The sequence below is a fragment of the Dendrobates tinctorius genome, unplaced genomic scaffold (genome assembly GCF_039654945.1).
Source record: "Dendrobates tinctorius isolate UK_male_01 unplaced genomic scaffold, ASM3965494v1 ptg000059l, whole genome shotgun sequence".
Lineage (NCBI taxonomy): Eukaryota > Metazoa > Chordata > Amphibia > Anura > Dendrobatidae > Dendrobates > Dendrobates tinctorius.
The window spans coordinates 26344436-26416524 of NW_027361727.1; positions in this window are offsets into that span (position 1 = coordinate 26344436).

Sequence of the window (72089 nt, forward strand, 5' to 3'; positions counted from 1 at the left end):
TACAGGGATGATACACACAGTGATGTCACAGTACAGGGATAATACACACAGTGATTTCACAGTACAGAGATAATATACACATTGATGTCACAGTACAGAGAAAAAACACACAGCGATGTCACAGTACAGGGATGATACACACAGTGATGTCACAGTACAGATATAATACACACAGTGATGTCACAGTACAGGGATAATACACACAGTGATGTCACAGAACAGGGATAATACACACAGTGATGTCACAGTACAGGGATAATGCACACAGTGATGTCACAGTACAAGGATAATACACACAGTGATATCACAGTACAGGGATTATACACACAGTGATGTCACAGTACAGGGATAATACACACAGTGATGTCACAGTACAGGGATAATACACACAGTGATGTCACAGTACAGGGATAATACACAGTGATGTCACAGTACAGGGATAATACGCACAGTGACGTCACAGTACAGAGATAATACACACAGTGATGTCACAGTACAGGGATTATACACACAGTGATGTCACAGTACAGGGATAATACACACAGTGATCTCACAGTACAGAGATAATACACACAGTGATGTCACAGTGCAGGGATAATACGCACAGTGACGTCACAGTACAGAGATAATACACACAGTGATGTCACAGTACAGGGATAATACACACAGTGACGTCACAGTACAGAGATAATACACACAGTGATGTCACAGTACAGGGATAATACACACAGTGATGTCACAGTACAGGGATAATACACAGGGATGTCACAGTACAGGGATAATACACACAGCGTAGTCACAGTACAGAGATAATACACACAGTGATGTCACAGTACAGGGATAATACACAGTGATGTCACAGTACAGGGATAATACACACAGTGATGTCACAGTACAGGGATAATACACACAGTGATGTCACAGTACAGGGATAATACACACAGTGATGTCACAGAACAGGGATAATACACACAGCTATGTCACAATACAGGGATAATACACACAGTGATGTAACAGTACAGAGATAATACACACAGTGATGTCACAGTACAGAGATAATACACGCAGTGATGTCACAGTACAGGGATAATACACAGGGTTGTCACAGTACAGGGATAATATACGCAGTGATGTCACAGTACAGGGATAATACACAGGGTTGTCACAGTACAGGGATAATACACGCAGTGATGTCACAGTACAGGGATATACACAGGGTTGTCACAGTACAGGGATAATACACGCAGTGATGTCACAGTACAGAGATAATACACACAGTGATGTCACAGTACAGAGATAATACACACAGTGATGTCACAGTACAGGGATAATACACGCAGTGATGTCACAGTACAGGGATAATACACACAGTGACATCACAGTACAGAGATAATACACACAGTGATGTCACAGTACAGGGGTAATATACACAGTGATGTCACAGTACAGGGATAATACACACAGTGATGTCACAGTACAGGGATAATACACACAGTGATGTCACAGTACAGCGATAATACACAGGGTTGTCACAGTACAGGGATAATACACGCAGTGATGTCACAGTACAGGGATATACACAGTGATGTCACAGTACAGGGATAATACACAGCATTGTCACAGTACAGAGATAATACACACAGTGATGTCACAGTACAGGGATAATACACGCAGTGATGTCACAGTACAGGGATAATACACGCAGTGATGTCACAGTACAGGGATAATACACGCAGTGATGTCACAGTACAGGGATAATACACAGGGTTGTCACAGTACAGGGATAATATACGCAGTGATGTCACAGTACAGGGATAATACACAGGGTTGTCACAGTACAGGGATAATACACGCAGTGATGTCACAGTACAGGGATATACACAGGGTTGTCACAGTACAGGGATAATACACGCAGTGATGTCACAGTACAGAGATAATACACACAGTGATGTCACAGTACAAGGATAATGCACACAGTGATATCACAGTACAGGGATTATACACACAGTGATGTCACAGTACAGGGATAATACACACAGTGATGTCACAGAACAGGGATAATACACACAGCTATGTCACAATACAGGGATAATACACACAGTGATGTAACAGTACAGAGATAATACACACAGTGATGTCACAGTACAGGGATAATACACGCAGTGATGTCACAGTATAGGGATAATACACAGGGTTGTCACAGTACAGGGATAATATACGCAGTGATGTCACAGTACAGGGATAATACACAGGGTTGTCACAGTACAGGGATAATACACGCAGTGATGTCACAGTACAGGGATATACACAGGGTTGTCACAGTAAAGGGATAATACACGCAATGATGTCACAGTACAGAGATAATACACACAGTGATGTCACAGTACAGAGATAATACACACAGTGATGTCACAGTACAGGGATAATACACGCAGTGATGTCACAGTACAGGGATAATACACGCAGTGATGTCACAGTACAGGGATAATACACACAGTGACATCACAGTACAGAGATAATACACACAGTGATGTCACAGTACAGGAGTAATATACACAGTGATGTCACAGTACAGGGATAATACACACAGTGATGTCACAGTACAGGGATAATACACAGGGTTGTCACAGTACAGGGATAATACACGCAGTGATGTCACAGTACAGGGATATACACAGTGATGTCACAGTACAGGGATAATACACACAGCGTTGTCACAGTACAGAGATAATGCACACAGTGATGTCACAGTGCAGGGGTAATATACACAGTGATGTCACAGTACAGGGATAATACACACAGTGATGTCACAGTACAGAGATAATACACACAGTGATGTCACAGTACAGGGATAATACACGCAGTGATGTCACAGTACAGGGATAATACACGCAGTGATGTCACAGTACAGGGATAGTACACAGGGTTGTCACAGTACAGGGATAATACACGCAGTGATGTCAGAGTACAGGGATAGTGCACAGGGATGTCACAGTACAGGGATAATACACTCAGTGATGTCACAGTACAGGGATAATACACAGTGATGTCACAGTACAGGGATAATACACACAGTGATATCACAGTACAGAGATAATACAGAGTGATGTCAAAGTACAGAGATAATACACACAGCAATGTCACAGTACAGGGATAATGCACACAGTGATGCCATAGTCCAGCGATCATACCCACATGGATTTCCCAATGCAGGGATAATACACAATGTGATGTCAGAGTGCAGAGAAATATTGATCATAATCTCTGGTTTTCCCCTACAGAGGCCATCTGTCTCCCTCAGACACTATAACCTGACATTTGATTTCAACCTTTGTGTCTTCTATACAAAGCTGCATCGCTGTGTACTGTGAATCTTTTGGGCTGATGAGCTGCCATCCCTGGCTAGATTGAAGACACCAGTCACCCCAGGCATTGTGCCCATTATGCTTTCTTCAGAGATCTGTGAGTTTAATGTTGATCAAACTGGAGTGTAATGGGCGACGCAGCATCTGGAGTCACACGTTATTCTCTATTTTAGATGGCTGCAGTACGGCTGTAACCTCAGAACCCTTTGAAGAAGACTCACCAACGCAGACGTTTTAGTGTGGATCTTGTCATGAAGTCATCAAACCATGAAATAAACTATTGTCACTAAGCTGAAAATAATGACTAATGATCAGGAGGACAAACCATAAAAAGTGGTCTTGGTTCCCCCGTCACCCCCAATCACTCTATGGAGACCTATGCACCTGCCTAGGATGCCCTGTAGATATTTTCAGCCATGGTCACTGCAGTAAATGCTTCTATATCTGGAATATTGTGTCCAATTTTGGGCACCACATTTTAAAAAAGACATCAACAAACTGGAGCAAGTTCAGAAAAGAGCGACCAGAATGGTGACCGGTCTGCAAACCCTGTCTTATGAGGAAAGGTTGCAGGATTTGGGAATGTTTAGTTTGCAAAAGAGAAGACTGAGAGGAGACTTAATAGCTGTCTACAAATATCTAAAGGGCTGTCACATTGTAGAAGGATCAACTTTATTCTCATTTGCACAAGGAAAGACTAGAAGCAATGGGATGAAGCTGAATGGGAGGAGACACAGATTAGATATTAGAAAAAACTTTTTGACAGTTAGAGTGATCAATGAGTGGAACAGGCTGCCACGAGAAGTGGTGAGTTCTCCTTCAATGGAAGTCTTCAAACAGAGGCTGGACAGACATCTGACTGGGATGATTTAGCGAATCCTGCTTTGAGCAGGGGGTTGGACCAGATGGCCCAGGAGGTCCCTTCCAACTCTACAATTCTATGATTCTATGATTCTATATATCACCCTTCGCGATGTAGAAAGGCGTTTACTGTACGCTATGTTGTTTGCGTACAAGAAATAATTTACCGTAAAGTGGTCGTCTCCGGACGCACGTGGATAAAAGATTGTGCATGTGAACTCACAATAAATTATGCTCACAGCCTTTGATAGAGGCTTAAAAGAGAAACCTCAGCAGAAGATAAATGCCACAGATACGGAATAAAGCTGTGCGCTCTGCAATGTGCCCTACTGGAAGTGACATCCATGCTCGGCCTCATTTTAAGAATCATGACTTTGCTGAAAACAGCAGGAAATATATGTTATGTTTCCAATACATTGTAACAAATTATATTTCCTTTGTCTTTCTTTCTCTTTTTCCTTTCTTTCTTTCTCTCTTTCTTTCTTTCTTTCTTTCTTTCTTTCTTTCTTTCTTTCTTTCTTTCTTTCTTTCCTTTTCGTTCTTTCTTTCCTTCTTTCTCTTTTTCCTTTCTTTCTCTTTTTCCTTCTCTCTTTCTGAAATCATGGAATCATATCGATGCAAACCAAATGAATGTTGAATTTTATGAAATTTGCAGGTTCGGGTAAATTTCAACAGTTTGCAAATCAATTGCAAAAAATCTGTTTCACTAGTCAAATTGTACATGATACACCAATATAGCGCCCTATTGTAGGTGCTGACCTTTTGGACGTGTACTTAGCTAGCATTTATCTATTTCATCATTTTTGGGAAGGAGGTTGATTTTTTTTTCTGTGCACAGTCTCTTTTTGCACAGCTATTTTACTAGTCCAATTTGATAACGGTACATGCTGCACCTATACTGCAGTCTGCTGCCATATTTTACTCTCTGTACATCTACCTATGTACCTTGTATTTCTTGTTATATCCTTTTTGGCAGGGGTTGAATAACTGGGGTTAAAAATATTGCCAAAAGTTAATTATAGTGCTTGTCAAAATGTAAGGCAAAAGAAGAAGCAGTAATGGCTGTTGATGGAGTAGTGTAAAATAGAAAAAAAAACCATATCATGGCTAAGAATCTTTGGTATCTCCAAAGCAGATGTATTACAAAACGCAGGCCACAGTTGGCCTCCTTTGCATACAGTAAGTGTATTGGTAAGGAGGAAGGGAAGGGCGTTATGGAATATATGGTACATCACTCTTCTCAGTCACAACAGGGCAATGTTACCTCTGACAGTGACACCATCAGTTTGAGTCAGTTTTCTGCACAGAATGGTCTGTCTGATCACAAACAACTACAAGGGATAATTTTTAGACTTTTTTTCATTTTGTTTTTAAATATGATAAGTCCGTCAGGGATCTGTTATTAAAAAGGCAGTTGGTTCCTTTAAAGTTATCATCCTTTTCTATGGTGATCTCGTTGGTCATTACTAGAGTTGAGCGAAACAGGTCGCCAGATTCATAAGTCGCCGACTTATGGCAAAGTCGGGTTTCGCCGACCGAAACCCGACCACAGCGTGAAGTCGGCCATGCGTTCGGCAAAACGAGCGCCAAAGTTGGATATCCCAGAATGCTTGCACGTGACTTTTTTCAGCCACTGAGCAAGGACATACACTGTGGGCAACGAGATGACATGTGCAGCGTCCGGGGAGAGATAGAGATTTTGCGCACTTTAAAAAAGCGGTCTTGCATGTAGGTGTGTTTACTGTCCTCCACTCCCTGCCGACTTTGCTTCCCCATTGACTTGCATTGGATTTTGTGTTTCAGTCGGACCTTTGACTTTTTCCGATAGTTGGCCCATTTCGTTCGACTCGACTTTTGAGAAAGTCGGGTTTCATGAAACCCGACTCGACCCTTAAAAAAAGGCAAAGTCGCTCATCTCTAGTCAATACTAAAGTGCTGTTTGTCTTAAAGTATTGAAAGTGGCTGTGTACAGTCCTAGGAGACCTCACGGCATGCACTTAGAGTACTTTCAAATCATGACAAATTTATTGGCCGTAAATCAGATTTCTTGGAAAAAGTCATCAAAAGATATAATCGTCTTTAGAAAATCCATTTAATGTCATGATATAAGCATCCACTAAATGTTAAAATTTGGACCGCCCGATACAAATACTTGGAGAGCACATCTTGTATGATATTGATCATTCACATTACAGGCAAATTTATATATTAGTGAGCTCCCCCTTGTGGTGACTGGAGACAAAAAAATCTTAATAAACTCTAAGGGGATTTGGAGCTCTGTAGCAGAAAATAAAGCAGCATTAACTCTTACAAGTATGGAATAATATGATCAATATGCTGGAACTTTAAGGTTGTTTAGTTAGAGTTACCCTTTAAGTCATCTGCACTTTGCATGTTCGGTATGGGCTCTCTGGCTAACCACCCAAACCTTCCAGTACGTAGTGAATGAATCTGATTATGATGTTAGCCTGGCGTGAACTTGTATTGTCTCGCACAGTTCATATACAGGAAGCAGCCATGGCGCTCCTGATTCTGATAGACACCAGCTGGGATAAGGATGAGGAAATTCACTCTTGGCTTTTGCATAGCCAGGGACATCCTGTTGGGGTGGAAATCTGTAAACTGATGTGAAATTAGAAGTAATTAGCTCCATCGTTTTGGCGACCCTATGAAATTTATTAAACCTGCAGAGCAGATGCTGGCTGATCGGATGGAACATTTCGCTAATTTAGACTCATCGGAAGTACCCGTTATAAACACGCCGTTGTCTCATGGAGGGAGGATGTTCGTCAGATTGCTCAGACAGCAGATAATCATACACTAGGAACTGATTGACATGCTCTGGCCACACAGTCAAGTGACGAGACGCCACATCCCTGGTTTAGAGACAAGCGGTCATTTTTGCACATTTATGAGTTTAATTTAACTTTTTATAACTATTGGAAGAAATTCCCAGTAAATAGTGTCAGGCTAGACTGCAGCTCCTGCTGACAACTTTATGCATTTGATTGCTCCAGTCCTGCCCCAGGTTCAGGAATGGAGTCAGTAACTGTTAGGTCTGGGCTAATGCTCCACTATGTGTTAAAGAAATCAGTGCTGGAGGATAAAATCAGATCTGGATCTCTACTTAAAGAAAGACGGTCGTATCCCCAAAATGATTATTATCCTGTAGATACAGTTGTGCTCAAAAGTTTACGTACCCCTGAAGAATTTTTGCTTTCTTGGCCTTTTTTCTGAAAATATGAATGATAACACCAAAACTTTTTCTCCACTCATAGTTAGTGGTTGAGTGAAGCCATTTATTGTCAAACTACTGTGTTTTCTCTTTTTAAATCATAATGACAACCCAAAACATCCAAATAACCCTGATCAAAAGTTCACCTACCCTGGTTATTTTGGCCTGATAACATGCACAGTTGACACAAGTGGGTTTGAATGGCTACTAAAGGTAACATCCTCACCTGTGACCTGTTTGCTTGTAATCAGTGTGTGGGCATAAAAGCTGAGTGAGTTTCTGGGATCCAGACAGACTCTTGCATCTTTCATCCAGCCTCTGACATTTCTGGATTGTGAGTCATGGGGAAAGCAAAAGAATTGTCAATGGACCTATGGGAAAAGGTAGTTGAACTGTATAAAACAGGAAAGGAATACAAAAAGATACCCAAGGAATTGATAATGCCAGTCAGCAGCGTTCAAACTGTGATTTACAAATGGAAAATTAGTGGCTCTGTAAAAACAAAACCACGGTCAGGTAGACCAACGAAAATGTCATACACAACTGCCAGCAAAATTGTTCAGGATGCAAAGAAAAGCCCACAAATAACATCAGCTGAAAATACTGGACTCTCTGAAAAATAGCGGTGTGGCTGTTTCAAGATGCACAATAAGGAGGCACTTGAAGAAAAATGGGCTGCATGGTCGAGTCACCAGAAGAAAGCCATTAAAATGCAAATGCCACAAAGTATCTTGCCTACAATACACAAAACAGCACAGAGACATGCCTAAAAACTTCTGGAGCAAGGTAATTTGGAGTGATGACACCAAAATTGAACTTTTTGTCAACAACCATAAACATTACATTTGAAGAGAGGTCAACAAGGCCTATGGTGAAAGGAACACCATTCCTACTGTAAAGCACGGAGGAGGATCACTGATGTTTTGGAGATGTGCGAGTTACAAAGGCACAGGAAACTTGGTCAAATTTGAAGGAAAGATGAATGCAGCACGTTATCAGCAAATACTAGAGGCAAATTTGCAATCATCAGCCCAGAAGCTGTGCATGGGACGTACTAGGACGTTTCAACATGATAAAGATCCACAACACAAGGCCAAGTCAACCTGTCAGTAGCTACAGCAGAACAAAGTGAAGGTTCTGGAGTGACCATCTCAGTCTCCTGACTTCAATATCATTGAGCCACTCTGGGGAGATCTCAAGCACACAGTTCATGCTAGACAGCCCAGGAATTTACAGGAACTGGAGGCTTTTTGCCAAGAAGAGTGGGCAGCTTTACCATCTGAGAACATAAAGAACCTCTTCCACAACTACCACAAAAGACTTCAAGCTGCCATTGATGTTAGAGGGGGCAATATGCAGTATTAAGAAATGGGGTATGTAAACTTTTGATCAGAGTCATTTGAATGTTTCGGGTTGTCATTATGATTTAAAAGGAGAAAACATATTAGTCTGACAATAAATGGTTTCACTAAACCACTAACCATGAGTGGAGAAAAAGGTTTGGTGTTTTCATTCATATTCTCTGAAAAAAGGCCAAGAAAGCAAAAATTCTGCCGGGGTATGTAAACTTTTGAGCACAACTGTATATAGATCTAATCTGCATGTTAATATTGTGCCAATGTTGACCAAACACCTTTCTGAAAGTGCGGCTATTGGGAGAAATGAACTTTATTGCTGCCGACTTTCAGTCGTAGAGGCTACCGTCATCGCTGACAACACCACACGCTATTCTGTAAGCACGAGCTGGCACTTTGATTGACAGCTTGTTTGTGCAGATCAAGGTGTCAAAGAGTTGTCGTGTTCCTACCGCTGCTGCTCAATGTTTGTTCATAGGTGACAGTAGCCGCTCCCTGCAGCAGGAGGAATAAAGTTAATTTTCTAACACTTTCGGTGCAGTGGTTAGACCACTATTACCCATCACCAGATTAACTCCATATCTGCTCGCTAATAGCATGCGAGAATATGGCAGGTGGCCTTTAATGGAGAATAATCCGGTGATGCCTAGCCTTGTTATTGGTTTGCACACATTTCTCTGCCACTGTCTCTTTTGCTTGCTCCTGATCCTGACCTGCCTTCCCATTTGGAGCATTTTCTAGGTATCTGTAGTCCGACTCCTAATTCTGACCCTGCCTTGAATGACTATGTTTATGACTCTCCTCCCATTTATCCTGCTGGCTCCATATTAGCTTACGCTCCACAGCAGAGCGTCCCAATACCATCCAGCATTAGAACATTGTGCACACCACTGGGCCAAGACCAGCAGCGCTCAAAGCTAAGTAGGAGCCAAGTGGGTCAGTATAATAGTGCCCCCACCAGTCACTGCTGACCGGCTTGACTTCAGGTTCATTTCACTCAAGGACGGGCAGTTCAACAGTCGTAAACCAATTTGGAAGTGTTGTGTCCTCCACTTTGACCAAAGGAGTAGCCACTCCTGACACTTGCACCTTTGCCGAATGATATAGATTTCCTTGAACTTTTGTCTCTAAGAAAAGGCTAGACAGTTGTCAATTTATTCATACTGAGGAACGACACACTGCAGCTATAGAAGAATTGATGCGCCATAATTCATTCTTCATGGAAAATTCAAGCATATACTAGCGACCAATTGAGTTGACATTGGATCTTATAAAAATTTGATTTCTCCAAAATTCTAATTTTTCACCATTTGCTTCAGGGTCACCATCTTGATTAATTGTGGCAAACAAAATGTTAAAATTTCTCACCTCATTGCTTACCGGTGCCACTCCTGGAGCCCAACATCTAGTGCTTCACACCTCCTATCTCGCCTTCACTTGGTTTTGGGCTTCTAGCGCTGTCCACACTTGAGGCTTAGACAGCCCCTCCGGTGATGCACATCGTAATGTCATGCTTTTGTGACATCTAAGGTTTACTTGCCACCACAAGCTCAGGACCAAGTGAAAGGTGCTGCTAATGGAATTGTCCACTACTAGGACAACCCTATCTTAAATTAAATGTTCGACCTCTTTAAAATAATAAAGCCTATACTCACCTCAGGGGCGGACACTGACAGCTTGGGGCCCCAGTGCAAGAAATGTGTCTGGGCCCCACTCCTTTTATGGCATCAAAGCTACATGTGAATATATATATATATATTATATAGCCACACACATACATGTATATATATTACATAATCTCCTTTATTATGTACATTGCTGTCCCTTGCACAGTGCCCTCTCTAGTTATGTACAGTACTGTCACTTACATATTGGATTATATATAGAGCCCTGTTTTTTATTACATACCGTCCTGTCTTGTTAGCTATATAATGCAATGATGGCTGATGGAGCATGGGAAAGCTTCATTTCTAATGGAGGAGCTGATGGGCTGGTAGTTTGGTCACCGGCTCCTCGATCAGCAGTCATTTTATATCTAAAAACAGAGGCGACTATGTAATAAAAGAGGGCACTGTGAATAACAAAATTAACTAGATGGGCATTTCCTGAAGGAAATACATGGTGCTTGAACGGCGCTGCCAGCATTACAGCAGTGTATCAGGTGTTGACTGTAAGAAAGTAAAGTTAGAATATGAATGTTGTGTATAGCCATTTTGGCACATTCGGCACCTCAATAGCCACTTTGGCAACTTGGTAGCCACTTTGGCTGCTTTGTAGCCACTTTGGCACATTCGGCACCTTGGTAGCCACTTTGGCCACTTGGTAGCCACTTTGGCACATTCAGCACCTCTGTAGCCACTTTGGCCACTTGGTAGCCACTTTGGCACATTCGGCACCTCAGTAGTCACTTTGGCCACTTGGTAGCCACTTTGGCACATTTGGCACCTCGGTAGCCACTTTGGCCACTTGGTAGCCACTTTGGCACATTCGGCACCTTGGTAGCCACTTTGGCCACTTGGTAGCCACTTTGGCACATTCAGCCCCTCAGTAGCCACTTTGACCACTTGGTAGCTAGTTTGGCACATTCGGCATCTCAGTAGCCACTTTGGCCACTTGGTAGCCACTTTGGCACATTCGGCACCTCGGTAGCCACTTTGGCCACTTGGTAGCCACTTTCGCACATTTGGCACCTGGGTAGCCACTTTGGCCAGTTGGTAACCACTTTGGCACATTCAGCACCTCGGTAGCCACTTTGGCCACTTGGTAGCCACTTTGGCACATTCGGCACCTCTGTAGCCACTTTGGCACATTCGGCCCCTCGGTAGCCACTTTGGCCACTTGGTAGCTCCTTTGGCACATTTGGCACCTCAGTAGCCACTTTGGCCACTTGGTAGCCACTTTGGCACATTCGGCACCTCGGTAGACACTTTGGCCACTTGGTAGCCACTTTAGCAATGTTGACACATGCTGCCACTTTGCCTCGGGGGCCACTTTGGTGCTCCGAGCCCCTCAGGGGCCACTTTGGCACACTGGGCTTCTAAAGCCACTTTGGCGTCCGACTGCAGTGATGGCGAACCTTGGCACTCCAGCTGTTGGAGAACTACAACTCCCAGCATGCCTCAACTGCTGCCTCAACTGCTGCAGGTTGCAAGGGCATGCTTGGAGTTGTAGTTTCACAACAGCTGGAGTGCCAAGGTTAACCATCACTGGGTGGGGCTTTTCAGAGGCAATTGGTGCGCTGCGCCTTTTAGACCTTGAATCAGCGATCTGTCAGCTTCTATTAGCTAATACGGGTCATGTGTGGAAGCTGCATTTGCATAGCTGCCATCTTTGTAAGGTCACTGCACCTGTGCTGTGGCTTCAATCCATGTCAGTTGGGGGTCATGGAAAGGTCGCCATTAATTCCTATGGGAAAATTTTTGCTTAAAATGCGATTTTTTTAAAAAACTACAAATCAGATCGACTCCAAAAATACATAGCACACCTGTCCCCACTGAGGGCTTAGAAACGCTGCAGAAAACATGGAGAAGAAGAAGTAGAAGAATAAACTAGATGTGTATTTCCTGAAGGAAGTACAGACAGTGCTTTGAAATGGTGCCCGGGCTGCCCCTTTAAGAGAGACTTGCCTGCTGCCCCTGCAAGACTTTAAACTCAGGATCCGTTTTAACTGTGTGTGCCTCTCAGGGGTCACTTTAGCCTGTGGGGCCCCCCTGGGTCTGATTTGGTGGGTGAGGCCCCTCAGGATCCGATTCGGCGGCCTGGGCTCCTCAGGGCTTGAATTGGTGAGCGGGGCCCCTCAGGGTCCGATTTAGTGGGCGGGACCCCTCGGAGTCTGATTTTTGTGGGTGTGGCTCCTCAGGGTCCGATTTTGTGGGTGGGGCCCCTCAGGGTCCAATTTTGTGGCCGGGGCCCCTCAGGGTCTGATTTTGTGGTTGGGGCCCCTCAGGGTCCGATTTTGTGGTTGGGGCCCCTCAGGGTCCGATTTTGTGGCCGGGGCCCCTTGGTCCGATTTTGTGGGTGGGGCCCCTTAGGGTCTGATTTTGTGGGTGGAGCCCCTCTGGGTCCAATTTGGTGGGCGGGGCCACTCTGGGTCCGATTTGGTGGGCGGGGCCACTCTGGGTCCGATTTGGTTGGTGGGGCCCCTCAGGGTCCGATTATGTGGGTGTGGTCCCTCAGGGTCTAATTTTGTGGGTGGGGCCCCTCAGGGTCCGATTTTGTGGTTGGGGCCCCTTAGGGTCCGATTTGGTGGGCGGGGTCCCTCAGGGTTCGATTTGGTGGGCGGGGCCACTGTGCATCTGATTTAGTGGGCGGGGCTTCTCAAGGTCCAATTTGGTGGCTGGGCGCCTCAGGGTCCGATTTGGTGGGCGGGGCCCCTCATGGTCTGATTTGGTGGGTGGGGCCCCAGGGTCTGATTTGGTGGGCGGGGCCCCTCAGGGTCCGATTTGGTGGGCAGGGCCGCTCTGGGTCCGATTTGGTGGACGGGGCCCCTCAGGGTCTGATTTGGTGGGTGGGCCCCAGGGTCTGATTTGGTGAGCGGGGCCACTCTGGGTCCGATTTGGTGAGCGAGGCCACTCTGGGTCCGATTTGGAGGTCAGGGTGGCTCAGCCTCCGATTCGTAGGCCAGGGTCAATCAGCCTCTGATTTGGAGGCCGGGGTGGCTCAGCCTCCGATTTGGAGCCTGGGGTCACTCAGCTTTCGATTTGTCATGCCGGCCCTTTAAGACTCATTTTGGTGCACCGGCCCTTTAAGAATCACTTAGGCCCGTCGGCCGCTTAAGAGCTAGTTTGGCTCACTGGGCTTCTAAATCCACTTTGGCGCACATTCTCTCTCAGGGGCATGCTTCATGTGATGAAGCTAGATTTGCATTTGTGCTGTGGGTTTCGCTTTAAGAGCTGATATTATCTGCCAGAAACTCTGTCCTGGAGAGGTAATGTATAGTTCGTAGGCGTTTGCATAGTAACTGGGTGTGCCTGCGCATATCAATGAGCTTAACTGCCATTTCAATCGCCTCAGGGCATGTTTTGTCCCCATTGAAAAGCATTGAGACAATGCATTCCAATGACAGCAAAAAAAAATTTCTAATGCAAATTGCGCAAAAACTACAAATCCTATCGACACAAAAAATACTTAGCACACCACTCATGGATGCTGGCTTCAAAACGACACCTCAACGGAGTCTGTGCGTGTAGCGGTTAATTGCGAAAATCAACTGAATAATAATAAGAACTAGATGTGTATTTCATGAAGGAAGTACAGATAGTGCTTTGAAATGGAGCCCGGGCTGCCCCTTTAAGAGAGACTTGCCTGCTGCCCCTGCAAGACTTTCAACTCAGGATCCGTTTTAACTGTGGGTGCCTCTCAGGGGCCACTTTGGCCTTTGGGGCCCCTCAGGGTACGATTTGGTGAGTGGGGCCCCTCAGGGTCCAATTTGGTGGGCGGGGCCCCTCAGGGTCTGATTTGGTGAGCGCGGCCCCTCAGAGTTCGATTTGGTGGGCGGGGCCCCTCAGGGTCTGATTTGGTGAGCGCGGCCCCTCAGAGTTCAATTTGGTGAGCGGGGCCCCTCAGGGTCCGATTTGGTGAGCGGGGCCTCTCAGGGTCCGATTTGGTGGGCGGGGCCCCTCAGGGTCCGATTTTGTGGTTGGGGCCCCTCAGGGTCTGATTTTGTGGGTGGGGACCCTCAGGGTCCGATTTTGTGTCCGGGCCCCTCAGGGTCCGATTTTGTGGTTGGGGCCCCTCAGAATCTGATTTGGTGGGCGGGGCCCCTCAGGGTCCAATTTGGTGAGTGGGGCCCCTCAGAGTTCGATTTTGTGAGCAGGGCCCCTCAGGGTCCGATTTGGTGAGCGGGGCCCCTCAGGGTCCGATTTGGTGGGCAGGGCCCCTCAGGGTCCGATTTGGTGGGTGGGGCCCCTCAGGATCCAATTCGGTGGCCTGGACTCCTCGGGGCTTGAATTGGTGGACGGGATCCCTCAGGGTCCGATTTTGTGGCCGGAGCCCCTCAGGGTCTTATTTTTTGGGCGAGGCCCCTCAGGGTCCGATTTGGTGAGTGGGGCCCCTCAGGTTCCGATTTGGTGGGCAGGGCCCCTCAGGGTCCGATTTGGTGAGTGGGGCCCCTCAGGGTCCGATTTGGTGAGTGGGGCCCCTCAGGGTCCGATTTGGTGAGTGGGGCCCCTCAGGGTCCGATTTGGTGGGCGGGGCCCCTCAGGGTCCGATTTGATGGGCGGGGCCCCTCAGGGTCTGATTCGGTGGGCGGGGCTCCTCAGGGTCCGATTTGGTGGCGGGGCCCCTCAGTGTCCGATTTTGTGGCCGGGGCTCCTCAGGGTCTGATTTTGTGGCCGGGGCCCCTTAGGGTCTGATTTTGTGGGCGCAGCCCCTCTGGGTCCAATTTGGTGGGCGGGGCCACTCTGGGTCCGATTTGGTGGACGGGGCCACTCTGAGTGCAATTTGGAGGCCAGGGTGGCTCAGCCTCCTTTTTGTAGGCCAGGGTCGATCAGCCTCCGATTTGGAGCGTGGGGTCACTCAACTTTTGATTTGGCGCGCAGGCCCTTTAAGACTCAGTTTGGTGCGCCTGCCCTTTAAGAATCACTTAGGCGCGTCGGCCCTTTAAGAGCTAGTTTGGCTCACTGGGCTTCTAAATCCACTTTGGCGCACATTCTCTCTCAGGGGCATGCGTCATGTGATGAAGCTAGATTTGCATTTGTGCTGTGGGTTTCGCTTTAAGAGCTGATATTATGTGCCAGACACTGTGTCCTGGGGGCGTCATGTTTTACCTTCCCATTGAAAAGCATTGGAGACAGTGCATTCCAATGACGGGAAAAAAAATTTCAAACGCAAATATTGCGCAAAAACTACAGATCCGATTGACACGAAAAATACTTAGCACACCTCTCGTGGATGCTGGCTTCGAAACGACACCTCAACGGAGTCTGTGCGTGTAGCGGTTCGGGCCGCATTAATTGCGGAAATCAACTGAATAATAATAAGAAGAAAAAGAATAAGTTAGCAGCGTTCGGATTACAATATAGTGCATTTTTCAAAGCACTATAAATATAAGAAATCGGATTACAATATGTTGCTTGAACATAGAGGTTCAAGCACCATAATAAGAATACACTATGTAAGAGACAGCACTATACATAACAGCAGAGGAAGCTATATAATAAGGGACGGCACCATATATAACTAGAGAGGATGGTACGTAATAAGGGACAGTATTATACATTATAAAAGAGGAAACTATGTAGCTAAGGATGGTGTTATACAGAATTAGTGAGTACACTATATACTAAGGGACTGTGTTAGACATAATGAGCAATAATAATGTCTTCCTCCACTTCCCCCTGTTCCTAAGGCCATTATAAGTCCCCCTTCCTGCCATCCCAATCACCCACACCCCTCATTGTCCTCCACCCTCCCCTAGCATCCCATTATTGTCCTCTCCCCCACCCCATCATTGCCCTCTTTACCACCTCCATCATTTTCTTCTCCCCCACCACTATCTTTGCTTTCTCCCCCACCACTCCCATCATTGCCCATTCCAACACCTCCATCATTTCCTCCTCCTCCACCACCCCCATTATTGCCCTTTCCACCACCACCATCATTGCATTTTCCCCCACCACCCCATCATCATTTCTTTTTCCCCCACCACCCCATCATTGCCCTCTCCATCACTCCCATCATTGCCTTCTCCCCATTACCCCCATCATTGCCTTCTCCATCACCCCATCACTGCCTTCTCCCCATCACTCCTATCATGGCCTTCTCCCCATCATGGCCTTCTTTCTCTATCACCCCATCATGGCCTTCTTTCCCCATCACCCCATCATGGCCTTCTTTCCCCATCACCCACTAGGCCTTCTCCCATCACCCCCCTAGGCCTTCTCCAATCACCCCATCATGGTATTCTCTCCCCATCACCCCCAACATGGCCTTGTCTCCCCATCACCCCCATCATGGCTTTCTCTCTCCCCATCACGGCCATCTCCCCATGCCTCCATCATTTCATTGCCTTCTCCTCCAGGGCCAGGCTCCACCTACACACACACAGACATACACACATACATATATACACACACACAACCATACACACAGCACACACAGCAGCACCTCTCACCTGTCCGCAGCATCGCCCACGCTTCCTCGCTCTGGCACAGCAGCGGCCGCTGAATGATGATGTCATTCAGCGGCGCTCCTCTCTGTGTCAGAGACAGGAAGTGCGGACGGCGGGCAGGAAGCAGGATGGATCCTTGCAGCTCTGCTCCTGCTATTTTCTCTTGCAGGCAGCGGAGCTACTTGGATCGCTCCCTGCCCACCGCATATGAGGGCAATCTGGCCAGGGGCCCCGAAGCCTCAGGCCCAGAGAAACCGGCCAGATTGCCCTCATCATTAGCCACCCTGCAGGGCCCCCTGAAGGCTCTGGGCCCCGATGCAGTCGCACCGGTTGAACTGGCGGTATGTCCGCCCATGACTCACCTTCCATGACGACTCCGTTCCAGCGGTGATGGCACTCGCGGTCCCGAGTTTGTTGAAGTAGTGGTTGTCCTGGTAGTGGACAACCCCTTTAAGAAGTGAAAGGAGGCATGGAGCACTGGATGGTGAGTTGCAGAGGCTGAGAAAGCAAAGGGGAGGGAAGTATTTTTTTTTCTTATCCTGATATTTTTTATGCTTTCAGTCTGCTAACTTTTTGGAAACGTGAGAGGGAATCATGTCTCAACGCTGCCATCAAATTCATAATAATTTATCCCCCCCAAAAAAATGCTGTGCATTTCCACAGAACTGTACACCGTTGCCTGTAGGATGATATATTTCGCCTGTAATGACGCGCCTATCAGCGGAAATGTACAGTATGATGTGGATGAGTATTACTGCAATATTCTGTATGTACTGCAGACATTTTCAGTTTCGTATGTGCAGCATTACTCAGCCGGGCTGTATATTAACAGATCAATATTTACGGATGAGTTAAAAACAAATACAGTCTGTTACTATGTATCAGCAAAAAATGAAATATTCCTCCGCAATTTTTTTTTTTTTGCAAGTGATCGTTTTGTATGATTAGGACTCCCTGCGGCTGCCGGTTCTGCTCAGATTTACATCTCTCCGCTCTCTAAATCAGGACTTCCCAGCTGAGTGTAAATTAGCTGTGCAGTAAGAGCGACACACCGGCAAATGTGTCACGCACTCTCCAATTGCTGAAGATAACTAAACACTACGGCCGGCATCTATCGATGTCGTTTTTTTTAGTTCAATGGCACAAAAATTATCTTAAATTATCGCTTGAACCAAAATAACGCAAAATGTAATGACAAGTGACGCAGAATGTTGAAGCAGGGTATTAGGTACATTTTAAGACACATTTGTTAAGTTGGAAGACAAAAAATGACACATTTATGGGTGCTGATTATTGATGAGCGAGCGTGCTTGGATAATGTGTTATCTGAGCATGCTCGGGTGTTATCCGAGTATCATGGGCGTGCTGAGATAATATATTTGAGTCCCTTCGGCTGCATGTTTTCTAGCAATAGACAGTCGCTACACATGTGGGACTTGCCAAACAAACAGGCAATATGTGTTGCGGCCGCAGGAACTCAAATATATTATCCGAGCATGGGCAAGATACTCGGATAACACCCGAACGTGCTCGGATAACACTTATCCGAGCAGGTGCGCTCATCATTAGCGCTGATGGTCCTTGTCATGGGGTCCTTCTTCGGTATCACACAATCAACAGAACGAGGGAAGTGTGAACAATCCCAAGACCTTTATTATAGGCAAAATTAGAAGGTCCATAAGCAAACCACCACACAGAGGATACAATAGTCCAGAACACGAATGAAGTTCAGTAACAGGATAAATTGTCCAGGGAGATGAGAGTCCAATAATCCAGCAGCCAGAGGATATAAAGTCGATATGCTTCCCTTTCTTTCTGATGTGCTGTGTGATGAGATGAGATGTGGTCTCTCCATCTCAGGGTCTTTTATACCCCAGAAAGGTAAGCTATTTCTAGAATTACCCAGTGTCCTTAGCACACCCTCACATTCTGTTCCCTCTTTAGAAATCAACAAACTAGTTTCATAATACAATGCACAATTAGCATATCAGTACACATCAAAAGACAAAGATAAACACACACTGTGTACTGTCAGACAGTAAGTGAGCTAATTCAATTAGCCTTTTGGAAGGTAATTGAGACTCCAGACAATATGGGGAATACACTAAATGATACAAGGCAACAATAAAACATTATGAAAATCAGTGAAATAGAAATATACACAAATGATATCCATATAGCATATCACACCATCACAGTCCTGTTCTAATAGGACATCATTGCCCACCTAGTGAGGTCGATTTGCGAAGATGCAGGTCCAAAAGAAAAGTTTGGACTGGAACAGTTGATGCAGCTTGATAAACCAGACAGCAAGTTGGGCGAGAGAGTTGGATATTTTGAACGGCACAAGAAATAAAGTGGAACAGTGAAGCTGGACATGCAGTTAGGTGCCTTGATACAGATCAGATGAGTGTGCAGCCTGGCACCTTGGAACAACAGACCCAGGTGTGCAAACAAGCACCTAGAAAGAATAGAGTGCCTACAGCACCTTAGCAAGGCAAATCCAAAGATGCAAACAGGCACCTAGATACAGCAGAGATAAGTGTGCACGCAGTGCTTTGAAAGAGCAGAGTCGAGTATACAGACAGGTACCTTAATGCAGCAGAGAACACTATATGAACTGGCAGATAATGAGTTAGACTGGAGGTAGAGTGTAGCAGTGCCCAGTCATAGCAGAGCTGAGCTTGCAGTTATATTGTCACAGCATAGGCCTACTATCTGAGAACCCGATGGTGGATAGTTGCGGAGTTGCCCTTAAAATGATTAGGAGAGTCACATCTACAGTATATAAGACCAGGGTCGGTCTGGCCTGGCAGGGTAGCGGGGCAATGCCCGGTGACCCGAGGCACATGAGAGTGAAGAAAGATGCAGAGACCGGCACTACAGCCTGGAAAGGTCAGCAACAATAAGAGAGGAAAGCTATTGTTATGCCTATTCAGCTGCAAGTAAAATAGATACATTCTACTGATTTATGCAGACCAATGTGTGTGTCTCTATGGCAACAGACTACAAACAAAGCCTGTGTAGTCTGATCCTGCAGTGATACATTACTTCACATTCCAATAGCTTTATCATTGCCTGAGCAGGACCGGGAGGAAGATCTTGGGCATTAGCGATAGTCGGCACTTGTCATGGCTCCGAAAGTTCTGTTAGAGCTTATCGTGTAGGAAAAGTATGGAAATAATATTCATGTAATCGTGCATGAAGTAGTCTTGCATGAGATTCTCACTGTGCTCCAAGAACGGGCAGATGTCCCATATTATTAGCTTGCATTTAACCTTGCCCATTCATTGGCTAAATGAAGCCAAGCGGTGGACATTATATACCCTGTTTAGACTGATCGACCGTCCTTCTATGCACACAAAACAATCGGTAATACAATCATTCTGTGCGCATAGACTGACATTACTCTCGACAGCACATCCTGTTTAAATGGTGCAATGTGTTGTCTAGAATGATAATTTTTAAGCAGGCTTAAAAATTATCTCACTCTACAAACATTTTTCGTCAGGTGATCGGCGTCTTGATTAGACAGGCTGATAATCAGAAAACTAGCCTTTTTAGGAATGCCTGATCCCGATTATCTGTCTGTGTAAATACAATCGTAGTCAAAGACATTCATACCATGGATTAAGCTGATATGGCGCCATTGGAGAGTCATCGATGATCCACCAGAGGAACAGAACTAAAAAAAAAAGAATTGGTGAAGAATTGGTCCAAGGACCATGGTAAGGGTTTGGCATGAAGATAAATAAAAGAACCTACAGTTTAATGGGACCTCCAATGTGCTTAAAGGGGTTGTCTAGAAATAAAAAAAAAATATATCCTTTCTAAAATCAGCACTATACCATCACTCCTGTCCATGGATTAAGTCCGGTCACACAGTTCAGCTCCATGGAAGTGAATTGGGCTAAGCGGAAATTCCACATACAACCTACGGATGGGTGGGTGACTGATTTTGGAACAAGGAGTATGCATGTTTTGTTTGTTTGTTTTTTTTATTTTTAGATCATGGACAACCCTTTTAACTATTGCTTGGGTTCCATAGCTAATAAATTCCTGAACATCTGACCATATCACAAGCCTCCTCCAGCTATGATGCATCATTTATAGCATCAGTCTCCTCGCATAGGGCAGAGGTGCAGCACATTTGGGTCCCCTTGTTTTCCTGGGTCAAGGTTTGATCTAACCCCGTCTACCTCTTCCAGTAATTTACAGCCTTCTTGGGTGTCCTGAGCTCCGTACAATGGTCAATGTTAGCTTCCGTCGCCCAGTCATGCTGTATATTGCGATTTCTTCCGGTGATATAGTGTTTCGCTTTCCTTACACTCATAATTTGATGATCATCAGTATAAATAGTGACATTTGGCAGCCATGCATAGTTTAATTAACAGAACGGAATGCGGTCCCCTGCGAAACATCAATAGGAAGTGTATGTGAGCGAAGAAAGAAAGTGTCCACATCTCATAAATATTGCAAGTTCTAAACCCCCCAAGTAAATATTGATGATATATTGATATTTTCAAGATCCCTATATAAATTAATGAGGCCGTGTCATGGGTTCCCTGAAGGGACCAAGGTGATTTGTGAGTCTACAGCTTCCTCAATCTGCTATCTTCCCCAGGCTGTACATTATCACGAATAACAAATGGCATCTATATACCGCTCTCATTAACATGCATTAGGCACATGAAGAAAACAATACTTCTGACTAACGGATTGTGCTTTATTAGGATCCATACAATGAAATCTTTACAAGGTGGTTTTATCCTAATGAAGGAGGTGATCATTTCCATAGTCAAGCCAGCGATGGTTCACATTGAATCTCGGATAGGTGATGATGATGGAGGATGGAGAATGTTTTCATGGCGACAATATCTGGTGCCTAAATCAACCATGGGCCATAGAGTATAAATATCTGTGCACTGCATCAATATACATTCAGATTCTTTATAACTCATAGCCGCCAACATTTTATTGTGAAATTGTAGGAAAATGGTTATAATTAGTAAAACTGATCAAGTAAAAATGTACTTGGGCTGACATTTCTTTGAACCTGAGCCCCCAAACGCAAATTCCAAAATGATCAAGAAACTACAGGTCCTTTATTCAACTACTGCTGTAAGATACTAGAATGAAGCAGAAGCTGCTAAAAGTACGCCCACTTTTCTGACATCACTTCCTGCTCTGCAGCTATTGGCTAAACCTACACCATAAAGCCGTCTTTTTTAGTTGCATGCACTGACATTCTTTATTTAGGGACTTACGGTATAACAAGGTCAGCAGGAGGTGTGGACCCATTAGGTCACTGACAGATCTGGCTTCAGCTAAACCAGAGAGTAGAATCTAAGGCAGTGATTGCAAACCTATGGCACGCGTGCCAGAGAGGGCATGCAGAGCCCTCTTAGCTGGCATGCGGTCTCGCCTCACTGTTCTAGAGCTGCAGCTTCCTGCCTCACACATTGAGTGGCGTGGCCGCGGAGCTGAATGATGATGTCATCCAGTCGCGCTGCTCAATGTATGAAAGGAAGGAAGCTGCCAGCGTGCGGAGATGTGAGTGTGGCCTCTGTGGTGTGTGTGGTGTGGTGTGTGTGTGTGTGTTGTGTGTGTGTGGTGTGGTGTGTGTGTGTGGTGTGTGGGTTTGTGGTGTGTGTGGTGTGTGACAGGGCAACGATGGTGGTGAGGGAGAGGGCCAATTATGGGAGTGATGGGGAGAGGGCAATGATGGGAGTGATGGGGAGAGGGCAACGATGGTGGTGGGGGAGAGGGCAAATGATGGCAGTGATGGGGAGAGGGCAATGATGGGGTGATGGGGAGAGGGCAATGATGGAGGTGGGGGAGAGGCCAATGATGGGGTGATGGGGAGGAGGAAATGATGGAGGTGGTGGAATGGGCAATTTCTACATGAAGGGGATCATGATGGGGCATATTACTACAAGAAGAGGATCATGATGGGGCATATTTCTACATGAAGGGGATCAGGATAGGGCATTTGACACGTGTTGGCACTTCGTCATAAATAATTGGGTTTTAGGTTGCAGTTTGGGCACTCGGTCTCAGAAAGGTTCGCCATCACTGATCTAAGGTATAATTTAATCTTTACTAAATAAATGTGCAGGCCCTGGACCAGAGGCCAAGTCAAAATTCTGCGGGGACTGGACGGGAGCCCTGTAAACCACTCCCAACCTTCCAACAACCGCAGCTTCTCTTAATTATTTTGATGCCATGGTTGCTTCTTGCTGCACTGATGACGTCATAAGAGATAAGCTAATGGAACCAGGGATGCCGGTAAGTAGGGAGAGGTTCTCAGGGCTCTCATCTAGTGGCCATGGAAAAAAGTTCCCCCCCCCAAAATAAGCTGATCATTACTTCTCCTCCCCGTGAAACCCCTTAGAATAGCTATAATGTATCTTAAATATGCATTCCTCATGGGCGACCCTCATCTATCAGCTCCTCGATGGGGTATTTGAAGATTTTAGAGGTTGACCATAAAACTACTGTAGGTTTCAATTTTTGATAGTTTTAGTTTAGTCCCAAGCAGAGGTTTATCATCAGGGCAAGCTAAAGGCAGGGGCTACACACCATCTTTGGCCGTGACACAGGTCGTATGGCCGAAGATCGTTGTATGCCGCTGCTACTTTGTAGCCCAATGAAAGCAAATTGGATCACATCGCAACCTGCAAGGAACCGTGACAAGCAATTTTCAAAAAATCCAAATAGTTCTGGCTCTTTGTGACTTACTAGCCACAGCCTATGTACTACTCACACCAAGGTTCTGGTACCTGAATGGGGCACATAGGAAGCAACCAGCTTTTTATATGACCCATGGTGGATGGCGCCACTGGTACAGATATGCATAAGAACCCAGGAGATATCATTTTACTCCATTGTTCTGAATATTTAATTGCTTTCGACACCACATATCCACTGTATTTATGTTGTGGATATTTATGCACTTGTCATTTATCTTTTTAATGGCTCTGGATTCCCATTTGGCATTACGAGGCAATTAGCTGTCCCTAATGGGCTCTGTTCACACATCATGGTTATCCCTTGGCATTTTACAACCACAGACAGATGTTATACGCTATCACGTCCCATCATACACCGCAGCTTTAGGTGATGTCTTTCATAGGACATATGGCTTCTTTATAGGCTGCAGAGTACCCAATCCTTGGCACACGTGAGACATATAAAAAAAGTGGCAATTAAAATCAGTTATTAGATGCAACACTTTAGTTTTCCATTATTAGACAAAAGCAAATCAAATTCATTCTAATCAATTTCATATTCATTTTTTGGGGGGGAAACTCACAGAACCCAGAGATTTTGCATAGTTTGCAGTTTGTTTTGCAAAAATCGATAAAATTATGTCTTGTAGGAATCACATCACATGGAATAACACAACCAAACAGAAGGAGCTATCATAGCCAGTATAAAAACAGAGGCAGGAAATGCAGCGGCTTTGGGGGTTGAATCTGGAAAGTGAGAGAATGTAAAAGCTCAAAAATGATCCATAGAGATACGGAGAGGAAGCCAAAAAGACAATGAAAAACTATACTTATAGTGTGTAACAGCACAGTAGTGTGTGCAAAAGAGAATAACATAGATTTAACCCCGTAAGGAGAGAGATATGAGAATCACTGTGTCTATGAGGCAGGTTCAGAGAGGAACACATAGCTGGCAGCGCCTGCTTTCTCAATCGGTATGGTTAGTTCTGCTGCTGCAATTCAATCTCATCTCACTTTCTTTTTGTTTCTGCATTTATGCAGAAGCAAGCTACCAATATTGCTGAATGCAAAAATATATGACATTATTAAGGCTGTGCTTGTGTTAAAAAGCTTGAGCGGAGTTGGATACAGTCCTAGGAGACCTCAGAGTGTTCCACACGGTCTTTCAGGGTAATTGGAGGCTTTGGAGAACTTGCAAGTTGCAGCAAATGAATTAAGATCTTGTTCACACTTCCATGATTTTGCTCCAATGCAAAAAGCAATATGTGTGGCATCAGTGGTTTGAATCAGATTTCTATCAGTGTCACTTTTTACCTTCAGTTTTTCTCGCATGTAAAAAAAAAAAAAAAATGATGGAAATTCCACAAACTTCTGCTTATAAAACAGACTGCGGAAAACAGACGGCACCAAGATGGCACACAGTCGCTGTCCGATTTTCTCATGGTCCCATGAGCTTGGCCCGTGACTCGGATCTAAGTCAGACGTCTCTGTATTTTTATGCATGAAGAGACCAGTTTGGTCCATGAAAAACACAGATAGAACTCGTACGCTCAAAACTGATGTGTGAATGAGCCCTATCTGACAATCAAATTTCCTGACCCATATTCATCAAATTTGGCTAATTTGAACTTCAGAAGATTCTTTTCTTTGTAAGGAATGCGATTGTAGCAAATACTCAGCTCTGAGAATTATTGGGTCAGTAAGCGCAAGTTTTCAGCTTCTGAATACAAAGAAGGATCCTGTTCTCTAAAACAGCAAGCAGGAGCCTTTAAAAATTAAATAAATAAAAAAGGGGGTGAAAAATGGAAATAAAAATGGAAAAAAAGATAAATTGGACAGATAGGAACGGTATTATTGGACCCCGAACATAGAGAGAATATTTGTAAACAAACACAAAGTATACAATCTGCCCCCCAAAAACAATTTTTTTGACATTTTGATACTTTGTTACAATGTATCTCTCTGTCTCTCCCTTTTTTTTCCAGACTCGTGTTACGTTAAATTTCAGGCACTAGATGCTAAAGCTGATCCGTCAAAAAACGGATCCGGTGGCATCCATTTGTGCCAAAACGGAAACGGATCCGTTTTTTCACACTCTGGTGGATTTGGACTGACGTCAAAAAATGGAAATGTGAAACAGGCCTTAGACATGATATGGGATTATAGAATCTTAAGCGGAAAGCTTGCAATCAACGACAGCAAGAAAATGTGTAGAACTTAAACGCAAATGTTCATTATAATATGAGTTTGCGTAAAAGTCAATTATACTGAGGTTGAAAATGCAAATGATCCTCCAAACAATCCACTGTGATCTAAATCCACCAGGTGCACGCATTTGTTTCCTGTTCTGCTGCCTTGCTTCAATGTATCAGTCCAGGTAAAATGTATCACTTGGAACTGTAAACAGTCCACATTGTCGCACAGTGTGAGAGGTTATAGATCTGTATAGGTTGTTTCCATTCCCTGACAGTAAGGCCTCTTTCACACATTCGTAGTCGGCGGTCAGCTGAAATCCGCTAAAGGGGGAAAAAACTGATCCGTCGCCGTTCAGCGAAGATCGGATGACAGCGGACTACGGATTGGTGGAAGGAGGAAAGCGCCGTGAATTAAAGTGATCACGGTCCTTTTAAAGTATCGCCGCGATATCGCAGGATTGCAAGAGTACCTCCATGAACGAGTGCGGGCCTCGATCGCCGCGGGCATCTTTGAGATCGGGCAATCTCACGGTGACTGGTGGTGAGGAGAGATCGGGTAATGTTGCGGTGACTGGAGGTGAGGAGAGATCGGGCAATCTCGCGGTGACTGGCGGCGAGGAGAGATCGGGTAATGTCGCGGTGACTGGCGGGGAGGAGAGATCGGGTAATGTCGCGGTGACTGGTGGCGAGGAGAGATCAGGTAATGTCGCGGTGACTGGCGGCGAGGAGAGATCGGGTAATGTTGTGGTGACTGGCGGCGAGGAGAGATCAGGCAATCTCGCGGTGACTGGCGGCGAGGAGAGATCGGGCAATCTCGCGGTGACTGGCGGCGAGGAGAGATCGGGTAATGTCGCGGTGACTGGCGGCGAGGAGAGATCGGGCAATCTCGCGGTGACTGGCGGCGAGGAGAGATCGGGCAATCTCGCTGTGACTGGCGGCGAGTAAAGATCGGGCAATCTCGCGGTGACTGGCGGCAAGGAGAGATCGGGCAATGTCACGGTGACTGGTGGCGAGGAGAGATCGGGTAATGTCGCGGTGACTGGCGGCGAGGAAAGATCGGGTAATGTCGCGGAGACTGGCGGCGAGGAGAGATCGGGCAATCTCGCGGTGACTGGCGGTGAGGAGAGATCGGGCAATCTCACGGTGACTGGCGGCGAGGAGAGATCGGGCAATCACGCGGTGACTGGAGGTGAGATCGGGCAACGCTGCGGTGACTGGAGGCAGATCGGGCAATCAGGTGGTGAGGAGAGAGAAGAGATGGAGAGATGAATTCTCCAGCGGCCAGATTGGATTTAGGGTTAAATATGTAGCAAGAGGCAAAAATGCGGATTCGGCTCCCAAAAAAACGTTGCATTGTCCGTCCGGTGATGTCAGCGGACGCCAAAATTTTGGCGGATCCGCAGAAATACAGATGCAACGGACGACCGTCAGTCAAAATCCGCCGCTAATGCAAGTCAATGGGGGAAAAAAACGGATCCGCCAAGAAAAATGGCGGATCCGTTTTTTTTGCAAAACGGCGGATTTTGACTGATGGTGACAAACGGATGTGTGAAACTGGCCTAAGAAAACACGACACCATACAGTCAAAAGTTGCGGAACTTTTCCAAGTGCAAAAGTGAAAATATCAGCAATTTCCAAAACATTAAAAGAAATGAGTGATTTACCGTTGTCAACAAATGCAGACGTTCATCTCAGACACGGCCGTCCGCTCAATTCGGCGCTCCTGCTCCCGTATTGTATATTATGTTGCTCATAACTGACTTAGCTATGGAAACATGCGACCGCCTGGAGTTTTCAATGTGACGCCAACCACTGAGAAGGATGTTTTTTTTCTCCTCTAACTATGATGAGCAATTTGGAAATAAGTCGGTCTCAGTATGACACAATCACAGCCGCCATTGTACGGTAATGGCCCCCTCGCGTGAAGCCATTGGCCCTCGGATTCATGAAAATAGACTGGACCAGGGATATTTTGTCCTGAAATCCGGAATCTCTTTTTTCTTTTGGAATGGAACGGTCTGAATGGAGTTATTACTTGGGGTGAAGCGCCTGGCGGAGTGATGTACTCAGCTGGAAAGCCCCCCCCCCCGCAGAGCACGTCTCCAGCAGAGACATCGGGGACGCGGTCTGTCTCGGTCTGGATGACCTCTCACGGAGTGTGGATGAGCGCTTATAATAGCATCTCCTGTGTGAGCTCGTTCACTCCATAGGCACAAACCCTCACCCCCCCCAAAAAAAAAACAAAATCACTTCTTTTACCTGCCATCAAAGTTTTCCATCTCTTCTGCTTTTTATTCCCCTGATTGGATTGAGGACCCCTTTTCATAGGCATCGAGATCTCTGCTAAACAAACTTTGAACTCCATGTGCACGGTCGCACTTTATTCGAGTCGTTGGATATTCAGATATCTACCCACTTTTGGAAATATCTGAGGATGCAATAACTGATCTACCTGCAGCCACAAATTTGTCTAAGGTGTACCTGTCATATCTGGCGACTTTTCATAAGTAGTTCTGTGTGTACAAGAGAAATAACACGGTTTCTGCCCATTTTACAACTTTTATCCGGCATTTTTCACTAGTTTCCACCTCTGCAGGATTTATATCTAATTTTCAGTTGTCTCTGTGCTTGTGGGTGGAAATCAGCTGCTATGCTGTTTCCCATACACAGCACTCACAGACATGAGGGATTCCTGCTCCTCTATCTCTATATACAGTGGGGAAAATAAGTGTCAGGAACCCCGCACTGCACTTGCTCACTGAGCCAGTGCGTGTGTCCTGAGTACAAACACAGTGCTCAAAGATACCTGTGGAGCAGGGCAGCAGCGGTGACGATGCGAGCTTCAGAGTATCAGGACCTGATGCACGTGACTGCTAGGGGCGTGGCCTAAGCTCCACAGAGCTAGGAGCTGCAGAGAAACTCCCAGAAAGGTAACTACTGAACAATGTTACCAAGGGGCATAGACAGAGACAGAAACCAGATGAAGCCAGGGTCAAAGCACAAGATAGCAATACAGTACAAAGGGTTAGACAGAATGGATAGTCGGGACGTAGCAAAAGATCAGAAAACCAGAATGGGCAATAGACGGTACAATAGGGACAAACTGTAATGGAGTAACGATAGCCAAGCCAGGAGGTCAGAACCAGAGAAGACAATAATACCAAAGCGGGAGACAGAGAACTGAGTGAGGAGACTGACCGGGTCATACACGGGAAGCAAACAAGCAATGCAATATACAGGCACACCAGGGGTCAGACACACCAGAACAGTATAGCTGACAGAGAACCCTGGTAAAGAGTGAGTATAAATACCCCTCCCAGATCCAGAAAGAGGCCACGAACACTTAACCCTGGGGGTGCAGGGCAAGAACCCTGTTCAAACCATGACAGCACCCCCCCCTTAACGGGGGCCACTGGACCCCCAGGCTTGTCTGGGTATCTGGCGTGGAAAGCCCGCACCAGACGATCGGCATGCACCGAACTGGCCGGAACCCATGACCGATCCTCCAGAGAGAACCCCTTCCAGTGTATGAGACACAGGAGTCTCCGGGGCACCCACCGGGAGTCAACAATGCGCCCTACTTCATACTCCAGCTGCCCCTCTACCAGCACTGGCAGAGGATTTGATGAGGGATCCTCTCTCACTGTCCCCACAGGCTTTAACAGGGACCTGTGGAAGACATTAGAAATTTTAAAGGAGGTGGGCAGCTGCAGTCGGTAGGCTACTGGGTTAACAACTGCCACAACTTTGTATGGGCCAATAAACTTGGGGCCCAGCTTTGTAGATGGTATCTTAAGCTTGATATTGCGGGTGGATAGCCACACCTTCTCCCCTACTGCAAATGCTGGACCTGGCCCCCTCCTCCTGTCAGAAAACCGCTTATAGTTTTCCTGGGCCTTGGAAATATTCCTCTGAACCTCTCTCCAAAGAATTCTAAGACGTTGTGTCGCACCCTCAGCTCCAGGACAACCTGAATCCATGCGGGAAAACTCTCCAAAATGTGGGTTAGACCCATAGTTGATCTGAAAGGGAGACTTCACAGTAGATTGACTCACATGACCATTGAATGCAAACTCTGCCATGGGCAATATCTCACACCAGTCCTCCTGCCTGGAAGAGGCCAAGCATCTCAGAATCTGCTCCAACGATTGGTTCGTGCGCTCCGTCTGTCCATTAGACTCTGGGTGGTAGGCAGAGGAGAAGGACAACAAAATCCCCAGCTTTTTGCAAAAAGCCCTCCAGAACCTGGCTACAAACTGTACCCCTCTGTCTGACACCACATTCATAGGCACTCCATGCAACCGAATTATATGCTGCATAAATAAGCGGGCCAGGGTTTCAGCAGATGGTAACGTGAGGAGTGGTACAAAGTGGGCTTGTTTTGAAAACCTATCCACCACCACCCATATCACCAGTTGCCCCTGGAAGGAGGAAGATTTGTGATAAAATCCATGGACAAATGTGTCCATGGTCTATCCGGAATTGGCAAAGGCACCAACTTCCCGGCCGGCCGGACCTGAGAACTTTTAGAATGAGCGCACACCCCACATGCAGTCACAAACTTTTTAATATCTGTTACCATAGAGGGCCACCAGAAACCCCTCGCAATTGCCCCCCAGGTAGCTGCAATCCCAGGGTGAGCACTCATCACCATATCCTCTACCAGACGCACTCTATCAGACTCATTATAAATGTGCCCCAGAGCCTCAAAGAACAAATTCACAGACATACGTTCAGGAGCAGAGGAAGAGAGAGAGAAAGCCCATGCCTGTGGAGCACCCCCGAAGTAGGGAAATGATGACCCCCCACCCTCTGGAACTCATCCCCGGAGGAGCGGGGCCTCAGAGAAAAAAAAAGCTTGCATCCTTCTCTGAACGACCTGAACTCCCTTTCATCCCCTGAGAAAAGGTCTGGCAATTTGACCGGAGATTCGGGGGATGCCAATAACATGTCTCTATCCCCAGCACTAGGAGCCCCTGCAGCGACAGCCCCCTGCACAGTATCCACCAACTGTTGCTGGGTCTGGGCCATCGTGCGCTGTTCCACATTAAGTTTGTGGAACATTTAGGTCAGGTGCTTGACCTGATCAGCCAAAGCTTGTATGGGATCCATGAGGATAACACACTTTTTTTTTTTTTTCCTTCAGAGGAAAAAAAAAACTGAAATGGTCAGCTATAATGTCAGGAACCCCGCACTGCACTTGCTCACTGAGCCAGTGCGTGTGTCCTGAGTACAAAAACAGTGCTCAAAGATACCTGTGGAGCAGGGCAGCAGCGGTGACGATGCATGCTCCAGGACCTGAAGCACATGACTGCTGGGGGCATGGCCTAAGCTCCACAGAGCTAGGAGCTGCAGGGAAACTCCTAGAAAGGTAACTACGGGACAATGTTACCAAGGGGCATAGACAGAGACAGAAACCAGATGAAGCCGGGGTCAAAGCACAAGATAGCAATACAGTACCAAAGGGTTAGACAGAACGGATAGTTAGGACGTAGCAATAGATCAGAAAACCAGAACGGGCAATAGACGGTACAATAGGGACAAACTGTAACGGAGTAACAATAGCCAAGCCAGGAGGTCAGAACCAGAGAAGGCAATAGTACCAAAAAGAGAGACGGAGTACAGAGTGAGGGAACAGACCGGGTCATACACGGGAAGCAAACAAGCAATGCAGAATACACGCACACCAGGGGTCAGACACACCAGAACAACAGTATAGCTGACAGAGAACCCTGGTAAAGAGTGAGTATAAATACCCCTCCCAGATCCAGAAAGAGGCCACGAACACTTAACCCTGTGAGTGCAGGGCAAGAACCCTGTTCAAACCATGACAATAAGTTTGTGATACACGGCCGATTTTGCAAGTTTTTCCATCTACATAGAATGGAGAGGTCTGTAGTTTTTATCATAGGTACACTTCACCTGTGAGAGACAGAATCTAAAAATAAAACCAGAAAATCACATTGTAGGATTTTTAAATAATTAAATTGCATTTTATTGCATATAATAAGAATTTGATCACTGACCAACCAGCAAGAATTCTGGCTCTCAAAGACCTGTTAGTTATCTGTAAAAAGCTTCCTACTCTGCACTCATTACTTGCACCTGTGTGACCGCTTTACCTGTATAAAAGACACCTGTCCACACACTCAACCAATCACACTCAAACCCTTCCACCATGGCCAAGACCAAACAGCTGGCTAAAGACACCAGGGCAAAATTGTAGGCCTGCACAAGGCTGGGATGGGCTACAGGACAATACGCAAGCAGTTTGATGAGAAGGCAATAACTGTTGGCACAATTATTAGAAAATGGAAGAAACACAAGATGACCGTCAATCTCCCTTGGTCTGAGGTTCCATGTAAGATCTCATCTCATGGGGTAAGGATGATTCTGAGAAAGGTCAGGAATAAGCCCAGAACTACATGGGAGGACCTGGTCGATGACGTGAAGAGAGTTGAGACCACAGTTTCAAATATTACCATCAGTAGCACACTAAGTAGTCATGGTTTAAAATTCTGCAGGGCACGCAAGGTCCTCTTGCTCACACCAGCACATGTCCAGACCCATTTGAAATTCAACAATGACTATACTGATGATCCAGAGGAGGCATGGGAGAAGGTCATGTGGCCAGATGAGATCAAAATATAAATTTTTGGTATCAACTCCACTCACCGTGTTTGGAGGAAGAGGAAGGATGAGTACAACCCCAAGGCAACCATCCCAACTGTGAAGCATGGTGGAGGAAACATCACACTTTGGAGTGCTTTTCTGCAAATGGGACAGGACGGCACCATATTGAAGGGAGGATGGATGAGGTCATGTATCACAAGATTTTGGCCAATAACCTCCTTCTCTCAGTAAGAGCATTGAAGATGCACCATGGCTGGGTCTTCCAGCATCAAAATGACCCGAAACACACAGCCAGGGCAACTAAGGAGTGGCTTTGTAAGAAGCATTTCAAGGCCCTGGAGTGGCCTAGCCAGTCTCCAAACATGAACGCCATAGAAAATCTTTGGAGGAAGATGAAACTCAATGTTGCCCAGTGACAGCCCCAAAACCTGAAACATATGGAGAAGATCTGTATGGAGGAGGGGGCCAAAATCCCTGCTGCAGTGTGTGCAAATGTGGTCAAGAACTACAGGAAACATCTGACCTCTGCAATTGCAAACAAAGGTTTCTGGACCAAATATTAAGTTTTGCTTTTCTATTGTATCAATTACTTACTTCATGCAATAAAATACAAATTTATTATGTAAAAATCCTACAATGTGATTGTGTTTTTTTTTTTTTTAAATATTCTGTCTCTCACAGTTGATTTTTATCTACGATAAAATGACAGACCTCTCCATTCTTTGTAGGTTGGAAAACTTGTAAAATTGATAGTGCATCAAATACTTATTTTCCCCACTCTTGTTCCGAAACATCCACAGCTTGGAGGCCATTATACAGCAGTACTGAGCAGTGTAGCTGTGAATTCAAATTTGGCTGAGATAAAACACTTACTAGAAAGCAACTGCAAATTATCTGTGCCTCTCCACCTCCCTGCTTCAAAGCCTGTAAACAAATGCAGTCTGCCTTATCTTGACGGGGACATATTTTACTTGTGTTTCAGAGCGACTGATGAGATCATGAGACAGAAGGAGCAGAGGTGGCCCATAAATGAAGAAGGAAGCTGATTTCTATTATAGGATACAATACAATGCTTCTTATATTGCCTTTTACTATTGATTTATGCACATTGTGGTTAAACGACAGTAAACATTTAGGGACTCTTTATATAAGATATAAATTCAGTACATGTTAGGCCGGTTTCACATTTGCGTTTAGGGCCGCTAAGCCCCGCCCCCTGCCGCCCCTCTGCCGGTAGTTCCGCCTCCAGGCGCATGACGCTGCATGCATCATGCGTCCCCTATCTTTATCACTGAGGACGCAGGCCATGCGCAGTATGCGTTTGGCGGCGCCTGCGTCCTTTTGACGGTACCCCGAGCGCAACCAAATTGCAACAGGTTGCGTTTGGCGCTGGTCGGCGTACCGTCAAAAGGACGCAGGTGCTGCCAAAACGCATACTGCGCAAGGCCTGCGTCCTCAGTGACAAAGATAGGGGACGCATGACGTATGCAGCGTCATGCGCCCTGAGGCGGAGCTACCGGCAGAGGCGCGGCAGGGGCGGGGCTTAGCGGCGGCCTTGCGCAGGCCGACGCTGCGGCCCTAAACGCAAATGTGAAACAGGCTGCAGTTCACATTGCAACCGCTGGGTGGCCGAGACTCATATGGCAAAATCATTTCCCAACAGATATGTTTGATGGGTATATGGGCACTGGACTATGGGATGGAGGATATGTATGATGGGTATATGGGCACTGGACTATGGGATGGAGGATATGTATGATGGGTATATGGGCACGGGACTATGGGATGGAGAATGTGTGATGTGTATATGGGCACTGGACTATGGGATGGAGGATATGTATGACGGGTATATGGGCACTGGACTATGGGATGGAGGATATGTATGATGGGTATATGGGCATGGGACTATGGGAGGGAGGAAATGTCTGATGAGTATATGGGCACTGGACTATGGGACAGAGGATATGTATGATGGACATATGGGCACTGGACTATGGGATGGCGGATATGTATGATGGGTATATGGGCACTGGACTATGGGACAGAGGATATGTATGATGGACATATGGGCACTGGACTATAGGATGGCGGATATGTATGATGGGTATATGGGCACTGGACTATGGGATGGAGGATATGTATGATGGGTATATGGGCACTGGACTATGGGACAGAGGATATGTATGATGGACATATGGGCACTGGACTATAGGATGGCGGATATGTATGATGGGTATATGGGCACTGGACTATGGGATGGAGGATATGTATGATGGGTATATGGGCACTGGACTATGGGACAGAGGATATGTATGATGGACATATGGGCACTGGACTATGGGATGGAGGATATGTATGATGAGTATATGGGCACTGGACTATGGGACAGAGGATATGTATGATGGACATATGGGCACTGGACTATGGGATGGCGGATATGTATGATGGGTATATGGGCACTGGACTATGGGACAGAGGATATGTATGATGGACATATGGGCACTGGACTATAGGATGGTGGATATGTATGATGGGTATATGGGCACTGGACTATGGGATGGAGGATATGTATGATGGGTATATGGGCACTGGACTATGGGATGGAGGATATGTATGATGGGTATATGGGCACTGGGCTATGGGATGGAGGATATGTATGATGGGTATATGGGCACGGGACTATGGGATGGCGGATATGTATATGGGCACGGGACTATGGGATGGAGGATGTGTGATGGGTATATTGGCATGGGACTATGGGATGGAGGATATGTATGATGGGTATATGGGCACAGGACTATGGGATGGAGCATATGTTTGACGGGTATATGGGCACGGGACTATGGGATGGCGGATATGTATATGGGCACGGGACTATGGGATGGAGGATGTGTGATGGGTATATGGGCACGGGACTATGGGATGGAGGATGTATGATGGGTATATGGGCATGGGACTATGGGATGGAGGATATGTATGATGGGTATATGGGCATGGGACTATGGGATGGAGGATATGTATGATGGGTATATGGGCATGGGACTATGGGATGGCGGATATGTATGATGGGTATATGGGCACTGGACTATGGGACAGAGGATATGTATGATGGACATATGGGCACTGGACTATAGGATGGCGGATATGTATGATGGGTATATGGGCACTGGACTATGGGATGGAGGATATGTATGATGGGTATATGGGCACTGGACTATGGGATGGAGGATATGTATGATGGGTATATGGGCACTGGGCTATGGGATGGAGGATATGTATGATGGGTATATGGGCACGGGACTATGGGATGGCGGATATGTATATGGGCACGGGACTATGGGATGGAGGATGTGTGATGGGTATATTGGCATGGGACTATGGGATGGAGGATATGTATGATGGGTATATGGGCACAGGACTATGGGATGGAGCATATGTTTGACGGGTATATGGGCACGGGACTATGGGATGGCGGATATGTATATGGGCACGGGACTATGGGATGGAGGATGTGTGATGGGTATATGGGCACGGGACTATGGGATGGAGGATGTATGATGGGTATATGGGCACTGGACTATGGGATGGAGGATATGTATGATGGGTATATGGGCACTGGGCTATGGGATGGAGGATATGTATGATGGGTATATGGGCACTGGACTATGGTATGGAGGATAATCATTGTACTTTGTTATAACCACAGTTAGTTATAATGCCTGGGCAACGCCAGACTCTTGAGCTAGTCATTTATTTTTATAGAATCAGAAAATATAGAGGTATGTCGGGGGAATAACACAGGGAAGGGCAGGAGAGGACCATGCTCGGCTTCTGTCCATTCCATGTGTACAGGATTGATGGAGAACGATAAGAGCAGCACCCAGCTTTCTGTTGCAGGCGCACATATAAGGAATCGGGCAGCGGTTGAGCATGTGCACCCCATGCTCCATACAAGATATGGCTCCATTCTTGGGGTTCCAGAGCTCCAATATTGGGATCCCTGAAGGTCCAAGCAGTCTGGCGCTCAGTGAGGACCATGTTGTCCATTATCCTGTCGATAAAAGAAAACCTGTGTTATTTAAGGGGGGGAGTGTAACGCTATAATTGCATTTACTGCGACATGAAGCAGAGCTGAGTTTCTCAGTGATGGCGGCGCATCCTGACTTGCAGACTGATGGTGGATTATACCTTCCATTATTTGACATGTGCACAAATAAGAGCTAAATGACAAGTTCAGCTCTGCTTCATGGATGTATAATCAGTATTGGTGCCCGCCTGCAGGACCCATCACTGCTTAATAGCTCATATGGAAAATGTTTGTGAAGTATTTTGTCTAGGGGGAACAAAGCAAGAAGATTGACAGCGGAGCGGAGTCAGAATACCAAGCGTGCTGGCGCTCATCAGTACTAATGAAATCTTCATCTGCGGTATAAGACAGGGACAAAATTGGGGGATGCAGCGGGGGTTGATGGGCAGGAACACTGGTGGGTTACAGATGTCAGACTGCAGCAATCTCTGCTTGATGCCATCGCATTCCGCATCCAAGAAAGATGAACAAGCGCAGGAAAAAAAAAATCATCGCACTTTTATTCCAAAATGAGCCCCTCTGATTTGGACATTGTTCCTCGCAGCAATTACAATTTGCATCTCATCCCGGCACAAACAGTGAAATCCACACACTGACATGAGCCGCTCAAAACTCATTCATCAATCACCGGAATTCACACAGATCCAAAGCAACGGAGCAACCGAATCACCGTATTTGTTTAGGGGAGTAATGAAGATTTTACCCCTAAATTAAAAAATAACTCCAACCTACTACATCTTTTATCATTTATAGGAGTGAGTCATCAACTCGTTCTTTTCTATGAAGTTATTTCTGGGTGACAGTCTATGTGCTCCTCATGGCAGCGACTGTCTACAGATTGTAACAGCTGACTGATAGCCGATGACTGACACAATGTAGAAGAATGAGATAATAGAAATGTACGAAGTGTGCGAGTCGGGAGGGAATGTAGGGAGCGATCTATTTATCCATTGTCCATCTATCTATCTATTATCTATCTATCTACATACCAGAGTGTACCAAAACACCTTGTACATGCTTAGTTGTCTTCAAACATTGAGTATGTGAAATATAAATTGAATTACTGCTACATAGAATATATGCACAAATTGTTTGATTTGTGCGTGCCCATCAGCCATGACAAGGTGATCTTTGATGGGAACCTAACTCTTAGCAGACATACTGCAGCTCTCCTGGTATAAGGCATGATTAATGTGACTGCACTGTACAGTGGGGAAAAAAAAGTATTTAGTCAGTTACCAATTGTGCAAGTTCTCGCACTTATAAAGATGAGAGAGGCCTGTAATTGACATCATAGGTAGACCACAACTATGAGAGTCAAAATGAGAAAACAAATCCAGAAAATCACCTTGTCTGATTTGGTAAGATTTATTTTTCAAATTATGGTGGAAAATAAGTATTTGGTCCTTAACAAAAGTTCATCTCAATATTTTGTTATATATCCTTTGCTGGCAATGACAGAGGTCAGACGTTTTCTGTAAGTTTTCACAAGGTTGGCACACACTGTTGGTGGTATGTTGGCCCATTCCTCCATTCAGATCTCCTCCAGAGCAATGATGTTTTGGACCTGTCGCTGGACAACACAGACTTTCAACTCCCTCCAAATGTTTTCTCTGGGATTGAGATCTGGAGACTGTCTAGGCGACTCCAGGACCTTCTTACGAAGCCACTCCTTCATTGCCCTGGCGGTGTCCTTGGGATCACTATCATACTGAAAGAGACATCCACATTTCATCTTCAATACCGTTGCTGATGGAAGGAGGTTTGCACTCAAAATCTCACGATACATGGCCCCATTCATTCTTTCATGTACACGGATCAGTCGTCCTGGTCCCTTTGCAGCAAAACAGCCCCAAAGCATGATGTTGCCACACCCATGCTTCACAGTAGGTATGGTGTTCTTTGGATGCAACTCAGCATTCTGTCTCCTTCAAACACAATGAGTTTTGTTTCTACCAAACAGTTCTACTTTGGTTTCGTCAGACCATATGACATTCTTTTAAATTCCTATTTTGCATCTGTTTTCTCTCAGAAAGGAAATGTAACATCAACTGTTCTTCACTGTCCTATTAAGGGAACAGAAGAATCCAGGATATATATAAACAGAAAGATAGTGAGGAAACACTTAGCTAACCTAAATGAATTCAAGTCTCAAGGTCCAGATGAATTAAACCCCAGAGTACTGAAGGAGATAGCAGAAGAAATTTTTGAACCCCTCTCCATAATCTTTGAAAATTCTTGGCGAACAGGAGAAGTGCCAGAAGACTGGAGAAGAGCAAATGTTGTTCCTATCTTCAAAAAGGGGAAGAAGGTGGACCCAGGTAACTATAGGCCAGTCTGACTTCTATACCAGGAAAGATCTTTGAACAAAATTATTAAACAACATGTATATCAGTACCTGGATAAGAATGAAGTGATTAAACAGAGTCAGCATGGGTTTGTAACTAATAAGTCATGTCAGACTAACTTAATTTCCTTCTATGACGGTATCACTGATTGGGTGGATCAGGGAAATGCTGTAGATATAGTATATCTTGACTTCAGCAAAGCATTTGACAAAGTATCTCACACAATCCTTATTGAAAAACTGGCTAAGTATGGAATGGACAAGGCAACTGTTAGGTGGATTCATAACTGGCTTAGTGATCGGACCCAAAGAGTGGTTGTAAATGGCTGCACATCCAGTTGGAAGAATGTCTCAAGTGGGGTACCACAGGGCTCTGTCCTGGGCCCTGTATTGTTCAACATCTTTATCAACGATTTAGATGAAGGAATTGAGGGTAAACTGATTAAATTTGCTGATGACACAAAGCTAGGAGGGATAGCTAATACTAGAGAAGAGAGAGAGAGGATTCAAAAAGATATAAATAAACTGGAGAAGTGGGCAGCAACTAACAGAATGGTTTTTAACAGGGAGAAATGCAAAGTACTACATCTGGGCAATAAAAATGAAAAAAGCATATACAGAATGGGAGGAATAGGGCTGTTATGAGCGGTGGAACGCACTTAATACAATTAAAATAAAGTGCGTTCACCGCTCGGGGTCTACCGTGCGGTAGATGGGGTAACCGCTGCTAAAAGAGGCAGGGCACTCAGGCGGTAATGTGCACAGGGTTTTAGCTGCACCCAGTGCACTAAAGCAGACTCTGTTATATGCACAGAGGTGGCAACAAAAACATAAATACCGCTGAGTCTGTATAGGATCACAGACTTCAGCGATGTGGACACGGCATTAAAGGTCACAGAAATAGCCTTAAACACCAGGACTATCCCCTCTAGACCTACCATAAAAATTAGGTACGAGGTGTCGCAACTGCGAACACCCGGGAGGCTGCAACCGCAGCGCGGCGTGAACAGAGCCGCAAGCAAGGCGCTGAAAGGACGCTAGCGCAATGCAGGACGCTTAGCTGCTGCAAAAGGTATAGCTGGAGCGCTCTGGCGATAGCGCTGCTACTGCTGGCTGCCCAATCACTCACACAATCGTAATATCAGAGTGAAGGGGTTTCATAATAAGTCATCCACCAGTCCAAGCATCCATTACCAAACACACAGCAGCAAGTATGAAAAATACTAGCGCATGGCGGAACAGCCATGCTCAATTTTTATAGTGGCTGGGACCTTCCAGAAATTTCCAGAGCCCTGAGCTGAACTAATGGAATCAGGAGCAGGACCTGAGCACATGACTCCTGAACTCCAATGGGAGCTCATCCCAGGAGCATGCTCAGAAACTGGCTGAAAGGACTTAGCCTCTGGAGACAAATGTGAGGATCTGGATCTCTGCATAAGTATGGCAGGACACAGATTCCTAACAAGGGCTAAGCAACAGCACATGTGAAAAAAACTTGGGAATACTAATAGATCACAAACTTAATGAGTCAACAGTGTGATGCAGTAGCAAAAAAGGCAAATGCTATTCTAGGATGTATTAACAGAAGCATACAGTCTAGATCACGTGAAGTCATTATTGCCCTCTACTCCTCTTTGGTCAGACCTCATCTGGAATACTGTGTCCAGTTTTGGGCACCACATTTTAAAAAAGAAATCAACAAACTGGAGCAAGTTCAGAAAAGAGCGACCAGAATGGTGACCGGTCTGCAAACCCTGTCTTATGAGGAAAGGTTGCAGGATTTGGGAATGTTTACCTTGCAAAAGAGAAGACTGAGAGGAGACTTAATAGCTGTCTACAAATATCTCAAGGGCTGTCACATTGTAGAAGGATCAACTTTATTCTCATTTGCACAAGGAAAGACTAGAAGCAATGGGATGAAACTGAATGGGAGGAGACACAGATTAGATGTTAGAAAAAACTTTTTGACAGTTAGAGTGATCAATGAGTGGAACAGGCTGCCACCAGAGGTGGTGAGTTCTCCTTCAATGGAAGTCTTCAAACAGAGGCAGGACAGACATCTGTCTGGGATGATTTAGCGTATCCTGCTTTGAGCAGCGGGTTGGACTAGATGGCCCAGGAGGTCCCTTCCAACTCTACGATTCTATGATTCTCCCAATACTCTTCTGGATAATCCAAATGCTCTCTAACAAACTTCAGACGGGCTCGGACATGTACTGGCTTAAGCAGGGGGACATGTCTGGCACTGCAGGATCTGAGTCCCTGGTGGCGTAGTGAGTTACTGATGGTAGCCTTTCCTACGGTGTTCCCAGCTCTATGCAGGTCATTCACTAGATCCCCCCGTGTGGTTCTGGGATTTTTGTTCACCGTTCTTGTGATCATTTTGACCCCACGGGGTGAGATCTTATGTGGAGCCCCAGATCAAGGGAGCTCATCAGTGATCTTGTATGTCTTCCATTTTCTTATTATTGCTCCCACAGTTGATTTCATCACACCAAGCTTCTTGCCTATGGCAGATTCAGTCTTCCCAGCCTGGTGCAGGCCTACAATTTTGTTTCTGGTGTCCTTCAACAGCTCTTTGGTCTTCCCCATAGTGGAGTTTGGAGTGTGACTGAGGTTGTGGACAGGTGTCTTTTATACTGATAACAAGTTCAAACAGGTGCCATTACTACAGGTAATGAGTGGAGGACAGAGGAGGTCTGTGAGAGCCAGAAATCTTACATGTTTTTAGGTGACCAAATGCTTATTTTCCACCATAATTTGCAAAATAAATCTTACCAAATCAGACGAGGTGATGTTCTGGATTTGTTTTCTCATTTTGACTTTCTGTCATGGGAAGCCTAGGTAACTTTAGGCTGAAACCCCGGGGCCCCTGCGGTGTCCCTCAGACTAGGGGAAACCCTGTCTGTCCCTCAACCCAGGGTTTACACTGAAGGTGTGCCTGCCTGGGCCTCCACCCTGTCCTTGTCTCCTGTCCAGCCCTAAGCTGAACCCACCACCCTCCACCCAGTGAAGAGACCAAACACCAGACCCCACAAATAAGTATGGACAGGGATAACGGAAATGCACCACACCGCGTACACACAGGGGAATACAGTAATGTGCAAGGGCAACCAAATAATACAACACAGGGAGGCAAAATGGCAACAATGGAATATACTACACCAGCAACCGTATGCTCCTTAGACCACCACTCCAGACCGGTATCGCTTAGCACAAGGCAAAAGCTATAGTCGGCGACGCCCATAGTCACACAGGGCAATTTAAAGACAGAGGGCGTGGCTAAGCCCTCAGCCAGAATGACAACCTGGTTAACACAATCCAAGCCGGATCAGAAGACCAACCAGCGCCGCTGAGAACCATGTGGTAGGATGGGGTATTACCGCTGTCTGCCGGACACCCTGGTGCGAACAGTGTCCGACATGACAGTATCCCGCCTTCTACGAGGGACCCCAGGAACCTCACAATGTCGAGGACCCGGCTTGTCCAGATGGCGGCGATGAAACACTGTAATCAATCGGTCCGCATGTATGTCCGAGGCCGGCACCCAAGTCCTCTCCTCAGGACCATAGCCACGCCAGTGGACCAGGTACTGTAGAGTGCGACGCACTACCCGAGAGTCAACCACCTTGGACACCTCAAACTCCAACGTGCCATCCACCAAGACGGGAGGTGGTGGCACGGGAGAAACATCAACAGCACCCACGACTTTCTTAAGTAACGCCTTGTGAAACACATTATGTATCTTGTATACGGCAGGTAACTCTAAACGAAATGCCACAGGGTTGATAATTGGGGAGATCCTAAATGGACCAATGAACCTGGGCCCCAACTTAAGCAATGGTATTTTGAGTTTGATGTTCCTTGTAGACAACCACACCCAATCACCCACACACAGGTCCGGACCAGGCACACGTCTACCGTCAGCCACACGTTTATACCTAGAACCTACATTCCGCAAGCGCTGCTTTACTCTCCTCCAAACGGATGACAATTGTGCTCCCAACTGGTCCTCCTCAGGGACGCCCGCAGAGCTCCCTTGGCGCAAGGTACAGAATTGGGGATGTTGACCATAAACACAAAAGAAAGGAGATTCCCCAGACGATTCCTGATAATGATTGTTTATCGCGAATTCAGCCAGAGGAAGAAACGCCCACCACTCTTCCTGATTGTCAGACACAAAACAGCGTAAGTATTGTTCCAGGTTTTGGTTCATACGCTCAGTCTGCCCATTCGACTGAGGATGGAAAGCCAATGAATGAGACAATTTAATCCCTAGGCGTGAACAAAAAGCTCTCCAAAATTTTGCCACAAATTGTGTACCTCTATCAGATACAATGTCAGACGGGACTCCATGAAGTCTGACCACCTCGCGAATAAATACCTGAGCAAGGGTCTTCGCATTGGGCAAAGATGGCAAAGCAACGAAATGCGACATTTTAGAGAACCGATCAACTATTACCAGAATGACCGTGTTCCCAGCCGAGGAGGGCAAATCCGTAATGAAATCCATGGAAATCTCAGTCCATGGCTTACTGGGCACAAGGAGAGGATGCAATGTGCCAGCAGGACGGGAGCGTGGTGTCTTGGCCCGTGCGCACGTGGTACAGGCTGACACATATGAGGCCACGTCCTGCCGGATTTTGGGCCACCAAAAACGACGTGATACAAGTTCCAGAGTGCCCTTAACTCCTGGGTGACCCGCCAGGACAGTATCGTGATGTTCCCCTAACACTTTTAAGCGTAGGTGTAGTGGCACAAACGATTTATTAGGAGGCAGATCCGGCGGTACCTCCTCCTGAGCATCAGCAATCTCTGCCTCAACCTCTGTCGTGAGAGCCGAGACCACAACTCCCTTTTGGAGGATAGGCACCGGATCCTCACGTGGCTCTCCACCCGGAAAACATCTGGACAAGGCGTCCGCCTTAGTATTCTTAGAACCTGGTCGGTATGTCACAAAAAAATTGAACCGAGTTAAGAATAACGCCCAGCGAGCCTGTCTGGGGACAGGCGTTTAGCAGACTCTAAATAAAGCAGATTCTTATGGTCTGTTATAACAGTAATCTGATGGACAGCCCCCTCCAAGAAGTGTCGCCATTCCTCAAATGCCAACTTGATGGCCAACAATTCCCTGTTACCAATATCGTAATTACGCTCGGCCGGCGACAGTTTCTTGGAGAAGTAGGCACACGGATGCAATTCGCCCAAGGATGGACCCTGAGACAGTACCGCCCCCACTCCAACCTCAGATGCATCCACCTCCACGGTAAATGGTAGGGAGACATCAGGCTGAACCAGGATGGGAGCTGAAGCAAATCTGTTTTTGAGGAATTCAAACGCGCGCACAGCAGACTCAGACCAGTCAGAAAAATTGGTACCATTTTTTAGTCATGTCGGTGAGCGGCTTAGCAATCATAGAAAAATTCTTAATAAATTTCCTATAATAGTTGGAAAAGCCCAAGAATCGCTGAAGCGCGTTGAGATTATCAGGCCGATCCCACTGCAGCACCGCTTGCACCTTAGCGGTGTCCATTTTAAACCCTGAGGCGGAAATTACATAACCCAAAAAAGGTAATTCTTGGACGACAAATACACATTTCTCAAGCTTGGCATAGAGCTTGTTTTCCCTGAGCAACTGCAACACCTGCCTAACATGCTCTATGTGTGCATCACGGTCACGTGAGTAAATAAGAATGTCATCAAGGTATATAATAACAAATTTCCCCAAGAGATGAGAAAAGACATCATTTATGAAATGTTGAAATACTGCTGGCGTGCCCGTCAACCCAAATGGCATCACCAAATTCTCAAAATGACCCTCAGGGGTATTAAATGCTGTCTTCCATTCATCCCCTTGAGGGACTCTTATGAGATTGTACGCCCCCCTGAGGTCAAGCTTGGAAAACCATTTGGCACCAGTCACCTGGTTGAACAAATCGGGTATCAGTGGCATCAGGTAGGGGTCACGAACCGTAATCTGGTTGAGTTCCTTGAAATCTAGACACGGGCGTAATCCGCCATCTTTCTTCTTGACAAAGAAGAACCCCGCCGCCAATGGAGATGATGAAGGCCTGATGTGCCCTTTGCTTAGACTTTCTGCAATGTATTCTTTGAGAGCTTGCCTCTCAGGACCTGAGATATTAAACATCCTGGCTTTTGGTAACTTGGCCCCCGGTTTTAACCTAATAGCACAGTCATAGGGTCGGTGCGGTGGCAGCTCTGAACAACCTCTTTCAGAAAATACATCAGCAAAGTCCAGCAGTGGCTCCGGGATGCTGGGAGTTACAGCGGAGATACACGTGGCCAGACAACTCTCCTGGCAATATCTGCTCCACTGAATTATGTCCTGGGTTTTCCAATCAATCACCGGATTGTGCACAGACAACCATGGAAACCCCAGAACTACCTGAGCAGGTAAATTACTGAGCACCTTACATGTTACCCGCTCAGAGTGTAGGACCCCAATGTGGAGTTTTACATCAGCCACAAACTCTTTAATCTCCCCTTGTGAGAGAGGGGAGGCATTGATGGTAACCACCCGGATAGGATTAGGCAGCTCTTTCACCTTAAATACCGCAGTACGCGCAATCTTTTCATCAATGAGATTAGCGGCTGAGCCACTATGTACAAATACAGTAATCGACAGCTCTTGGCCCCCGATAACTACCTTGGCAGGGAGCATACACTGGGAGACCACCACGGAGGATATGCAAAGGCTCAGACTAGACTACTCCAAACCCTCTGAGCCTAGCAGTTTTCTGCCGGCATGTCTTTCTTAGGTACCCGGGGGCAAGCATTAATAAAATGTCCTTTTTTGCCACAAAAAAAACAGACCCCTTGCTTTCTGGGCAAGGGACATTTATGCTTGTTATTATGTGTATGTGATATACCAGCGATCTGCATAGGTTCCACGGATTCACCTGAGGCGACCTCACCAGAGAATCGTTCAGGGAGAGGTAGCTTAGGTTCCGCTGCTCTGACTGCTGCCTCAGTTTGCACAGTAGGAGCTGAGAGGCCTTGTTGCTGGACCGCCCCCCTCAGTTCAGTGACCTGTATGGACAGAGCCTCCAGCTGCTTGGTTATGGAGACTATAGGATCCATGATAAATAATTCCTTTTTTTTTTTCTTCTTCTTTTTGGGCCGACTATAATGTCATGGGAAGCCTAGGTAACTTTAGGCTGAAACCCCGGGGCCCCTGCGGTGTCCCTCAGACTAGGGGAAACCCTGTCTGTCCCTCAACCCAGGGTTTACACTGAAGGTGTGCCTGCCTGGGCCTCCACCCTGTCCTTGTCTCCTGTCCAGCCCTAAGCTGAACCCACCACCCTCCACCCAGTGAGGAGACCAAACACCAGACCCCACAAATAAGTATGGACAGGGATAACGGAAATGCACCACACCGCGTACACACAGGGGAATTCAGTAATGTGCAAGGGCAACCAAATTATACAACACAGGGAGGCAAAATGGCAACAATGGAATATACTACACCAGCAACCGTATGCTCCTTAGACCACCACTCCAGACCGGTATCGCTTAGCACAAGGCAAGAGCTATAGTCGGCGACGCCCATAGTCACACAGGGCAATTTAAAGACAGAGGGCGTGGCTAAGCCCTCAGCCAGAATGACAGCCTGGTTAACCCAATCCAAGCCGGATCAGAAGACCAACCAGTGCCGCTGAGAACCATGTGGTAGGATGGGGTATTACCGCTGTCTGCCGGACACCCTGGTGCGAACAGTGTCCGACATGACACTTTCATAGTTGTGGTCTACCTATGATGTGATGCCAATTACAGGCCTCGCTCATCTTTGTAAGTGGGAGGACTTGTACACTTGGTGGCTGACTAAATACATTTTTTCCCCACTGCATATCTTGCAGTCACAGCAGTTTGCTTCTGTTCACACTGGCTGACTTTATTCTGTGGTGGTGGAGGTGCTGGTCAGATTTATTTTTCCTTTCTTTCTTCTTTATTTTCAAGCCTCCCTTTCTTTCATGTCTTACTTTTTCTCTTTCTTTCTTTTTTCCTTTCTGTTTGTTTATTTTTCATTTTTCCCTCTTTTCATTTTTTCTTCTTGCTTTTTCTATTTCTTTCTTTCTTTATTTCTTCCTTCCCTCTTTTTTTCTTTTGTTATTTCTTTTTATCTTTTCTTTCTCTCTCTTTTTTCTTCTTGCCCTTTTCTTTCTCCTTTTCCCTTCTTCATTCCATTATCTTTTTTTTCATTTTCTTTCTCTTTCTTTTGTTTCTTTTTTCTTTCCTTCCTTTATCTTTCTTTATTTTCTTGTCCTCTTTCCTTCCTCCTATTTCTTTCTTCATTCCTTCCTTTCCCGCCTTCATCTTTCTTTCTTTCTTTTTTCCTTTCTGTCTGTTTGTTTTTCATTTTTCCTCTTTTCATTTTTTCTTTTTCTTGCTTTTTCTCTTTCTTTATTTCTCTCTTCATTCCCTTATTTCTTTCTTTTTCTTTTTCTCTTTTCTATGTTTATTTCTTCCTTCCCTCTTTTTTCTTTTGTTATTTCTTTCTTTCTCTCTCTCTCTCTCTCTCTTTCTTTCATCACCCATCTTTTTTCAGGGCAACTGAAGACTTTGCAGTATTTGCGATTTGCCAAGAATCAATTTTCTAATGATTTTCACTTTCTCGGGAAGAAGCTGTTGAATTTGAATTTGGAAAGATTGTCTCATCTCTTGTTCCCTCCGCAGCTTTCAGCGGGTTCAATACGAACACCCAAGAGAAAAGAAACATTCGTCACCAGGACTCTGCACCTTCAATATGCAACATGGCAACATTTTTTCAAATCTCTTTTAATATCTCTCTATCTGATATGAAAATTGCCATTCAATGATTTGTATCAATATTTAACTTAGAACATTTTCTCCTCCGAAAAGGAATGATGGTAAAATGCACCACCGTGCCATAAAGAAACACCAGCGTCACAAACAGATTTAATAATGCAAATACCCAGAGCAAAGTAAATCCGAAAAGAATAGGCAGAGCTTCAAAAACACCAGAGGAGCGCGCTCCTGTCCCTCACGGATATGAAATACTACAGCTGTCTCTTTCCGACTTTTAATAGTCTTTACATATAAACCTTCCATCCACCCTGAAATCACGCGGCTCTCTTCCTGTTCTTAAATATGCATACTTTTGAACATTTAACATTTTACAAAGTGGACCCCGGAGCCCTTGTTTAGACATCCCCATGACTACCTCAATTTCGATGATAAATGGCGCAGGTGCAAGGGGAAAAAAAAGACTCAGACCTTTGCGTACTGGCGGAGAGCGGAGAACTTCCAGCAATCGGAAACAGCGAGACATTAAGACCCGAGGTTTTCGGTCGTCTGTCACAAGCGGTTAGCTTGTTCTTTTTGGCAACTTTGTAATATATCAACCTTTAAAGCCTGTCAATTATCCTCTTCTGGATGTCAGGGCTCTCACATGTGACACAGACTGGAAGGACAGCGCCACAAAAGAAAATATAAAGAAGCCAAGATTTGGAATTTTATGTTACTCTTACGCTGAGATGTGACCATATGTTCTAACGAGATGTAGGGTGAGCAATCCCATTGTGCGGATTGTTACAGCTGTGGGAATCCCAAATGTAATGATTTTTTATTTATTATTATTTTTTCATTTTCGTTCTATTTATTTATTATATATTGGTATCATGCAAATTGCCTTTTCAGGGAGGAAGAGGACTTGAACTCTATAGCGCCACCTGATGGAAGCAGCGATACCGCAAGTCACTATTGACCCTTTAACGAGCCTTGAAATTTGACAGGACTCATTAATGACTTGTAGGATCGCTGCTTCCAACAGGTGGCGCTATATCGTTCAAGTCCTCTTCCGCTCTTAAGAGGCAATTTGCATATTAAATTTCCCAGAGGCAAATAAGCCTCCTCACCTTGGCATGCCAGAGCCGGTATGTCATTCCTCACAAGGAGAAATGTTGCCCCTTAGATTTCATATTTATATCATTACCTTATTTTTCAACATGTTTTTCCAAGATCTTTTAGGGTATGTTCACACAGGTGGGTCGGGACAGAAATTGGCCATAAATTTGGGCAAATTTTTCATGTTTTGCTTGTTATTTTTACTGTGGATTTGCAGTCGATTTTTCTCCACGGCATATAGATCAATTTTGTCATCCATCTTCCTTTTAATGCAAACGTCTTAAGAATTTCTGCTTCCCAATGTGGAAGCAAAATCTGCAAAATAGACACATCCCCATTCCACCCCCCCCCGAAAAAAGAAAACATATATGAACAAATCGATGCAAATCTAATTCATGTCTAATTTTATGAAATGTGCGAGACTTATTGAGTTCAAACAGTTGTCGAATGAAAAAAAAAAATTCCATCCGCCATTCTTCACAAGATTTTTGAGGTTGAGAAAAATTACATGACCTTAGGCTTCCAAAAATGCATTGCAGCTGTCTCACCACATAGAATAGCTAAGCCAGTCTGGAAGAACTACCACAGCCAGTGTAAAAGCTGAGGGAGGGAATGCAGCAGCTATTTTGTAATGAATCTGGATAAGAATAAAATGCTAACCACCATTTTTCACAAAACAGAATATTTTTTTTTCTTTTTCTAAGAATTAGAGAAAATCACATGACCTTAGGCAAGACCATGTGGGCTTCCCCAAAATGCCTTGCAGCTATCTCATCACATAGAATAGCACAACCAATTTGGAAGAACTAACGTAGCCAGTATAAAAGCTGAGGATGGGAATGCAGCAGCTATTTTGCAATGAATCTGGATGAAAATAAAATGATAACCACCATTTTTCACAAAACAGAAGATTTGATTTTCTAAGAAGTAAAAAAATCACATGGCCTTAGGCAAAACCATGTGGGCTTCCCCAAAATGCCTTGTAGCTATCTCATCACATAGAATAGCACAACCAATCTGGAACAAGTATCGTAGCCAGTATAAAAGCTGAGGATGGGAATGCAGCAGCTATTTTGCAATGAATCTGGATGAAAATAAAATGATAACCACCATTTTTCACAAAACAGAAGATTTGCTTTTCTTAGAAGTAAAAAAATCACATGACCTTAGGCAAGACCATGTGGGCTTCCCCAAAATGCCGTGCAGCTATCTCATCACATAGGATAGCACAGCCAATCTGGAACAACTATCGCAGCCAGTATAAAAGCTGAGGAAGGGAATGCAGCAGCCATTTTGTAATGAATCTGGATGAAAAAAAAAGGCCAACTGCCATTTTTCACAAAACAGAAGATTTTTTTAGATTGAGAAAAATCACATGACCGTATGCTCTTCCCAAAATGTTTTTCAGCTTTTTCATCACATGGAATAGCACAGCCAGTCTGGAAGAACTACCATAGCCAGTATAAAAGCTGATGAAGGGAATGCAGCAGCTATTTTGTAATGAATCTGGATAGTGAGAGGACGTCACAGCTCATAGCTTTGCCATAGAGCTAATGAAAGAATTCCATGAAATACTGAGAAAACTATTACAGATAGTGTGCATGGATAAAAGGATGCTAGCTGTTTTTCTCTGTCGTCCTGCTGTCACAGCAGTGAAACCTTATCAACACCCTTCCACCAGTCCCCCCCAAAAAACATGCATTATAAATATGAGGTGACTTTACACACCGTTGAAGTGATTTATGGCAAAGAAACTCAAGTCTAATTTTATAACAGGACCCAAATATGTCATCAATAAATATTCCAAAGACAATAAAATGTCCCCTTCACCTGACCAAGACTTATAATGTATGATGTTCCTCTGCACATTAAGAGGCATCATAAAGTTTCTCTTCCCTAAACTTTTCTGATTTATTTCTTCGTTTTACATCCAATTTATTTTTTGGATTTCAATTTGTCTAAAATGATTGGAAACGGTAAAATAAGTCACATTTCCTTCCGCGTTTATCATGTCCACGCTCGGAGTTTTCTCTTGACAAGTCGTTGACATCTGAAGGCCACGAGGGCCGCGATACCATCGTCTGTGTTTAAAAATATTCCCTCTTAGGCTAAAATGTTTTGACTTGAATGCGAGAGTCCGATTCTATTTCCTGATCTTTTACCAAAAGTCGTAAAAAAAAAATAAATACATAAATAAAAAATATATTAGTGCCTTCAGCGTTTGGATTAATTGTACCTCCTTAGTAATAGATTATACACATTTCAGAATAATCCCCTGCAGTTCAAAACACTTACTTGAAGTAACTGGGTCATTTAAGTGCTCATTCCTTAGAAAAAGTCCTTTTTTTGTAACAGTGGGTGAAAATTGAATTACAAGGCACATCAGAAATACAACACTTTATCATTAAAAATCATTATAAAAAGTCTCGCAGAAGGGTAAGTGAGGTTGCCCAGGCACTTGAAAGCTGTAGATCAATGGCGGGTTTTGCAAAGCAAGGCAGATAGAATTGATCTGTAATATGTATGCATGATGGGAAACGCAAACCTACTAAAATATTTATATTTACATTTTGAAAATGTTGCAATATTTGGTGTTAAATTGTTGCTGTCTTGTCAATGAACTCTACATACTACAAAAAAAAACTTTGCAACATATCTTATGTGAGAAATAAGCTGCTTTCTCCACTTATGAGCCTTTTCTACTACTCCTCTTCTTCTGCCCTTTCAAAAACAACGAACAACAAAATATTCTGCCAGATCACTGAGGGATCATGTTACAACCGCCTATTGAAATCTATAGCGAGGCAAGGGAAATGGAGGGTGAATAGTGGGGGAGAGAGGAAGAGAGGATACCCACAGACCTGTGCTGTTGCTGCCCATATGATTTGGTTGGCAGTTTGTTCAGCGATTGTATGTCCAGCGGCCGTCCCTCCTATCTTCGCCATTCTCAAGTATGTCAAGCAATGTGGCAATGTGCATGAGCATCTACCTCACTAATGGCTAAACATGGTGACTGTAGTGAAACCTCCAACAGGGGGAGCTGGAGAGGGAAGAGTCTTTACACACTAGGCATAGTAACACTGAGCAACCGCACAGGTGTCACATGTAATGAGAGAATGGTCAGACGAACCGAGTCAAAAACGATCAAGAGCAGATGTACCAGAATTAGCAGCAATACATGTAGTCAAAATACCAAGCCAGGGGTCAAAAAGCCAAACATGAGCACGGGGTCCAAAAAGGTGAGATGGAAGATGTAGTCGGGGTACAAGCCAGGGAATCAAAAGCCTGACAGAGTACGTAGCAGCAGAGACGAATACCAAGAGACGGGGTCAGAGATCAGTCTGGGTCATACACATGGATACAAGTCAAAGGCAGGAGAATCAACGAGGTACAAGGGTCAGAGGCTCTAAACTGGAAGCTTGAGCTATCACTAACATTGGTCAGCAGGCTGTGAGAGACTGGAATAGCCCAGCTAGCTCCAGAACGAGGCCGAGGAGATTAACCCCGGCTTGACCAGTCCAGAGTGAAGACAGCAGAAAATAAACTCTGGATTGGACCATGACAGTGATAAACATGGTGATACCGCTCCTACAAAGTCCTACTCTTCTTACTGGTTATAGATTAAGCAATGCTTTCTAAAAAGCAGCGTTTCATATAAAATTGTGCAATATTTTGATAATTTGAAGAACATAATCACTATAACAATGCCACTTATGCACAAGACTATAATAGAAGAGCAACTGGTAATGGAGCTGTGTTCATCTTAGCCTTACAGCTCTTAATAGGCCTGCCATGAACAGGTTTTTTCATTTGCCACTCAATTTAACAGGTCACAGTGGCTGCTGGCTGGTGGGGCGAGCTGGCAAAGAAAAGTATTCTTCAAGCCAGGAGGTCAAAGCAAGGGACAAAATTTTGAGGCAGTCGGGTAGACAGAAAAAAAAGATAGAAGATCAGTAACTTAACACCGGGAGACACAGGAAACAAGGGGGACACAAAGCAACAACTAAAGTTGTAACAGACTCTTAGGTTAGAGCTAGAACATAGCTGCCTGGGATTTATATGTACAAACATATACCCACTATAGTACTGCCCACTATTAGAGATGGGCAAACCCCAGCAGAAAAGTTCGGCATCTGTACTGAACACCTACTGTACTCCAAACACAGACTTCATCAGGAAGTCCATGCTACTGTTGGGGTTTGGCCTCCAGAACATCGAGTGTTTGTCATTTTGTCATGCACATAACAGAGTGGCAAACACTGCTACAGATCGGCAGTAAAATCATTACCGCCAGTCAGACAGCCGCGATTCCCACACTGTCAAATGACAGCGCCCGCCTGCAGCTCTGATCATAGGCATCGGTTGATGGGACTACGCCTCCTACCGTTAATAACAGCGAGAGCAGGCAGCGGCTGGTGGGAGTTTCCATCAGCCGGCACCTGGGCTCTAAATAAATAATTAAGTAAAAGCGTCGTGGGTTCCCCTGTATTTTTGATAACCAGACAGACAAAACTGACAGCTGGAGGCTGCAACCCTCAGCTGTCAGCGCTATCAAGGTTGGTTATAAAGAATAGAGGGGTCCCCAATATGTTTTTTAAAATTATTTTAACCCCTTTACCCCCCAAAGGTGGTTTGCACATTAATGCCCAGGCCAATTTTTACAATTCTGACCACTGTCCCTTTATGAGGTAATAACTCTGGAACGCTTCTATGGATCCCGGTGACTCTGACATTGTTTTCTCGTGACATATTGTACTTCATGTTAGTGGTAAAATTTCATTGATATAACTTGTGTTTATTTGTGAAAAAAACGGAAATTTGGCGAACATTTTGAAAATTTCACAATTTTCCAAATTTGAATTTTTATGCCCTTAAATCACAGAGATACGGCACGCAAAAAACGTAATAAATAACATTTCCCACATGTTTACTTTACATCAGCATAATTTTGGAACCAAAATTTTTTTTTGTTAGGAAGTTATAAGGGTTAAAAGTTGACCAGCGATTTCTCATTTTTACAACACCATTTTATTTTTACGGACCACATCACATTTGAAGTCACTTTGAGGGGTCTATATGATAGAAAATACCCAAAAGTGACACCATTCTAAAAACTGCACCCCTTAAGGTGCTTAAAACCACATTCAAGGAGTTTATTAACCCTTCAGGTGCATCACAGGAATTTTTTGAATCTTTAAAAAAATCTGAACATTTACCTTTTTTTCCACAAAAAAATTATTTCAGGTCCAATTTTTTTTATTTTACCAAGGGTTACAGGAGAAATTGGACTGCAAAAGTTATTGTGCAATTTGTTCTGAGTGCGCTGACACCTGATATGTGGGGAGGAACCACTGTTTCGGCGCATGACAGAGCTCAGAAGGGAAGGCGCGCCGTTTGACCTTTTTCAACGCAAAATTGGCTGGAATTGAGATTGGGTGCCATGTCACATTTGGAGAGCCTCTGATGTGCCTAAACAGTGGAAACCCCACACATGTGACCCTATTTTGGAAACTAGACCCCCCAAGGAACTTAACTAGATGTGTAGTGAGCACTTTGAACCCACAAGGGCTTCACAGAAGTTTATAACGTACAGCCGTACAATTAAAAAATCATATTTTTTCCAAAAAATGATCTTTTCATCCCCAATTTTTATTTTCCCAAGGGTAACAGGCCCCCAAAAGTTATTGTGCAATTTGTCCTGAGTATGCTGATACCCCATATGTGGGGGTAAACCACTATTTGGGCACATGGCAGAGCTCAGAAGGGAAGCAGCGCCATTTGACTTTTTTGGCTGGAATTGAGATCAGGCGCCAGGTTGCGTTTGGAGAGCTTCTGATGTGCCTAAACAGTAGAAACCTCCCACAAGTGACCCCATTTTGGAAACTAGACCCCCCAAGGAACTTATCTAGATGTGTGGTGAGAACTTTGAACCCCTATGGGCTTCACATAAGTTTATAACATACAGCCATAAAAATAGAAAATCATATTTTTTTCCAAAAAAATGATCTTTTCACCCCCAATTTTTATTTTCCCAAGGGAAACAGGACCACAAAATTTATTGTGCAATTTGTCCTGAGTACAATGATACTCCATATGTGGGGGTAAAACACTATTTGGGCGCATGGCAGAGCTCAGAAGGGAAGCAGCGCCATTTGACTTTTTTGGCTACAATTGAGATCAGATGCCAGATTGCATTTGGAGAGCTTCTGATGTGCCTAAAGAGTGGAAACCTCCCACAAGTGACCCCATTTTGGAAACTAGACCCCCCAAGGAACTTTAGATGTGTGGTAAGCATTTTAAACCCCCAAGAGCTTCACAGAAGTTTATAACGCCTGGGCGTGAAAACAAAAAAATCATATTTTTTCAACAGACATGAACTTTTAATCCCCATTTTTTTTATTTTCCCAAGGGTAACAGGAGAAATTAGACCCTAAAAGTTGTTGTACAATTTGTTTTGCGTACGCTGATACCTCATATGTGGGAGAAAACTACTGTATATGCACACGTCGGGGCTCGGAAGGGAAGAAGTAACGTTTTAGAATTTCATAGAAAAAGGAAAGTCCAGCTCAAGGAGTAAAATTCAGAATTTTCTTTATTTATTTCATTAAAATACAAGCATGGCTTCTATAGTCATCATTACGGTTTTTACACTGACATGGGATAGCCACACAGCAAGTGTCCAGGGCGGTAACTTTAGGGACAAGGACACAGACTCCCATACCTGCATACTGAAGGGGCACTCTAACAGCAGATGGTCCATCGTCTCCAGTATATGGGGGCACTCTTCTCTGGGACAGGATCTGTCTGATACATTCCTGCACTTTAGATTATCTCTAACGTACATCTTACCATGGAGTGCCAGCCACGCTACGTCTCTCATATGAGGGGGAACACTGGGATTTAGCACGTTTTTTACAGCCCATTTTACATCCAGACTCGGAGCGCCCCTCAGTTGTACCTGGACACTGAAGTGAGATGACAGGACATTCTTATACAGCTCCTTCCTACTAAGCTGCTTGACGTCATCATACAAGATCCTCCATCTGACGACCTTACTTATTATGTGGACACCATACCAAGAAACATTATTCTTTAGTCATCCTGAGATTCTCTTGATGGGGTCCCCTACCGACCACACAGACACAAACTGCTGGATCTGGCTCTTAAACAAACAAGACCATGGCACCTTCTCTGAATTCTTACACAACGAAAAATTCTTCAAGAGAAACAAAAGATTAAAGAAGAGCTCGGACAAGGCATGGCGAGACCACCATCCTTATGAGGGAGATAAACAATGTTTCTCCTGACAGCATTCACCCTGTTGCCCCACAAGAAGTGAAAAAAGACATTGGTAAGTCTGGGGAGCAATGTATCTGGCAGCGGGAACACCACACTGATATAGAGGAACAGGAAGGTCTTCAGCAGGCGGATCTTCTCCAGATATGTCAGCTTCCAGTGTCTCCAGCTCTGCACCTTCCGCTCACACACCACCAGCTTCTCCTCCCAGTTCACCTTCCCATCATCTACAGCACCAAACACAACTCCCAAAATCTTTATCTGATCCTGAACTATTCTGAAGGGCACAGAGAAGACATCACGGTCACTCCCCAGCCACAATGCCTCGCTCTTTTCCATGTTCACAGAGGAGTAAGATACTTGGGAGAAGGCCGTGATCTCCTGCTGTAGAGCCGCACAATCATCTCTAGAAGACACCACAACCGACACATCATCCGCATAGGCACAGAACTTTACCTCCTCCACCATACTTTGGAGGTGGCACCTCAGCCCTGTAAAATCTCTATGATCCTGCAGTTTTCTGAGGAAAGGATCCAGACTGAAAACATTCAACAATGGGCTGAGAGGACAGCCCTGCCTCACCCCTGACATGATCGCAAAGGGCTCGGCCAAGTGACCATTAATCAGCGGCAGGCTTATAGCTTCCTTATACAGAAATCGCAGCCACTGCACAAACCGCATCGAGAGGCCATACTGTAACAACACCTGATACAGGTGATCATGATGGACTCTATCAAAGGCTTTCCTCTGGTCTAAGGCCACAATATACGCCCCCACATGGTGCTGCTTCATGTACGTCACGGCTTCTCTCACCAACAACAATGAGTCCTCTATCGTCCGACCCTTCACACCACACGTCTGGTTGGCGATGATGAGCCCACCCGCCACCTCACTCAGCCGATAATACAAGATCTTGGCCAGAATTTTATAATCCATGTTCAGCAGAGACAATGGACGCCAGTTCTTTATATCCTTTAGATTTCCTTTTTTTGCCAAAAGGACCAGAACAGATTTATACTGGGACGGTAGAAGCTTCCCTGCAGAGAGGCAATCATTATAGACCTGCACCAGGTCTGGAGCTAATATGTCCCTGAACTCTCTATAAAACTTGCTGGTTAGGCCGTCCAGTCCCGGGCTCTTGTTGGCCTTTAAGGAGTCAATGCACTTCTTCACCTCCTCCTCAGTTATGGGACCGGCCATACTATCTGCCTGTGTGGGGTCTAATGTTGGTAAGGACACCCCCTACAGGTAGGCATTAATGGCTTCCTTATCAATATGAGCCCCTTTATAGAGATCTCTATAATAATCAGCAATGATCTTGTGGACTTTCTCCGGCTCTGACTGCTCCACCCCATTCTCATCCAACAAACCAGTGATTAGCTTCTTACTGACCCTGTTTTTACAGGCAATGAAAGGATCTGGGTTATGAACGCCCCAATTATCAAACTGTCCCTCCGTCTTGAGAGACTTGAGGCGATCATACTGCAGCTCCCTCATTTGCTGCATTATATGGCTCATGCTCCGTCCATCCACCTCCTCACCACCATTCATCCTGCTATATAGCCGGCTCAGTTGCAGTCTCAGGGCAGAGTATCTCATATACTCCATATTACTATGTCTCCTGGTTGCTCGTATAATAAACTGCTTGATGTCACTTTTCATGGTCTCCCACCACTCAGCTGTGTCATCACACATACATTGGGTGGTCCTACGATCATTATAGAAGGTGGTGAAGGCCTCTCTGAACCGTGGATCTTGGATCACAGAGCTATTCACCTTCCAGTACTCCTTTCCACAGACCACAGCTTGGGTCAGATCCAGCGTCACGCTCACCATGCAATGGTCAGAGAACTCCAGAGGGCTGATCCTGTACTGAGAGCATCTCACCTCTCTCTTTATATACACCCGGTCTATTCTGCTGGCATTACCACCCTTATGGTATGTGTATGTCTTACTGGTATGGTGGGAACCATAGGGGTCTACTAGATGGGCCTGTTGGACTATATTATTAAGAAATGTCTCATCATATCTCAGTTTCTTGTGACTGCTGGATCTATCCACATTACAAGACACATTATTAAAATCCCCACACAATATAAACACTTTAGAGGTAAAGCAATATGGCTTCATATGGTCAAACAGTTCCCTCCACTCTTTCCTTGTCTGCGGAGCATAAATGTTTATTGCTCTATAATGGATGGAGTCCAGTACAAAGTCCAGCATCAGACAGCGGCCCGGACAGATCTCCACCTGGACATCCATGGTATTAAAGAGGATTCCTACATCGTCATTCCTCTCCAGCCCGAAGGACCAGAATGATGGACCTAGTCTCCAGTCTCTCTTGGCTGCATACACATGGGCATTGCATTTCAGATACGTCTCCTGTAAGAAGAAGACGTCAGATCTCTCATCAGACAATCGCTGGTAGATCACCTGCCGCCGGCTACCAGTCCTCACACTGTTCACATTAATAGAGCTTAGTCTCAGCCGCATCCTGATCACTTAGACTTTCTGGTCTTCTTTCTCCTTCCACTGCTGTCACTTGCAGTGCCCCATCTCTTTGTGGACACGGGAGGGTCAGGATCCACCTCATGAGAGACATTTTCTATGATGTATGAAGAACCTTGCTCCATTTGTGCCTCTTCTTCATTGTCTTCTCCCAGTACATTGTAACGTCCTGGACTTATCACCAGCACTGGAGGCTAAGAGGTTTTCTGGATTGTTGTGATTTTTCTGGAAGAATCCACAAAGGCTTTTTTCCTTTTTATGGTCACAAAACCTTCCTCATCCACGCTGGACACTGCGGACAATTTATCTACTTCTACAGATGTACTGGGCTGAAGCTTGGATGGTTTGGTGACAGGTTTTCTAGACACCTTAGTGACTAGTATTTTAGGTCTTAATTTAGTGGCTGAACATTGCTTAGATCTCACTTTACCGGCTGATGGTGGCTTAGCTCTGGCTGGTGGTACTTTAGGTGTTTCTTCAGTGGCTGGTGGTCCTAATAGTGCAGCATCCATCAATATTATATCAGACTCTGGAGCAGGCTCGCTGTTACTGTGACTTATCACCTCATCAGTGCCGGCTTCTTGGACAACATCTGCACTTCTTGTGGTTTCTTTTCCCATAATTTCCAAGGAGGTCTGGCCATTATATTTATTATGCTCTGCATGAAGGCAATCATGAAACGTATGCCCGGGTCCTGAGCACAGGTTACAGATGACAGTTCCTGTGCATTTGTCCTTTGCATGTCCGAACTGTCAACACAATGAGCACGTGATATGAGAGCAGTTCATGGCGAAGTGCCTGCCCCCACATCTATGGCACAGACGTGGCTGATCAGGGTAATAGCATATCCCCCTCTCTGAGCCCAGGTAGAAGGAGTGTGGCAGATGTCTGGTTACATCATTCTCCTGTAGAAGCTGGATTTTCACAGAATATCCTCCATTCCATATTTGCTCCTCATCATAGATCTTCTGGGGATGACTTCTCACCATGCACTGCCGGCTCAACCAGTGCTGTATATCCACCAGAGCCACCACCTCAGACTGGAACAGGACAGTGGCCGTTATTTCCTGCGGCTTAGACAGCTGGATACAATGGAGATGATCCCAGATCTCATCATCTCTAGTGTCATTATAGATGTTCCAGAGCATTTCCAGATCACACTGAAGCTTAAAGTTGATGTCATGGATCCTGCTGGATGGAACATGGATCAGTGCGTAGACCTCAGATGCCTTAAACCTCATAAAGTCTTTCAGAAGAACTTTTCCAATATAAATTCTGGATGGGATGTTCTCCTCTGGTCCCGTGTACTTTATCCTGACTGCATTCCTCCTCTGAGGTGGAGAGTTCACTAGTCTTGTGACATTGGAGGACAGTCTCCTGAACTGATATTGGTCAGCAGGAGGATCAGTGCCGGAGGTTTCCCCAGCTGCAGGAGGAGCAGTGCTGGAGCTCTCCCCAGTCGCAGGAGGATCAGTGCTGGAGCTCTCCCCAGCTGCAGGTGGAGCAGTGCTGGAGCTCTCCTCAGCTGCAGGAGGATCAGTGCCGGAGCTCTCCCCAGCTGCAGGAGGATCAGTGCCGGAGCTCTCCCCAGCTGCAGGAGGATCAGTGCTGGAACTCTCAACAGCCCCATGATCACTGACACATGTTTGTGCTGAAAAAACGCCCAGATCCACTACTGATTGTTGCACAATGCATTCTCCATTCAATGACATGGAGGGTTCAGAGTCCATTATTACTGCAGTGTGGTCTCCATTCACTGACATGGAGGGTTCAGAGTCCATTACCACTGACGGTTCAGAGTCCATTATTATTGCAGTGTGGTCTCCATTCACTGACATGGAGGGTTCAGAGTCCATTATTACTGCAGTGTAATCTCTATTAACTGACATGGAGGGTTCAGAGTCCATTACCATTGACGGTTCAGAGTCCATTACCATTGACGGTTCAGTAGAGTTGAGCGAAACGGGTCGAAAAAATTCAAAAGTCGCCGACTTTTGGCAAAGTCGGGTTTCATGAAACGAAACCCGACCCTAGGATGAGGTCGGCCACAAGGTCGGCGACTTACGCGCCAAAGTCGCGTTTGAAAAGTTTGTTTTGCGCTCTTTTTCAGCCAATTAGGATCCACGGACACTGTGGGCAACGTGATGACCTAGGCACGGGTCACCACCATCTTTCAGAAGGGCATGCAAGTGATTGGCTTGCTTTGGTGGGTGTCACAGGGGGTATAAAAGGGCGTGCACGCCGACCGCCATCTTACTTCTGCCGATCTTAGTATAGGGAGAGGTTGCTGCTGATTCTGTAGGGAGAGCGTTAGGCAGGGAAGAAGACAAAAAAACTGCTTCTGCTGCTAGCGATTTGGCCTGCACAACACACAAGTCACTGTGTGTGCAGTGCAAGGGGAGGCTATATTGTGGTGTATCAGTGGTGTTGGTTGTTGGGCTGCCTTTTAAGGCTTCCTGACACGCTGGCATTGCTGTTTACCCACTGCTCTGCAAACTGCTTTTTTAAAAGCAATCCAATCTCCCTTATCCTCTAGTCACTTTTGTCACAGCTGTGCCATCGAGCCTGTCACATAGCGCTCAGATATCAGTGGGCCTCACACAATCCACAAGTGTCCAGTGTCCAAAAGTGTGCGCAGAGATTCAAAATCTCCATTATCCTCTCGTCACTTTGGTCACAGGCAGCTGTGCCATCGAGCGTGTCACATAGCGCTCAGATATCAGTGGGCCTCACACAATCCACAAGTGTCCAGTGTCCAAAAGTGTGCGCAGAGATTCAAAATCTCCATTATCCTCTCGTCACTTTGGTCACAGGCAGCTGTGCCATCGAGCGTGTCACATAGCGCTCAGATATCAGTGGGCCTCACACAATCCACAAGTGTCCAGTGTCCAAAAGTGTGCGCAGAGATTCAAAATCTCCATTATCCTCTCGTCACTTTGGTCACAGGCAGCTGTGCCATCGAGCGTGTCACATAGCGCTCAGATATCAGTGGGCCTCACACAATCCACAAGTGTCCAGTGTCCAAAAGTGTGCGCAGAGATTCAAAATCTCCATTATCCTCTCGTCACTTTGGTCACAGGCAGCTGTGCCATCGAGCCTGTCACATAGCGCTCAGATATCAGTGGGCCTCACACAATCCACAAGTGTCCAGTGTCCAAAAGTGTGCGCAGAGATTCAAAATCTCCATTATCCTCTCGTCACTTTGGTCACAGGCAGCTGTGCCATCGAGCGTGTCACATAGCGCTCAGATATCAGTGGGCCTCACACAATCCACAAGTGTCCAGTGTCCAAAAGTGTGCGCAGAGATTCAAAATCTCCATTATCCTCTCGTCACTTTGGTCACAGCTGTGCCATCGATCCTGTCACATAGCGCTCAGATATCAGTGGGCCTCACACAATCCACAAGTGTCCAGTGTCCAAAAGTGTGCGCAGAGATTCAAAATCTCCATTATCCTCTCGTCACTTTTGTCACAGGCAGCTGTGCCATCGAGCGTGTCACATAGCGCTCAGATATCAGTGGGCCTCACACAATCCACAAGTGTCCAGTGTCCAAAAGTGTGCGCAGAGATTCAAAATCTCCATTATCCTCTCGTCACTTTGGTCACAGGCAACTGTGCCATCGAGCCTGTCACATAGCGCTCAGATATCAGTGGGCCTCACACAATCCACAAGTGTCCAGTGTCCAAAAGTGTGTGCAGAGATTCAAAATCTCCATTATCCTCTCGTCACTTTGGTCACAGGCAGCTGTGCCATCGAGCCTGTCACATAGCGCTCAGATATCAGTGGGCCTCACACAATCCACTAGTGTCCAGTGTCCAAAAGTGTGCGCAGAGATTCAAAATCTCCATTATCCTCTCGTCACTTTGGTCACAAGCAGCTGTGCCATCGAGCGTGTCACATAGCGCTCAGATATCAGTGGGCCTCACACAATCCACAAGTGTCCAGTGTCCAAAAGTGTGCGCAGAGATTCAAAATCTCCATTATCCTCTTGTCACTTTTGTCACAGGCAGCTGTGCCATCGAGCCTGTCACATAGCGCTCAGATATCAGTGGGCCTCACACAATCCACAAGTGTCCAGTGTCCAAAAGTGTGCGCAGAGATTCAAAATCTCCATTATCCTCTCGTCACTTTGGTCACAGCTGTGCCATCGAGCCTGTCACATAGCGCTCAGATATCAGTGGGCCTCACACAATCCACAAGTGTCCAGTGTCCAAAAGTGTGCGCAGAGATTCAAAATCTCCATTATCCTCTCGTCACTTTTGTCACAGGCAGCTGTGCCATCGAGCGTGTCACATAGCGCTCAGATATCAGTGGGCCTCACACAATCCACAAGTGTCCAGTGTCCAAAAGTGTGCGCAGAGATTCAAAATCTCCATTATCCTCTCGTCACTTTGGTCACAGGCAGCTGTGCCATCGAGCGTGTCACATAGCGCTCAGATATCAGTGGGCCTCACACAATCCACAAGTGTCCAGTGTCCAAAAGTGTGCGCAGAGATTCAAAATCTCCATTATCCTCTCGTCACTTTGGTCACAGGCAGCTGTGCCAGCGAGCGTGTCACATAGCGCTCAGATATCAGTGGGCCTCACACAATCCACAAGTGTCCAGTGTCCAAAAGTGTGCACAGAGATTCAAAATCTCCATTATCCTCTCGTCACTTTGGTCACAGGCAGCTGTGCCATCGAGCGTGTCACATAGAGCTCAGGTATCAGTGGGCCTCACACAATCCACAAATGTCCAGTGTCCAAAAGTGTGCGCAGAGATTCAAAATCTCCATTATCCTCTCGTCACTTTGGTCACAGGCAGCTGTGCCATCGAGCGTGTCACATAGAGCTCAGATATCAGTGGGCCTCACACAATCCACAAGTGTCCAGTGTCCAAAAGTGTGCGCAGAGATTCAAAATCTCCATTATCCTCTCGTCACTTTGGTCACAGGCAGCTGTGCCATCGAGCGTGTCACATAGCGCTCAGATATCAGTGGGCCTCACACAATCCACAAGTGTCCAGTGTCCAAAAGTGTGCGCAGAGATTCAAAATCTCCATTATCCTCTCGTCACTTTGGTCACAGGCAGCTGTGCCATCGAGCCTGTCACATAGCGCTCAGATATCAGTGGGCCTCACACAATCCACTAGTGTCCAGTGTCCAAAAGTGTGCGCAGAGATTCAAAATCTCCATTATCCTCTCGTCACTTTGGTCACAAGCAGCTGTGCCATCGAGCGTGTCACATAGCGCTCAGATATCAGTGGGCCTCACACAATCCACAAGTGTCCAGTGTCCAAAAGTGTGCGCAGAGATTCAAAATCTCCATTATCCTCTTGTCACTTTTGTCACAGGCAGCTGTGCCATCGAGCCTGTCACATAGCGCTCAGATATCAGTGGGCCTCACACAATCCACAAGTGTCCAGTGTCCAAAAGTGTGCGCAGAGATTCAAAATCTCCATTATCCTCTCGTCACTTTGGTCACAGCTGTGCCATCGAGCCTGTCACATAGCGCTCAGATATCAGTGGGCCTCACACAATCCACAAGTGTCCAGTGTCCAAAAGTGTGCGCAGAGATTCAAAATCTCCATTATCCTCTCGTCACTTTTGTCACAGGCAGCTGTGCCATCGAGCGTGTCACATAGCGCTCAGATATCAGTGGGCCTCACACAATCCACAAGTGTCCAGTGTCCAAAAGTGTGCGCAGAGATTCAAAATCTCCATTATCCTCTCGTCACTTTGGTCACAGGCAGCTGTGCCATCGAGCGTGTCACATAGCGCTCAGATATCAGTGGGCCTCACACAATCCACAAGTGTCCAGTGTCCAAAAGTGTGCGCAGAGATTCAAAATCTCCATTATCCTCTCGTCACTTTTGTCACAGGCAGCTGTGCCATCGAGCGTGTCACATAGAGCTCAGATATCAGTGGGCCTCACACAATCCACAAGTGTCCAGTGTCCAAAAGTGTGCGCAGAGATTCAAAATCTCCATTATCCTCTCGTCACTTTGGTCACAGGCAGCTGTGCCATCGAGCGTGTCACATAGCGCTCAGATATCAGTGGGCCTCACACAATCCACAAGTGTCCAGTGTCCAAAAGTGTGCGCAGAGATTCAAAATCTCCATTATCCTCTCGTCACTTTGGTCACAGGCAGCTGTGCCATCGAGCCTGTCACATAGCGCTCAGATATCAGTGGGCCTCACACAATGCACAAGTGTCCAGTGTCCAAAAGTGTGCGCAGAGATTCAAAATCTCCATTATCCTCTCGTCACTTTGGTCACAGGCAGCTGTGCCATCGAGCCTGTCACATAGCGCTCAGATATCAGTGGGCCTCACACAATCCAAAAGTGTCCACTGTCCACAAGTGTGTGCAGAAATTCTAAATCTCCCCTGTCCTATAGACACCTTGTACCTTGTTTTACATTACTATATAGTTTGTTGGATTTTGTCTACATTTCTACCAAAAATGAGGAAGGCTGGTGGAAGAGGCCGTGGAATTGGGCGGGGGTTGGCAGCTGGTAATGATGGTGTTGGTGGTGGATCTGATGGTAGTGGCAAGAGCAAAATAGGACCGAATGCAGGAGGTGCTGACCCTGCGTTATCGTCTGGCTACATAAGGCCTCGAACGCTTAGTTTTCTAGGAGTTGGCAAACCGCTTTTAAAGGCAGAGCATCAGGAAAAAGTTTTGTCTTACATTGCTGACTCAGCCTCCAGCTCTATCGCCTCCTCTTCTTCAGTTGTAAAAATTAAAAGCACTGAGTCGTCATTGGAGGCTCATGTTCATGAACCACACCTTTCCTTGTGTCCTTCACCCCAACCAAGATTGAAGGATGACGCAGGCCATACTACTGATTACTCCATGGAGCTGTTTTCACATACCATGCCTGGATTATCAAGTGAAATGGTGAATTACCCAGGCCAAGATGAATCTGACATGGAGTGCACTGATGCACAGCCGCTGATGGATGATTCTGCTGGTACATTCACTCAGAGCACTACATTGTCCTCGCAGTGTACAGAGCCAGATTTTGACCCTGATGAGACTCAGGTGCCCCTTCCCGCACACTATACCACCATACACGGTGACACAGAGAAAGGTGTACATGACATAGAAGAGGAGGTGATGGATGACCCAGTTGTTGACCCAGATTGGCATCCATTGGGGGAAGAGGGTGCTGCTTCCAATAGCTCAGATGAGGAGCATCCACAGCAGACATCGACATCGCAACAGCTGTTATCTGGCAGGCCCGGAGCACTCCAAAGACAGGTTCCAAACATCAAAAGAGTTGCTGGACAGCTTGTCCAGAGGGTCAAAAGATCACAGCGTGCTAGGCCGCAAAATGTCTGCCAAAGTAGGAAGAGTGTAGTGTGGCACTTTTTTGAACAAAATCCTCATGATCAGGCCAAGGTTATCTGTAAGAAGTGCGCAAAGACCTTTAGCCGAGGGAAAAATCTGAAAAATTTGAATACCAGTTGCATGCTTAGACATTTAACCAGCATGCACTTGCAAGCGTGGACACAACACCAAACCTCAAGTGCCACATGTGCAACTGATCACAACGAAGGTAGTCATCAACGCTACATTGTTTCCCCCACTGTAAGCCCACCGGTTAGCACAGCAGGAAATGTTGAGGTGTCGTTGCAAGACCACAGCAGTCAGGGAATCCCACTGTTATATCAACGAAAGACTGATTCTAGGCCATCAGAAAGAACACCAACTCCATCACCATCATCAACCCTCTCTCAGTCCGCCCTGTCCACCGCTACTTCCACCATATGCAGCTCTCAAGTCCAGCTCACCCTCCCAGACACTATGAGTAGGTCAAGAAAGTACTCAGTCTCTCATCCGCGTACACTGGGTTTGAACGCCCACATTGCCAAACTAATCTCGTTTGAGATGATGCCCTTTAGGTTGGTGGAAAGCACAGCTTTCCGCGAACTCATGGCCTATGCAGTACCACGCTATGACCTACCCAGTCGCCACTTCTTCTCTCGCAAAGCCATCCCAGCCCTCCACCATCATGTGAAAGACCGCATTGTCCATGCACTCAAGCAGTCAGTGAGCGGAAAGGTGCACCTCACAACTGATGCATGGTCCAGTCGGCATGGCCAGGGCCGTTACATGTCCATCACTGCGCACTGGGTTAATGTGGTGGATGCAGGGTCCACAGGGGACAGCGGTGGTGGGACAGTGCTGCCTAGCCCACGGTATAGGAAACAGTTGGCTGTAGGCGTTCGACCCTCCTCCTCCTCCTCCTCCTCCAGAAGCGAAAGCTCGTCCACAGAGCGCAGTCGTACGAGCACTCCATCTGCAGCTGCCACTGTTGCACACGATGTGTCCCCCTATTGAGCAGCTAGTGGAAAGCGTCAGCAGGCTGTGTTGCAGATGATGTGTTTGGGCGACAGACACACCGCCGAGGTGCTGGCCGAGTACTTGAAGCGACAAACTGAGTCATGGCTGGGCAGTGTACATCTTGAGGCAGGCAAGGTAGTTAGTGATAACGGCCGTAATTTTGTGGCAGCCATAGCCCTTTCAAAACTCAGCCACATACCTTGCTTGGCTCACACCTTGAACCTGGTGGTGCAGTGCTTCCTCAAAAATTATCCGGAGTTAACAGCCCTGCTCCAGAAGGTGCGAAGACTGTGCGCGCACATCCGCCGGTCGCCTGTACACTCCGTTCGTATGCAGAAGCTGCAGCGATTGCTCCACCTTACCAACCACCGCCTCATTATCGACATTGCAACAAGGTGGAACTCCACCCTGCACATGGTGGAGCGGCTGTGCGAGCAGAGGCAGGCCATAATGCATTTGTGGGAGGATACACGACCAGGCACTTTGAGAGCAGACATGGAGTTGACAGGCGTGCAGTGGTCGAAGCTGAAAGACCTTTGTAAAGTCCTTCAGTGTTTTGAGGAATGCACACGGCTGGTAAGCGCAGACGACGCCATCCTAAGCATGAGCATCCCACTTATGCGTCTGCTCATGCAAACTTTGACGCACCTTAAGGAGCAGGCGTCTGCAGCCAATGTTGATGAGGAGGAAGAGGAGGAGGGAATCCTTGATGACATTCAGCCATTGTTTGCTCAGGGACCTCTCCTGGACGAGGTGGAGGAAGAAGAGGAGGAGGAGGAGGATGATGGGGATGATTACTTAGGGGAGGAGGATGCATCTCGTGGGGCAAGTGAAAATGTTGGCGTGGCAAGGTCTGGTACAGGGTTTGTGCGTGACTGGAGGGATGTGGATTTGCCAGAAAGTGCTCCTCCACCCAGCACTCGCAGTGCATCATTGACACCGGGAACATTGGCCCACATGTCAGATTATGCCTTGCGGATCCTAAAAAGGGACCCCCGCATTGCCAAAATGATGAACGATGACGACTACTGGTTGGCCAGCATCCTGGATCCACGCTATAAAGGCAAATTACAAAACATCATGCCACAGGAGAACCTTGACCTAATATTGGCTAATAAACAAGCAACTCTGGTAAATCAGTTGCTTGAGGCATTCCCAGCACACAGCAGCGGTGATGGTTCTCACACGAGCCGTACGGGCCGGGGGCAGCTTGGCAGAGGTGTTCGTGGTGCACACAGCAGAAGTGGCGTTGGAGACAGGGGTTTCATGACAATGTTGTGGACTGATTTTTCAAATACCGCTCACACAACTGGTAATACTGCATCGATGGAAAGTGACAGGAGACAGCAGTTGTCAACTATGGTTACAAACTACTTTTCCTCCCATATCGATGTTCTCCCACACAGGTCATTCCCCTTTGACTATTGGGCCGCTAAACTGGACACCTGGCCTGAATTGGCCCAATATGCCTTACAGGAGCTCGCTTGCCCAGCTGCAAGTGTGCTATCGGAAAGAGTCTTCAGTGCAGCTGGATCAATCCTGACGACAGAAAAAAGGACCCGTCTGTCAACCCAAAATGTGGATGATCTAACCTTCATTAAAATGAACCACGCATGGGTTTCCAAGGATTTTGTCCCACCTTCCCCTGATGACACATAGGGTGACAGAAAAATGGCTTGCTTTGGTCCACCTCTTCCTGGTACTTCACCTATTTCGCCTTTTGCATCAGCTGAATGTCCAACATCAACATATGCCACTTTCTAAAACTCCCTAACTGTGCTGCCTCCCCCCCCATGGCCGGGGTCACCACCTACCGCATGACACCGTGCGAGTGCCGTTGCCCTGGACAGGTGGGTAGGCTGACTCTTGGGCGCGGGCACTGGCACAGGGTCCCTCATAGCGCAATCAAGTGTCTCTGACGGTGGTGGTGCACACCCGCCGTCAGACACACCGCTGTACTATGAGGGGCCGAGTGCCAGTACCGACGCCCACGAGTGGGCCCCCCTTGCTTGGGCAGGGCCCCAGCATTTGCAATCTTTACCTCTCCCTGCTCCTCCGCTGTGTAATCTGGGCCGTCAAATCCATACTGTGCCTGACACCGTCTGAGCCTGCCTCCTGAGACATATATTTTGAATGTGTACGCTATCCATACATGTTATCCGGGGATACGGTACCCTTTCTAACCTTTGTGCAATCACGTGCAATCCATACTGGGCCTAACACCGTCTGAGCCTGCCTCCTGAGACATATATTTTGAATGTGTACGCTATCCATACATGTTATCCGGGGATACGGTACCCTTTCTAACCTTTGTGCAATCACGTGCAATCCATACTGTGCCTTACACCGTCTGAGCCTGCCTCCTGAGACATATATTTTGAATGTGTACGCTATCCATACATGTTATCCAGGGATACGGTACCCTTTCTAACCTTTGTGCAATCACGTGCAATCCATACTGGACCTGACACCGTCTGAGCCTGCCTCCTGAGACATATATTTTGAATGTGTACGCTATCCATACATGTTATCCAGGGATACGGTACCCTTTCTAACCTTTGTGCAATCACGTGCAATCCATACTGGGCCTAACACCGTCTGAGCCTGCCTCCTGAGACATATATTTTGAGTGTGTACGCTATCCATACATGTTATCCAGGGATACGATACCCTTTCTAACCTTTGTGCAATCACGTGCAATCCATACTGGGCCTGACACCGTCTGAGCCTTCCTCCTGAGACATATATTTTGAATGTGTACGCTATCCATACATGTTATCCAGGGATACGATACCCTTTCTAACCTTTGTGCAATCACGTGCAATCCATACTGGGCCTAACACCGTCTGAGCCTGCCTCCTGAGACATATATTTTGAGTGTGTACGCTATCCATACATGTTATCCAGGGATACGGTACCCTTTGTAACCTTTGTGCAATCACGTGCAATCCATACTGGGCCTAACACCGTCTGAGCCTGCCTCCTGAGACATATATTTTGAATGTGTACGCTATCCATACATGTTATCCGGGGATACGGTACCCTTTCTAACCTTTGTGCAATCACGTGCAATCCATACTGGGCCTAACACCGTCTGAGCCTGCCTCCTGAGACATATATTTTGAATGTGTACGCTATCCATACATGTTATCCGGGGATACGGTACCCTTTCTAACCTTTGTGCAATCACGTGCAATCCATACTGTGCCTGACACCGTCTGAGCCTGCCTCCTGAGACATATATTTTGAATGTGTACGCTATCCATACATGTTATCCAGGGATACGGTACCCTTTCTAACCTTTGTGCAATCACGTGCAATCCATACTGGGCCTAACACCGTCTGAGCCTGCCTCCTGAGACATATATTTTGAATGTGTACGCTATCCATACATGTTATCCGGGGATACGGTACCCTTTCTAACCTTTGTGCAATCACGTGCAATCCATACTGGGCCTAACACCGTCTGAGCCTGCCTCCTGAGACATATATTTTGAATGTGTACGCTATCCATACATGTTATCCGGGGATACGGTACCCTTTCTAACCTTTGTGCAATCACGTGCAATCCATACTGTGCCTGACACCGTCTGAGCCTGCCTCCTGAGACATATATTTTGAATGCGTACGCTATCCATACATGTTATCCAGGGATACGGTACCCTTTCTAACCTTTGTGCAATCACGTGCAATCCATACTGGGCGTGAGAACGGCTGGCGAGCTGTTAAGCAAGCTACAGCACCTGTCCAGACAAGTACAGGGATTCCCTAGCGAGGAGACTTATTTGATTGTTTTCAATGTTGGGACAGCAATTTTTGGGGAGCACTATACTCTGGAGAATGATAGATGGGGCCCACCATACACTGGAACATTCCAAAGGTGGACATCAGACACTGGAGCAGCATTTACAGGGCCCATTATACACTAGAGCATTAGAAATGGGGCCCATTATGTTTGGAGCATTATTTGGGCCCATAAGACAGTGGAGCTTCATCCATGGGGACCAACATATACTGTAGCATTATGTGGAGCTCATCATATACTGTTTCAAACATTATATGGGACCAATGATTCTGTATGGAGAAATAGATGGGCCTTGTCATGAGATGTAAAAAGTGAGGTATTTTTCATTGTACTATACCGCTATTTATCTGCCGTATCGGAGCATGATGAGTTGTGGTATGTGTTAAAGGGGCGCTCTTTCGCCCATGGCACATGAAAACCTGCAGCCAGCCCTCCCCCCCACAACTTTAGCCAAATAACCCCCATTTTTCAGTGAGTAACTTGTATTATGAAGTTAATTAAGGTTGACAAGCTTAAGTAAGAAGAATTGATGCTTTTGGCATTCAAATGGGCACTGTAGGTGTGTTTCCTGTCCTCCTCTCACTGCCGACTTTTATTCCCCATTGACTTACATTGGGTTTCGTGTTTCGGGACGACCCCGACTTTTCCCTATAATCGGACGATCTTGCTCGACCCGACTTTTGGAAAAGTCGGGTTTCACGAAACGAAACGCGACCCTAAAAAAACAAAAGTCGCTCAACTCTACGGTTCAGAGTCCATTACCATTGACGGTTCAGAGTCCATTATTACTGCAGTGTGATCTCTGTTCACTGACATGGAAAGCTCAGAGTCCATTATAATGTTTGTATCTGTTGCAGACATACATTCACTAGCACCAGTGAGCGGGGTCTCACACACAGCACTGAGCGGGGTCTCGCACACAGTGACAGTACAGGGGACATTTACTTCATCACTTACAGGAGCTGAGCTCCATTCATTGCTGCACACAGAGTCCACTGCGGTTAACCCCTCGGTTGCTGACACACTTTCCTCTGTAGCGCTCACAGCATTGTCTGCTGCCTCAGACCCCTCACATTGTGCGGCTGATATAAGTGCTGCATTTCTTACCAGACATCCTTGCCCCACACTGTGCACAATTTCAGATTTAATGTCCTTATTACTAATGGAGTGTTTTCTATTCTCCTTCTGGGCTCTGGCTCCCCTCTTTTTCTCCATAGCCCAAGTTTCCTTTCTGGGCACAGAGTTCACATCTATGTCCAGGTTTCCTTTCCGAATGTCCAGCTCTCGTCTGCAAACATCCAGGCTCTCACATTTCATCAGTTTTATCTTTGGATTAGTCTCATTCTT